Genomic DNA, 72,089 nt, shown 5'->3' on the forward strand with positions numbered 1-72,089 from the left:
TAACCACGTGCTTTTTAGATATTTGCATGTTAGTAATAGTAACATCATTTACTAGAAGATGATGAAGTAGGTGGAGATAGATAATAGTTACATATAAAACGTAAGTTAATTATATAAATTTTCATGAGTAAAATTTATTTGATATGTGAATTATACAGATCTGTTCATATAGTTAACGTAAAATAATACTTTTAACATAGCTATATGATCACAAAATTGTTACTTTGCTCATTAATTTTACTTTAAATTATGAAATTCTTGAAAAAATGAAATAACATAAGTCAATATGTGGCTTTTGTTATGTTAGTGTTTCAATCTGCTACCAAAAACGTGTTCATGCAAAAAACAATTTCGCTATTTTCCCTTAAATTGATGAATAACCTTTCAAATTATTATTTCATAAATAAATTGCTATACATGTAGTTTTAAATGATGATAAATAAAGCAAACGGTTTAAAATTTCTCATATTGGATTGTATTTATCACATGTATTATTTGATATCACTAACTATGTTAAATTCTCAAGAGAGATATTAATGTTGACAACAAGAGACTTGATCAAGACAGAGCAATCAAAATGGATAAACAGAATTTACGTCCGAAATATCATCTATAAGGAAGTGTTAGGTGAGGTAAATTTCATTACATATTTATATCTCATAAAATAAAATAAAAAGTTTTACATGCATCTAATTAACTTTTGACTATTCACCTTCATAGACATTGAGAATATCTAATTATCTTGACCTCGAAAAATAAATTAGTATAAGACAATCAACATTGATCTTTAATAAAAATTATACTTTACCCTTTATTTATATTTCTTTCTCAATTTATTTAAATACTATATTTAAAATTATAAATTGCATAACTCAACATTCACGTGCAATGCACGTATCGAAAAACTAATAAAAATAAATATGCAAAGAAACAAAAAAAATAAAATTTGATTAATTAAAATATATTATTCTATTCTACATGTTTTCATTTTTTAATATATATTCATAATACTCTCATAAGAAATAGTATTAAATATTTTTTTAACCTAAGGAACTATACAAGTACTCATGAAATCATCATCCATTTGATTTCGCAATACACTGTTGATCAACTTCAATGTCGAAATAGCTCTTTCAACTGTAGCAATAGCAATAGGCTGGAGCAAAACCAATTTTATAGGGCAAAACATAAAAAGATAATTTAAATTCTTCTTTGGCTTAAGTAGATTTTTAGAAAGATGACTAAGTCCTTTTAGATTGGAGAACCTTTCATCATCACCACAAACATCAATAATATAAGTCTCTAACTGATTTGTAAGAGTAATTATTACATTTTCAACAAAATCATCATGATATAATTTAGCCATTCTCAGCATTTTTATATCAAAATTAGAAAATGAGTCAGCTGAATTCAAGCAAGCAACTCTAATAAGCAAATATGTTCTCACCTTATCAAAACGATCATTGAGTTCTTCAAGTTGTCAACCAATAATCTTAAAAATACTTCCACATAATGGCGATGTGACATAGTATACACAATAACTTTACATTGAGATCTTCTAAAATTGAAATAGAACTCATCAGAATTAGGTATCAAAATATTATACTTTACACTAAATGCAGACATATTCTCGATAAAAATGGATCTCTTCATCTATTGAATCTTGCAATTGTTTCTTCACCACTTTAACAAGCAGAATGGTACTAGAAATATCTTCTTTATTTTGTAGGGATTCATTAAGCTGTAATGACCCTAAATGTCATTTTTCATAATTGTCATAAAAAGACTATTTTACCCATCTCGGTATATTTCTGAATCATATTTGATTGATATCTGATGTTGGTTTTGTGGTTTTCTTGAAAAGTTGGGATTTTTGATAATCTTTGAGTTTTAGAGGTTTAGAATGACTTAAAAGTGGTATTTGAGGTCATTCGGAGTTTTGAGTTTCGGAACAGAATTTCATCAATTCCATCAGTTTGAAAATATTGAAATTGGCTAGAAGAGTTGGTGAAATCACATTTAGGGTCATATCGTGGATTTGAGCGGTTGAGTTGGAAATAGTTGAGTTTTTGGCCATAGATTTAACTTTGGTCAACATTTAAGGACCGAATGTTCGAAATTGAATTCTCATGACTCTGTTGGATTCAAAGGATGATTTTAGGCCTAGGGAGAGTTCCTGTGTATTTTTTAAAAGCTCCGAGGGCATTTTGGTCATTTGAGGCATAATGTTAGTCTAGTTGCGACTTTTTGGTTTCTGGGTCAAAGAGGCCTTGAAATCGAATTTCGATGGTTCCGTTGAATTCAAAATATCTATTGTAGTAGTGTCGTATATACGGTTTGTCTATACGGGGTTCCGAACGAATCCCAAGGGTCATTCGGAGACTTGGAGACTTAAGTAACATTATTGTCATCTGGTGCCTGAGAGTCCTTCTCCGCGTTCATGGAGACTTGCCCGCGTTCACGGAAGAAACAAAGTTTCTTCTCCGCATTCGCAGAGGCTTGTCTGCATTCGCAGAAGGACAGTTGTCCCTTCTCCACGATCGCAGAGCTTATGCTGCGTTCACGGAGGGACGTCTTATTAGCCTCCGTGTTCGCGGATAGCAAATGACCCCTAAATAGTGACAAAGTCGGGGTCTAGCCTATTTTCACCATTTTTAGTGATTTTGGTGCTTGGGGAGGCGATTTTCAGAGGAGATTTCATGTGAAAACTTTGGGGTAAGTGATTCTAACCTCCAATCTTGATTACTCATTGATTATTTGAGAGTTTTAGCATTAAATTAAGGTTTTTTTAACTGCAGAAGTTGGGATTTTCAAGAACTTGAATTAGTTTTAATGTTTTGATGATTGTGAGCTCGTTTTAAGTTCAAATCCACTTCCGTTTTCACTAGTAATCTTCAAATACCTTGAGGATGTTGTTTATGTAAAGATTTCTAATTTTTTTTTGCTTGTTTTGGAATCGGGTTTTTCGGACATTTTGAGCATTTCGGATCAATTTCGACCCGGTTTCTAAAAATATGATATGAATATCGTTGGTTTTGTATTGTGATTGGAAACTTGAATTTGTATAGATTATGGTGAATTGGACTGCAATCAGAAAGGGAAAGCTCAGGTGGAGTGACCGATCACATATTGGCTAAGGCAAATGGACTCTTAAAACTTCGTGAATCTCTTAGAATCCCTGAACATCCTGCTGTATATGTGTTGGGGCATAATGGGGATGAGGTTATGGATTTAATTGTGATATTAACTAATCTAAAATAAAATAATGGGGTTAATAAAAGACTATGTGTGAGATTGTTGAGTATTAAAACTTGCATGCTGTAATCTAGATATCTATGTGTATTTGATGAAATAGATATTGAGATTGTGGTTTGTCTGAATTGATTATTCCTCATTACTTGTGTGAGAATATTATTGTATTGGTTCTGAAATACTGTGATATAAGGTATATGATTGTGAGATTGAGGTCATTTCCGACGGGATTATATTGCCGAGGTTATTTTCGGTGAGATTATTAGATCTAGGTCATTTTCGATAAGAGATTATGAGATTGAGGTCACTTTTGGTTAGATATTATGAGATCGAGGTCATTTTCGATTAGAGATTATAAGACCGAGGTAATTTTCTGTCAGAGATTATGAGACCTAGGTCATTTTCGGTCAGAGATTATGAGACCAAGGTCATTTCCTATCAGAGATTATGTGGCCGAGGTCATTTCTAGTTAGAGCTTATTGTGCCAAGGTCTTTGCTGGCAATTGCACACATGTATGATCATTGAGTGGACATATACATATTCTGCATATCTATCTGTGTTGACAGTTTGATGCCTACTTATGATATTTTGAGTATTTGTACGATATATCTATGATATTGAGCTGTGATCTGAACCTTATTGAACTGTATAGTATGAACTGTTAGGTTGGTGTGATTTCTGTGCAGATTGTAGTTTGGTGGTTCAGTTGGGTTGGAAACGGAGCTCGCTTCTTTTAGATTTACTTAGTTTTTCTATAGCTTGCTGGGTACTGTGTTGATTGGTACTCACCCTTCTTCTACACTTGTGTAGGTTCCGAGCTTGGACTTTGATCACCGTCTCTTTTCCTGATCATTCGAGGCTTCTGGGAGTTGAGAGGGATAGCCATCGATATCCAACGAACTCTCGTACTTTCTGTGTTTTTATGCTTTACTCTATTTGAGAGTTAAAGACATATTGAGACTTGTAATGAAGTTTTACATTCTTTAGCGTCTTGTACATGTGACAACCAATCTTTGAGGGGGAGGGGGGGGGGGGGGGGGGGCTATTTAAGTAAAAGTCTTCCGCTTTTGACTATTATTTACATATTTAGATTATTTCTGCTTTATTTTTATCGAAATATTGTGTTTTAGGCTGACTTATCCGGAAAAGGACAGGAGCCATCACACCCATAATCGAGTCGTGAAAAATTTATTTGGAATCGCCAAAATATCTATTATTAAGTGCAATATGAAAGCAATCTCAAATATTTAATAAATTCTTAGATATCCTATTGCCTTAGCTCTTTCTTCAACAAATTTATAATCAACAACAATAGTATCAAGAACATCAGTAATAGATCCAAATCATACTAATTATGTTCTTAAAAGATTTGTAGTGTGAACCCCAATGAGTATCGAAAGCACTAGCATGATCAAGTTCTTGATTCAAGTCTTTACCACTTTCAACCTCAACCCCTTCAAGTGCCCACTTAAACTTTTACTTGATATTCTTGAAGTTCATCCACGCATTTAAAAGAAGCTCCCACTACATTTAAGACTTTAGAAACCAACAATACAAGTTCTCCAACTTGAAGATATTTTTTAGATATCCCAACAAGATTCAACTAAAGTTGATGAGCAAAACAATGAATTGCATGCGTTGATCTACTTTAGTCTTGAATCAAAATTTTAAGGACACATAGACGGATTCACATATTGCCTGCTCCATCATAGCATTACCCCCAGTACATAAAATAAACTCAAAGTGTATTGAGTTAGATAGTTAACAATTGCTTCTTTTAATCATAAAGTACTAGTATCACGAACATTACAATTTCTATACACTGTTACGCCACAGAACCTCCTCTATCAACATATCACAAAATAATTGTCATTTTATCCTTATGTGACACATCTCAAGATTCATCAACTAGCAATGAGAAATAATCACTAGATCCTCTGTAATATCTTTAATTATTTCAATCTTACATGCAATGATAATATCTTTTTGAACGTTATTAGAATTCAATTGATTATTTTTTGAAGTCTTTTTTAACACAAGTTTAATAATTTTATCACATTGCTTCGCATATCATGAAAGAATTTGAAGAAAATTATTTTTATTTTGCGATAATTTATCTTTACGATGTACACAAAATTACAATTCTTGATACAAAAAAGTCCCACCACATCAACTGAAGTCTTTAAGTGAATTTTGTGCTCAATCTTGGTTTGATTGTATAGCTTAACAAATGCAGCTTGAATTTGATTGTTCTTGACGAATTAGATCTTCACACTTGTTTAGTCTGATTGTGAGTACCGTTTGGCTTACCAACATGTATATCTAATATTTTATTTTTATGTCAAACTTTTTTTATGCCAAATCTTGAACCCTATACTTGAAAATATTTTGTCTCCACCTTGATGAATATTTTTATCTTAAAATAACTAACAACACAAATAATAGGTTGCATCTTCGATCACATTATACTCCAAGCAATCATAATATTTTTAAAATCAGTTGCAAAGAAAATGACGTTTGATCCATATATATCACTTTGAGTAAATTCACAAATTTTAGGTTGATGAGGATCTCTTTAGATATATGCTTGTCTAATGTCATCATATTCATCCGGATGATAGTCTCAAATGAATAATTTTTGCTTTAAATTTGTTAGTAAAGAATTTAAGTCTACTCCGTATTTTGATGTTTTACCAGAATGTTGAGTTTTTACTAATTGGTTCAGGAGCATTTTGAAAGGATGAACTTGATTGTGTCAATTTGAACGAAACTGTACAGAAAAATCTTATCATTTGATTTTGAACCTGTATTACAAAGTTAAAATTCTATTTATAAAATGAAGAGTCATTACAAATATTTTAAAAGAAGGTGGTTGAAATGAACTTTGAAAAAAATATACTGTAAAATATCTAAGATTATTTATAATTTTCTTCAATTTTAAATGGTAAGAATTTTTTTAATTGAAGAAATAAAAAATAACCATAATAATTATATATATATATATATATATAGTAGAGAGCAAAAAACAAAGTTGATGATTATTTTGTGGCTATTGATGAGAGATTTGTCAGACGGAGAGAGTTTTTTTTGCTTCAATTGTTTTTCTTTATTCAAGCTTTGTCGAGGTTCATCAAATAAGGACAATGGATTTTGAGGATTAGAAAATAATGGAGATTAGTACCTTTTGAATTGAATCTCTTTTTTACTATTAATATATATAATAAAATTAATAATAATACATTAAAAAAACTAGCAGCAAAAAGGACAAAAGGTATTAACTGTTGAATTTTTAAATGATTAAAATAAAAAGTTGTTGGAGTTTTAAATGTTTAAATGAAGCTAAAGGGACAAAAGTTATAGCTAGCTAAAAAGGAATAAAATTTATAGCTGGACTTTTAAATGTTCAAAAGAAAAAAGGCTGAGATGTTGGCATGCAGTTTCAAACTTGGGACAATTATGAAAAATTGAACTCACTTTGCCGCTAGAGTAAGCGTTACACTTGTTAAAGTGGAGTAAAAATTTATGTATAGATATATATTTTCAAAAACTTATTGAATATGTATGTATATATATATATATATGTATGTAGGTTCGCCCCTATCTTAAATATCCTGATGACCTGCAAGGGCTGTTCCCTAACAACCAACTTTAGTTGTTATCACCTGAAAAAAGCATCTGAATGGTATTGCATAACTCAGCATTGATAACATCAACATGGGGCTGGATGAACAACAAGTGTATCGAGACCCCTTCATCCGACTGACACTAGTGGCACCTGAGGATTCTCATTCTGTTTAGTAAGACGTGCTCCATTTCTGGTTAGCATCGTATGACTGATAGTTGTTCTAGGAGACATGATCAAAAACACATACAAGCACGAATAAGAAGAGGTAGATAGAGTTTAATTCTACTACACAACTGAGAGCATGAAAGAAGGGTAATATTTCCCCAATGTTCTGTAGCCTCTTCTTTATAAGTGTGACACACTTTATATCCATCAAAAGAACTCTACTAAATACAACTTTTCAGACATTCTAGGACACTTGAACCAGTGCTTTGATACCAAATTTGTCTCACAACTCGAATCTACACTCTAGGTGTGATTTGCACGTAGGATCACAAGTGTCCCCAAGCAGAATCTTCGTACTGTTACATGCATTCTATGTAATGCACACAAAATCTAAAATATAACTAACTATGAAAAATACTTAACTGAGTGAGAATCTATGGAAAAACTAAACAACCAATGTTTGAATATAAGTCTCTACTGACTGGAATGAAATAAATATATTGGGACATGGCCCCCAACTATCCTCAAAAATAATATAGTTGAAAATAGAAACGTAACTACTAACTACACCATGAAGTCCTCAAATAAGAAGGATTCACCAGCTGCTGATTAGAATAACTACAATATGTCTAGCCATGAGTGTGAAATGAATGCTTGAATCTATATCATAATAGGCTGCATCGCAAGAAATATATATATGCAATCAGTACGTGAAAATGTACTGAGTATCCAAATTTACACTAAAGATAATCATTTCTGATGACAACATATGTAAAGACTAGTGAGTTTCAATAATCATGAATCTAATGAAATAGATGAAAGAACATCTTGTGTAAGAATCATTTTAAAAGCTGCTTTCAAAATATGTAAAGGTAAATTTGATTCTATAGCTTCAAACTGAAAATTTACCTGAGACTGTTTATCTAAAAAATTATGATGAAAATTCAATTGTGTAGAAATAATAATACTTTTAGAGGGGAGTTTCTTATAATTGACATATACCATGTGAGCTCATATTGTCCAATGTATAATCTCAATTGAAAGGGCTGATCTAACTCTTGTCAGGATAGAAAACATGTTTGTCTAATAGGAATCCATTACTAAGCCTCTTAGGCTTAGGAAGTTGACCGACTAGTGGTTTGCTCAAATCTTACGATAACACATAATTATGGGACTTGAGTTTTCTGAACCTGCGTCCTCTCGATACTAAATAATTCTTTCAAAATAATATTGAGATATTGATATGCTCATAAATTGATAAATTATTTGTCTATCTAAATCAATTATGCGACTTTGCTTAGAATCATCTTTCAAATAATCTATACTGAAATAGAAAACTGTATCATACTAATTTCATACTTAAAAATCATCTAGGATAAACGAAACTGTAGAAATCATGCTAAACTAGTTCAATGTGGATTAAAATCCAAGCAAATTAACAAGAACTAAAATTTATGATGAATTGCATAAATCAAGTAAAAGTCTAACTTATATTTTAAGAATTTTGTAATATCTTTTGAAACAAATATAACTTTGGAATGAGAGTGAAAGGATACCCTCATTGAAACCTTACATAAAAGTTCTGGAAATGAGCTGGATTGGAATGCTTGAAACTGCCTTTCTGGAGCGTCAATTATGAGTTTGGATAGTTGATGGGGGGAAATTGAGTGATTAATATGATATATTTACCCTAAGTGGTACTACAATGTTGTGATATAAGTTTAAAAAATAAGACATGAACAAATATCCATGATAAAATGTTTCAAATATTCTAGAAACAATGATCCATGAGTCACTCCACGACTCGTGGTCTGACTCATGATGTCTGGGTGGATTTTTGTCCACTCACTAAATCGATCTCACAAGTCATTTCATGACTCCTGGTATGATACCACGATTCATGGTCTGGCTTGTGTGTTTTGGATGTTGACTGACTGTTAGTTGATTTTACTATTGTGTCCACAAATTGTGGATCAGGTTTACAAATCTTAAATTAACTTGTAGGAACTTGGGACAATAAATTTTAGGCTGACTTGTTTTTTTGTGTTAAATATTGTATTCATAGGTTCAAATTTGAGGTGTTACGGAGATCTTGGGTATGATGAATCTGTTGGTGCTAATAGAAACAACTTGGATGATAAGCTACTGGTGATGAGCCTTTCTATTCCTCAAATGAAGCTATCAGCTTTGGAATAAATTCAAACGATTGTAGTGATGATGAATAACTATTACAATATTCAGCCACCATGAGTGGTATCCACGCTAACCCTCTGATGAGAAAATCAATTACTAACACAACCTAACCCATAAAAACCATTCATGAAGTAAAAGACTTTTTATAGAATACTAGAAAGATAATTTAACTAGGTAAAAGACTGATTTTCTGTAAACTCAATCACTATTGTAAAAGTAGTGCAAAAATAAACTCCCTAGAATCTAAAAGTCATTATACCAAAAGTCTAACTAAGTCTAAAAATAAGGGGATGCAACCCCAAGCAAGAAACATAGTAAAATTACTGTTTGTGTCCAAAATGGTGGACAAAATTAAGAGGAATCCATGGCAGTCTGAATGAAATAGCTCACCCTTGAAATCTAGTAATGGAAGTCTCATAGTTGAGGTCTCTCAACAACCGTCTGAAAATGCCCTGTACTCAGCAAAGGAAAATAGTTGCAGTATCAATACACAAACCACCGTGTAATCGTAGAATCATATCGCTAATTCTAGGATATGAAATAGGAAAAAGCAACCTCAACTTATTAAAACAAATAATATACAATTAACATCACAATTATAGCAAACTCGGGCTTCTAGTTGTTACTCTTAATTAATAGACACAATGAATCATGAACAATCATAGCACAACAGTCAACTCGGTTCTCTCGTGGAACCCACAAACAGACTGTTACTGTACCAACATGGTATCTAATCCAACTATTAGTTAGTGTACCAGTGTGGTACGCTATCCAACTATAAATATGTACCAGAGTGGTACCTGATCCATTATAAATATGTACCGGCGTGGTACCCGATCTACTATAAATGTATACCGGTATGGTACCCAATCTACTATAAATTTGTACCGATATGGTATTTGATCCGTGATAAATATGTACTGATGTAGTACCTAATACACTCATCACACACATCACAACCATAATAAATAGATGTAATATCCCAATTCTTGAGAAATTACCTTTTCAGTGAAAAATGACCATTTTCCCCTTTTCCAAAGTGTTTTCATATTTTTTTGTGATATGTGGATGGTTGGCATGATTCGCGATATGATCAGCTGGGATTTTGGCGATTTGAGGCCTTGAGTGGGAAGTTTCAGTGATAGGGTTGTCTTTAGTCTACATATTGAGATTCGAGCATCGAGTGGGAATTCCATTTGGTCAGTTCCATCCAAAACATCGAGTTTGTTCTAGTTAAGTATTGACTTAGAGCCTCGGGATCTTAGTTTTTATTTTGAAAAAATAGGTTAAAAGTTGAGTTTTAGGCCAAAAAGGGTCCGAGAGGGTAATTTCATCAGAACGACCTTTTTCCAGAAATTTGATGATTCCATTGAGTTTGAAATGTCAAATTTAGTACAGTGACATATTGAGTTTATTTTTATTAGACCTCAAATGATTTTTGAGGGTCAAACCGGAAGCATTTTGGGCTTGAAAAAGCTGTTGTGATCTGATTTCTGGTGCATGATGTTTTCTTCATCGCGATTGCTATGTGGAGTTATTCGATTATGATTTATTGGGTTTGTGGGCTCTATAATTGTGAAGGTGGTCTCCACGATCATGATGGGTCTTCTATTTCAGTGTTCTTCACGATCGTGAGGGTAGCATCCACGATCGCAATGGGGGATCTCTTAGGTGCTTTGCGATCGTGAGGTTTAATGACTTGCGATCGCGATGTATAAAAAATACATGAACAATGTCTAGTTCGGGAATCAGTTCTATTTTCCTATTTTCACCATTGATACTCGTTCTAAGCTCTAGGGGAGGTGATTTCAAAGTGAATTTTTGGAAAATCTTGCTTGGGTAAGCTCTCCTATCATTCCTAATTTATTTTCTATCAATTTTACCTTCTAAAATCAATTAAAAATCAAAGTTTCAAATGGGATTTTGGGAGTTTTAGTCCTACATTTTAAATTCATACTTCATTTATTTCTAGTCAATTTCTTGAGCAATTTTAATGATTTATTCAACCAAAAACTCCTCTTGATGTGTAGAATATGTTTTAAAAATAAAATTCGAGATTCACCCTTTTCAATTTTGAAGTAATTTTTTGATGAATTTGACTCCAATTCTAAAACCTACCAATATGGGTATCATTAAACTCCTTTTGATGACATCTCATAATTCTTGATAGTGGGTAATTATTTCAGAGTCGATATTCATGGGTTGAGCTCAGGTTTGAGCATTCGTGTGAAGTTTTAATATTCGAGGTAGGTTTTAATATCCTTCTTTGAGACTGAAATTGGATAATTAGTCATTCGTATGTTATATAGACTTTGAAATGGGGTTGTAGCATGATTTTGAATTATGATTTTCATTATGATGCCCGTATAGAGTCTTATTTTTGATGTGTAGCCTGAGTGGGGGCCTTATTTGCTATCTTATTTGCTTTGAGAGAGCATGTGATTCATGATTAGCATGTGAGATAGGAGTGAGGATACTATTTGACTTGTAATTCTCGGCTCTGGGTTGAGTTGGGGGGTTTTAAGCATACTTGAGTACTGAAATATTTTCAATAAAAGGTAAATATAATGTTTACATGTTGAGTTGAATATTACCTCCACACCATATGTTTTGTGATGCATTCAACCTCATTTATCATATCATTGATCTTGGAAAGTTGAGAAATGTAAAAAAAAATTTGAGAAAGAAAATATGGCATATTTTTATATCCTTGACCAAGAGTTAGGTGGCAAGTCAATGAGATATTGAGATTGTTATTTGGTATAAGGACTGTGAGTCCCTATTGGTCCTTATATGGAAGCCTTAGTTCGACAGGTGTATACGACAAGTTGTGTGACAACTTTGAATACACCGTACCACCACATCATTTTAACATAATATTGCATTGCATTGCTATCTGTACTACTTGACTTATCTATTCAATTATGATAATGAACTGTCCTTATATGTTTACTTTAATTGCATCATTCTATATAAATTGGTGGAACCAATACCGCAATGGAACTTTTCTGTATGTAGGTGGAAGCATTCCTTAGTTTATTTTATAGGTTTGATTAATTCCTTATACTCAGTTAGTCAAACCTACAAAGTACATATAAATTATACTCACCCCTACTTTTGAGTCCCTTTTTGATGCAGACACTAGTCAGGGTGCCTCACGTGGAAACTGATTGTTCTAGGGGATTCTGTACACTTAAATTAGTGGTGAGATCGTAGGATCCAGATCGACACTAGTTCTATTCTTTATTTTTAACTCTTTTGTAGTATTCTGAGACTTACAATGTATATTCTGATTCAGTCTGTTCTTTATACTTATGATACTAGGTTTCAGAATATCTTCGTTATTTTCTTTCGTTTCCTTTATTTTTGTAGCCTGACTTCCCCTTTGGGAGTCTCGTATGAGTTTTACGTTTAGGCTTACTCATCAGGTTGGATATTGGGTTGTGTGCCATTATGAGCTAAGTTTTTTAGGTCATGACAAATTTATATCAGAGCATTAGGTTACCAGTCACATAGGTTAAAGAGCAGGGTGTATAATAGAGTCTTGTAGATTAGTACATAGACGTCTGTACCGGGCTACAAGATACTTAATAGGAGAAATTCCTTCTTTTGATCCCTTTTTTCTGATTTATTCATAACTAGTGTTGTATACCTCTAATATATTTCTTCTGCGCAGATGGAGAAGACTAGAGCCAGAGTCATCGAGGATGAGGCTGCACTTGCTGCCCGAACCTCAGTTCACTGGTGAGGCAGAGGACATAGTGGAGTTAGGTATAGAAGCCGAGCAAGGAGAGCAACACCCACTCATGGATGAGCTTAAGAGCCATCAACTGAGCCCAGCATCCCGTGGTTTATGAAACTGCTCTGATGCTTTAAGAGCTACTGGTTCAATTATTGGTTAGAGTGGATGGTGCTCCTACTCCTAATGTTCTTTCAGGTACTTCAGACTCTCATATTATGGTTGGTGCTACACTGCCAGATCAGGGGCGTAGTGTGGGATTTTAGACTTCAGATTCTTCTTCAGTGCCTTCTATTGCACTTCCAAAATTTATAGCTCTGTTAGTTTCTGATAGTACTGTCAATTGAGTGTCTATGTAGAAGAGTTTTGAGAGGTTTTTGCGATTGGGACATCTTAGATTTGATAGTGCAGCCACAGAGAAGGTGTATGACTTTTTGATTGAGTGTCAGGATAGGTTGTTCAACCTGGGTATTCTAGAGGAGCATAAGGTAGCCTACACTTTATAACAGTTTGTGGGAGTGACCAAGGAGTGGTGGAGGTCAGTTCTTGCTCGTAGACCTGCTGACTGTCCTATGATTTCTTTGGAGTAGTTTAATAAGGTATTCCTTAAGAGATTTATGCCTTATAGCCTCCGTGATCTATGCACGGATAAGTTTGTCAAGTAGGAGTAGGGTTCCTTATCAGTCTTTGAATATGAGGCTCAATTTCATTAGTTACCTCATTATGTTATATCGGGTATTCCCATCTAGTTTGATCAGATTCATAAGGATGTGAAGGGTTTCTCTGGCTATATTCAGGAGGCTACAACCTCTTTTTTGTTATCTTATTGGACCTTTCAGAATATTATTAATCTTGAAAAGAGGATAGAGTGTATCCGACTGCTAGACAGGGCAGGGCAAAGAGGTTCTATCGATAGGGTCAGTTTAGAAGTCATTCCTCTAGAGTCAGGGAGTATTCATGTCTATTCACCTAAGGTTACATGGGCAGGCTAGTACAAGATGCGATTCAGGGCATGAATGGTATATATAGATCCAGATCAAGTTAGGTTGGCTATAATGGTTCTTTGGGCTTCGAAAGGCATGTTCAAACTTCTGGTTATCCTTCATGAGGGTTGCGTCATCGAGTCTACTATGTGTTTGATGAGTTTGGGAATAAGGCAAAGGTTTTCCCCAGATGTATTCCTTCTACTGCTTAGCTAGGGACATTGACTATTCATTTTATGCCTGCCCCAGCTAATTGAGGCGCTTCATAAAATGCTAGAGGTGGCACCCAAGGTTCCAAGGGTGAAGCTCCAGGTAGTACTAGTGGTGGTTCACAGGTTGGTGGTGACTGTCAATTATGTTTTGCCATATCGAGTAGACCTGAGGTTGAGGCCTCTAATGCAATTATTACAGGTTTTGTTCTTGTTTTCCACCATTCTTCTTCAGTATTATTTGATCCAGGGTTTACCTATGCTTATATGTTGACCTATTTTTATGTGGGTAGTGATTATGTGTGTGAGCCCCTTGCTATGCCTATTATTGTTTCTACCTAGGTAGGTGAGTCTTTAGTGGCCGATCAGGTATATGAGGGGTGCATGGTGATATTTTCAAGTAGGAAGACCCAATATTTTTAGGTAGGGAAACCTGAGACGACTTTATTTTATTATACATGCTTGACTTTGATGTGACATTGGGTATGGACTGGTTATCTCCATATCGTGCTATATTTGATTGTTATGCCAAGATCGTGACCTTAGCCTATCCTGATTTACCTTTCTTGGTGTGGAAGGATAATCCAAGTTCATATTTTAAGAAAGATGATATCTTATATTCATGCTTATCGTATGCTGGATAAAGGTTGCATGTCTTATTTGGATCATGTACGTGATCTTACTAAGGATTCATCTCCTTTAGAGACCACAAGGGTAGTGAGAGAGCTTATGAATATGTTTTCTATAGACTTTTTGGGTGTTTCTCTTGATCGTGATATCAATTTTGTGATTGGAGATGGACATCAAGCCCATCTCTATTTCTCTTTATTGGATGGCTCTAGCGAAATTGAAGGAGTTGAAAGAATAATTAGAAGATTTATTAAAGAAGGGGCTTATTCGACCTAGTGTATCACCATGAGGTGCACTGGTATTAATTATGAAGAAGAAGGATGGTATTATGAGGATGTGTATTGAATATCAACAGTTGAACTAGGTCACCATCAAGAACAAGTATCCTGTTCCTCTTATTATCTTTAGGGTGCATCGGTGTTCTCTAAGATTGACTTGAGGTTGGGTTACAATCAATTGAGAGTTCAGGAATAGTATATCCCAAAGATTGATTTCAGGACTCATTATGGGAATTATGAGTTTATGGTTATGTCCTTTTGATTGACTAATGCCCCAGCTACTTTTCTAGAGTTGATGAGATGGGTATCTTGACCTCATTTGGACATATGATTGTGTTTATCAATGACATCTTGGTTTACTCCAAGAATGAGGCTGACCATGTTAGTCACTTGAGGGTTATACTTCAGATTTTGATAGATGAGAAGTGGTATGCAAAATTCTCCAAATGTGAGTTCTGGCTTGATTTCGTGGCATTCTTAGGTTGTGTGGTGACTAAGAATGATATTATGGATGATCTAGTCAAGGTTGCAGCAGTTCATGATTGGTTTAGGCCTACTTCAATTTTTGAGATTTAGAGCTTTATTAGGTTGTCAGGCTATTATCGGCGGCTTGTTCAGAGTTTCTCTTCTATTGAAGACCCTTTTACTAGGCTGACTTAAAACACCATAGCATATCAGTGGATTGATGAGTGTGAGGTGAGCTTTCAAAAGCTCAAGGAGGTATTGATTTCATCACCTATTCTAGCTTTACTCAAGGAGGGTGTGGCCTTTATAGCATTTTATGATACTTAGGGTGTCAGTCTTGGTGGTTTGTTGATGTAAAATGGGAGAGTTATATCCTATGCTTCTTGACAACTAAATATACATGAAAAGAACTACTCGTTTCACGACTTGGAATTTGCAATGGTGGTATGATTTTCATACTTTGTTCTATCTATTGGGATGATTAACATGATTCCTAATTCGTAGGATGGAAATTCCGTCAGTTTCGTTGCATCCGGAACATCAATTTTGGTCTAGTTGAGTATTGACTTAGAACCCCGGGACCTAGATTTTTGTTTTGGGAAAATAAGCTAAACGTTGAGCTTTAGCCAAAAAGGGGTTTGGGAGGGTAATTTCATCATAACGACCTTTTTTCAAAAATTCGACGATTCCATTTAGTGTAGTTGCATATATAATTTATTTTTATCGAACCCCAAATTATTTTCGAAGGTCCAACTAGAAACATTTTGGGCTTGGCAAATCTATTGTGATTTGGTTTGTGGTGTAGGATGTTTTCTTCATCATGATCGCAATGTGGAGTCATGCGATCGATTGTATTGGGTTCATGGGCTTCGCGATCATGAGAGTGGAATGTATAATCATGATGAGGGATCTCTCAGGTTGTTCATGATCGCTAGGTTTAATTACTTGCTATCGTAATATGTAAAAAAAATGCCTGAATAGTGTGTAGTTAGGGAATCAATCCCATTTTCCTATTTTCACCATTGATAATCATTCTAATCTTTAGTAGAGGCAATTTCAAAGTGACCTTTTGGAAAATGTTGCTTTTATGTAGTAATCCCAAGTCATTTATGACTTACTGTGACTAATAATTTGGTCACAAGGTCATTCATTTGGTTTTTATGCAGGTTTCTTACTTTGGAGCTTCCAAAGTTTAGATATTTGACTTCGGTCAAAACTTCCATAAATGACCTCAAAATGCAATTATGATAGATCTGTTAGCTTTGAAATGTTGAGTTAGGTCTAGAAGGACCTTTAGTTCGGGTTCTGAGGCATCAAAACTCATTTTGAGCAATCTTATGGCTTATGGCCAAAGAATGAGCTTGGGTGTGGGATTCACATTTTGTTAGGATGACCTCCGTTGGAAGTTTTGACATCTCTGTTGAGTCCAAAATTTCAAATTTAGTGAGATAACATAGTTTATTTGTGTGCATGGTGTTCAGAATGAATCATGAGCATTTGAGCAGAGTTCATTTGGACTTAGCTAAATTTGATGATGTCTAATGCTGGTGTGGCTACCTAGGCGGCCTTGGCATCTTTTAAGCGGTGGTTACTTAAGCGGCTAAGGAGACGCTTTAGCTAGCCTTGCTATCCACTTTAATAAACCTGGCATAACTTAAGCGACGGTGGCCTCAGCGTCCAAAGTGCCACTTTAGTGGAGATGGCTAGCGAAGCCTAGATGCTTTAGCAGTCAGGGAATAACTTTAGTAGGCCACTTAAGTGGTCATCGCTAGTGGTTTATACCCATTTTCAACTCAATATTCGAACTCCAATGATCGATTTCTCATGCTTTAGAGCTTTGATTGAGCTCATTTTTGTTGCGTTTGATTGGGATTCATTGGAGCGTTGCATGAGGGTTGTTCGGGAAGCATTGTTGGATCATTTTAGAGGGAAAATCTTATCCTGAAGACCCCTATTTCTCTCTTTCATAGTATTTCTTGAACTATTGCTTGGATAAACTGTTTTGGGGTTGTTTGAGCTTGGATTGTGCCCATTTTTGGGGCAAAAGTTCCTTGAACTGAATGGGACCTATTGACAAAGTCAATTTCGGGGTTCCTCATGCAGTCCCTATAATGAAATTTTTAGATTATTTTTAGATCCATTTTTAATTATTGCAAATTAGGTGTTAAAACATTCATATTGATATCTTGATCACTTATTTGTTAGCGTGGCAACAATTTGAGGCATTTTGGAAGGGTAAAACTCTGGGTTTGTGGATTTTAGAGTGCGTGTGATTGTCTTCGAGGTAAGCTATAATCTACTTTCTTCTAGATTGTGCTTTATGAGATAATGTTTGGTATAGATTGCATTTGAGTTTGGAAGATATGACACGGGTTTAGTGCTACTTCCTTACTCCTATTTTCTTGATTCCTGTAGGAGCCTTAGTCTAGTTTGTCTTGCGAATTTCTTAGTTTAGGTTGGAAGGACCTTTCTTATGGCTTATTTTAGTGTGGTTATCCTCTTCAGAGTTGATTGTTAAGGAATTAGAATAGGTTGTGACCTAAGTGCCTTAGAACGAATCTTTAGCAGTCCTCTACCATTATATGGCTCCTTGTAGTAATTAATATGGTTTTGTACCCTCTGCTTCTGCATGACCTGTGGGTGTGCTTTTGGACTTGTGAGAATTTACCTCGAGTAGACCCGTTAGACTTGATTTTGATCACAACCTCATATTAAGCTATGTAGCTTTAATTTCTCATTATTGCCATAGGTTGGCGTTAGTTGTGATCAGTATTCACTTGAGTAGTGAGTGTGGGTTAAGGCTGAGATCCTTGAGTTACCTTGTTCGGTTGTCAAATTCTTCATAGATTCCTTCATTTCCTGAGGTGTTTTGGTTATTTACTTTAGGTTGCATGGATATTATTGTTTAGATACTAGTGATGGCATGCATTGCGTTAAAACTCACTTTCATGTGTTTTATGGTACGATCCTGGTATTATATGTGTTGTTTTTTTCTACCATTTTAGAGAAAATATGGTTTTGCACCTTTTTCTCTTAAATATGGTTTTCATGGGAGTGGTACCACTTTGGTAAATTAGCTTTTGAGATAAAAGAAGCATCAAGTATGTGCTCACATTTTACTTGATCGATCGGGAATGTTACGACCTAAGCTAGGCCCTAGGCGTGACACGAAGATTAAAATCCTGAATGACTCTAACCAAGCCTCTTAGCATACATAGCATGACATAAACAATATTAAATCAAGAGTAGACATAAATGCAGAAGATAGTCTCAACATAAAAATCTTGATATAAGGAGAATTCGAACATAATAGTCAACATGAATGACCCATACTGCTATAGTCTGGCAATGCCTCTACTAAACTTAGATGGGGAGTAGGACAAGCTCTTAGCTCACAAAACATAATGAAAGAGCATAAGTCTAAAATATAAAAATGGCATGACGAGTTTGCCCTTGAATGATGAGGACTCACCAAAAGCTAACTCAGAGTAGATCACCAACTAGTCATGTGCAGGAGGATGAGAGCCGAACCCTACATTATGAGATAATGTATGTAAAAGTATGCATTAGTACATGGAATATACTAAGTGGCTTAAAACTTGATAATACAATGACCAAGATAAAACATAGTTAACAACATTTAAAACATCATGGAAAACATAATACATGGTTAATGCAAACTTGTAAGAAAAGTGAGAGAATCATAAGTCATAGTGAGAGATACCATTAATCGACATAAGTCATGTGAGCTATAATATGGAGTCCAATGTTTACCTCACATACTAAAAAGAGAGGTTCCATACTTGCCAAGGTAAGAACCATTATGCCTATGTGGATCCACTAAGATACTATGGAATCGAGCCTCAACTATCAAGTGACCCTTTCTAAAGAATCAAGCCTTTTCTAACAGGTGATCCTTCTTAAGGTCCACTCGGTGCTAGGTCAACTCCCAACGGAATATCATATGTAATATAACATATGTTTTGAAGATTGTAAGAATCTAGTAATACCAAGTTCATCATTAATACTTGAAAATCGTAAGAATAGCTCCTTCAACATATTATGACATCATAACATATTCATAAATATACTTATCTAAAGCATCAAATTCATGATAAGTTTTTCATAAAATTCATATTGATACTTCATCTAGAAGCATCGTTAAAATCATAGTTCATAAATTTTATGATGCATGCATAAGTCTTAAATCATAGCTCATAGTTGTAAAATAGTCGTGATGCACGGGTTCATGTAAAAATCCTTGAAAACATATAATTAAGATGAAATCATGCATAATAAGATCATTGAAGATGAGTAAAAACATAATTGAATGAACCTAATGCTAAATCATGAAAATAATTAAGGTTTAGGAAGAAATCATAAAGAGAAATTTAAAATACTTTGGGATACGTTGGATGGATTGGATCCATTGATGAGAATGAATCAAAGAAAGAAAAAACGAAATATTCTTATATGTAACCAGCCCTAGGAAAGGGGCAACATGCCTCGATGATCCTTAGATATTAAATTAAAAAAGAATACTTGAGCTTTTGAAACCCTAAATTCGACTTAGAGAAAACCTTGAGAGAGAAATCTTCGTAATCCTTAGAGAATTTTTGGTGAATGAGACAGAATAGGATTTGTTTAAAGGATTTGGATATTTATATTTTATGGGAACAAGGCCTAAAACGACAAAGTATAGAATTAAAATACCAAAAAAATCCCAAATACCCTTAATTAAATTCTGTCGATAAGACCTACGGGTCGTAGGTCCAATGATAGGTTGTCACTAAGGCTCATCGAATCAGACATTCGAAAAATGGAGTCTCTAAAGTTTTACCCTACAACCTTATCCTATGGGTCATAGGACCCGTCCTTCCTGCGAACTCCCAAATCCCTGCCCTCTGGTATTTTTCCACGAGACATCCTACAGGTCGTAGGTCTTACCATGTCTCGTAGGAACCTACCTTGAGCTACTAGATTATGAGCTTGCTCTCTTTCATATGATCACCACCTACAGATCGTAGTGCCTTTTATGGTCCATATATAACTCTCAAAGGTAAACCCAACGAGTTACCAAATAAGTATTGAACCACCTTATGACTATTTCCTATAGTCCGTAACTTCTTGTATGGGTCATAGGTAGGCTCATTCAAACTTCCAAAGGGGAATTTCTGAAAGCTTTGTCCTTGTTTTGACTTTCTAACTTACAGAGTGTTACAAGGAGCATGTGGATGCTTTCTACAATATATATATATATATATATATACATATACATACATACACATGTCTCTTTTGTACCATGAAATAAGAGACATCGCGATTGCTGTCACTATTGTAGTAGCAAGTAGTAGCTGCAGTGAAGTTTCAGGTACAATACTATTAGATGTAGTTCAAGTTCCATATGAACTACTTTTAGTTGGGATCTACTCCTGATAATATGGTCCTATATACTTTATTATGTGGTATTTAGTATTGATGGTACTAAGGGTTTTTGTTATAAAATTTGCAGTCGTATGCATCGCCTATCACCAGAATAATTGGTTGTTATTTGCCCCCGCCGGTCTTATAGAGGGACGGTTGGGTTATGTTTGTTGTTGTGTACCTTCTGAGATTATAGGGATACAATTAGGTTATTTTTTAATTTAACTATGTACCTTGTGTCAATTTGATAGTTGGTTATATGATTGGCTTAGAGTTGCCTCTATATCGGTGCTCCCCTATTTGATTTGATTGGATTGACATTTTGGGATATTATGATGAGTAGTTGTGATTTTTTTAGTATATATTTGGTTAGATGACTCCCATAATAGGATCTTGTTGTGATTAGATTATTGGTCTAGATCTTTGGTTAGATGACTCTAATAGTAGGATCTTGTTGTGATTAGATTGTTGGGCCAACACTTTTAGGTATGTTGATTTGCCTTGGTTACCTACATCTTTTATCGTTATCCTTTTGTCGCTTCTTACATTTACTTCTCATTCCTTTTTCTTTATTTACTTGTAATGTATGCTCCTCTCTTACCTATGTTTTATACTTGCATTGTATTTGGACCTCAGTCAGCATATGCCTACAAAGTACCATTTATTTTATACTCATAATACACTTTTGCACCCTGCAGATCATAGTACGAGTTCTCATCATTGACGTGTGTCTCATGCGGAGCAGATTTTAGATTCGAAGACTAAGGTTGGCTCCCAATATTTGGATTTGCCATTCTCCCTCTATTTTATATTCAAAGATAATTCTCTCTATATATATGTGTATGACATCAGAAGTTGGAAAGTCGGAAAAATAAGTTCAAAAGAAGTTTTCCAAAAAAATCCCAACTTTTTAGCATTATGTAAACTTCACAGAGCCCTTCACAGGCTGTGAAAAGGATCACGGAATGTGGAGAGATCACGTGGTCCAACCCTAAAAGTGGACACTTATGGGTGGAGGACCACGAGAGGGTTCACAGACCGTTGGATGCACTATGAGCCGTGGTGATATCCCGGGTTCGACTCTCTTAAGGGTCCTGAGAAGTCCACACCATGGGTGATGTCAATAATCTGTAGAGACCTCCACAGACCATGATGGTATGGTGTATAGGAACCCACTGCTAACCTAGCTCATATAAAGTTCAATTCCCTCACCACGACCACCACTACGGGCGGTGGTAAAACTCACGGACCGTGGTGGGTCCTCCAGGTGAAGTTTTAGTTAAGTTCAAGGGTGTTTTGGTCTTTTTCCTAAGATATCATAAATGAATATGTACAGTTTTTAGGGTTTATACTAACTTATTAACTACCCTAAGCCCTCCTAACCCTCTCATTCTCACTCAAACACTCAGAACACAAAATCCTTTCTAAAGTGTTCTCTCGAGAGTCTTTCCCTTCATTACGCAATTCAAAGGGGAATTCAAGTAAAGTTTCCAATCAAGAGAAAAATTAGGGCTTCCTAGATCAAAGGTGTGTAGGAATTCATCTGTCACGACCCAACCTCATAGGACACGATTGGGGTCCGACCTGGACCCCCCATATATATATCTATCAGCTATGGTCACGTCGAATTATAAACATGCAATGCATATAAATCAAGTGTAGTCAAACTAGACTAAAAACAACACAATGCCATGCCTCAGAGCCCTATTGGGCGATAACATTTTCATATATCTGTAGCCTCTTTCATTTACATCATAGCATAAAAGGGCACGCAATCCGACAAGGCTTCCATAACATAATAACATATATTATACATCATGTAGACCCAACTGAACCAAACTGACACATACATCCCACATATACATGTATGCAGACCTCTAACGATATTAGTGACAGCATATAGCGGGACAAGGCCCCCGCCGTACCCCTGAATAACAAAAAATACTATAAATCAACAGCCAGTGCCAAAAACTAGGCTCCGATACAATGGAGCCTCTTCCAGCTGAGCTGAGCAAAATCCTAAGCTGACGGACTCCCAAAACCTGTACCTGTACCTACGAGCATGAAATGCAGCCCCTCAAGAAAAGAGGGTCAGTACGACATATGTACTAAGTATGTAAAACATAACACAATACGACTGGAGGCATATCTGAAATAGAGAAGCAAGGGATAAAATATCATATAAGGAATCTGTACCTGTACTTTGTGATTTATAAAAACATGCATGCTCAAATTTTCAATATAGCAGGCCCCATCAGGGATCCGGTGAATCATATCTGTAGAACTATCACCTCCTTATTACAACACATCATCACATCATCACATATATACATATGTACTTGGCCCTGTAGTGAGGGAGCGATGGACAATGCAGTGGAATTGTTCACGAATCCGATAACTGGCCCGGGACTCGCTCGAAACTACGATACCAAAATAAGGTTTCTAGTTTCCATTTTGCAAAACCTTTAACCATACGAAGCGGGGGGTCGTATGGATGAAACCAGTATATACCCCACCTCCTTTATAACACTTTTAGGCCCTGCAACACACCACCACACGACCAGCATCAGCCCCCACACGAACAACGCCTCATTTTGACTATAATTTAACTATAACGATTACAATTTGGATTGTCTCCAACGTCAAGCATTCCTATACCATTTTTATGTTTCTAGAAACACATAAGGCGTATAATACACTCCATAAAAACACCACAAAGTACAAATTAAAAGGAGAAACCTTACCTTACCCGAAATTGGCCAAAACTGCCAAATTGCAACTCGGAACTTCTCCAAACGTGCTGAAATTGAGTGGGCTGTTTATGTCCCTTTTCTGCTGCCCCAAATTGGAATATTTGATTATAAAACACTGTTATATAACTGTGTTACACCTCAAATAATTAATTCATAGAATGAAACTCGGAGGCTTACCTTGGCAGCTCCAACTCGTAGCCCCTCTAGCTTGTACCCCTAGCATTTTTCTCTTTTCCTTTCTCACTTTTCTAGGAATAAAACTAAAGAAATGATTCCGTAGATGTCGTAAGATACATATATACATCTTCACGGGGTTGATAAACACCATAGATAATTAATTCACAGAGAAAAATCGAGGAACTCACCTTTAATCCTTCAAAACCGTGGTTGCCTTGTTCCTTTTGTTCTTCATGTTTTTTTTCCTTTTCTTGGCTGATGTTTTGGATGATAAATGAACTTGTTAGTCACCATACACATATATATAAGCCTTTTGGGAGAGTGACATGTGGCATCCCTAAGGGTGACATGTGTCTGTCACGACCCAACCCCATTGGCCACGACTGGGGTAAACCCCCACTCCTGGAACTCATATATTAATTACTTGGATGAAAATGTATGTTATTATAATAGAAGGGAATCTCCCTACAGTTTGTATAAAGTCTTAAGGGAAGTTTTATTCAACATTCGGGGAAGAATATTCTAAAGGGGGGAAGGATGTTACACCCCACATTCTTGAACTCGGAAGGTTCCTTAAGTTACTTAGAAGCTATCATGTGATCCCCCTAAGTTACGACACCATCAAACGACTCTAAGGAAGGGAGAATGTGATACCCCATAGTAGAGAAGGTTGGAAATAGAGTCATAAGAATCCGAAAAGAATTGGAGGCCAAGTAATGAGTCATAGGACTCGATTTACCTACGTAAGCTACTAATTTAGAAGTATTATACACTTGAGTTGCTTAAAGACATACCAAGCTTACGTAGCATGTATTACATAGGCTCCTAAAATAAGATGAGATTACGAACCCACGAGGAAGGGAAAAAGACGATGTATGACAGCCAATGGAGGAGCAACACGTGGCAGCACCTCAAGCAAGAAGGTTATGCACCTACTTAGGGTCAAGTAGGTGATGTATCTACTTGGGGGGGTGGACCCCACTGCCATGTGGCATCCCCTAGTTGGCAGCATGATACGGTGGCCAATCATGGCTTAACATGTGTCACCCTAAGGGGATGACATGTGTTACCTCCAAGGTATCTCATGTATTTATGTTTTATGACTCTTAAGGAAATTCATTTATCCAAAATCAGCCAAGAACTTAGAGGAAAAAACGTGAAGAAAAAAAAGGAGAAAGGCAGCTACGTTTTGGAGAAATTAAGGTAAATTTCCAACTTTTTCTCCATAAATTAATTATCTACGGTGTTACTCAACCACGTGGATATGTATATATGTATTTTACGATGCCTACGGAACCATATTTTCAGCTTTGAACTTGGAACAAATAGGAGAAAGTTGAACGAAAAATCTAGAGAACCTAGGGAGAGAGCTACGGATTTGAGGGGTTACCAAGGTAAGGACCGATTTTTTTCCGTGAATTAATTATTTAAGGTGTAAAAAAGGTATATAATGGTGTTATATAACATAAAATTCGAATTTGGGGCAGAGGAAAAAGGAAACAAACAGTCCGCCCCAATTCAGCAAATCAAGAAGTTTCCGAGATGCAATTTTGGTGTGTTTTGGCCAATTTCGGGTAAGGTAAGGTTTATCCTTTAAATTTGGACTTTATGGGGTTGTTATGGAGTGTATTATGTAACTTTCATAATTCTGGAAGTATGGAAAAATCGTGGGGATGCTCAGCGAAAGAAACAATCTAAATTGAAGTCGCCATAGTTAAATTGTAGTCGAAGTGAGGCGTGGTGTGTTTGGAGGCTGATGCTGGTTGGTTGGTGTGTGTTTTAGGGTATAAATGTGTTCTAAAATAGGTGTGGAAGTTTCTGGTTGCATCCACATGATTCCACGGTTCGTACGATTAAAGGTTTCGCAAAATAGAAACTAGAAACCCTATTTTGGATATCGTAATTTCGAGCGAGTCATTCGGAGGTTGTCATGTATAATGTTGCAAAGTTTTCTATATATATGAGCGGCTGGTTATGTTGTTGGTTGGATTTTGATATTAGGGACGTGATTGAAAATTCGAATAGGGCACATTATAGGGGAGGTGCTGTCCGATTTTCGTTAATGCCTTAACTAGTTAAGGAACTAGTCGAGAAGGCGAGCGAGGGAATGGGGTTTATGAATACTCTTAAGTAATGTAAGACTCTGAAAGGTCTAAAGAGGTTGATGTTCGTATTGATTTCATGTTGCCTAGGTTCACAGGAAGACAAAGCGACCGGGACAAAGACTAACCCATAACAGGTATGTAGAGCTATTCTTCTTTTCTTTTGGCATGTCTTAGGTATAAGTTATGGATGGTTTGTATATGAAATGTGGGGATAATTTCACTTGTGAAACTCCAAGTGTAATTCATAAACTTTATTCACTTTGTGATGCTAAGACGCCTGTAATAGTTGAGTTATTGCCTTTTAAGGCTGCTAGATCATGAATAGTAGTATATGTAGAGCCTGTCTATTTTTCCTTTTGGAAGGTCTTAAGTATAAATGTAATAGCATATGATATGAGGTGGAGGTAGTTCCAGTCATATGCTCCAGGTATAACTTGTGACTTTTATTTACTACTTGGTATTAGAATTCTTAAAATAGTAGAGCTACTACCCTCGAGTCCCCTATCTGCTGAATAATACTTGAATGTGTCAGCTCCTATTCCTAAAGTCTCTGCGACGAAAAATGTTTCTACTTCCATAAGCTCGTTAACCTTGTCTCGATACACGTCTACGATTCTTGAAACTCCAATTGATATGCTCCGTAACAATGTTTAAAAGATACTTAAGACGATTACTACTCTGATATTCAGGTGACGATTCACTTGACTGTTTCATTGAGTCTCAAATGATGACTTAGTTGCATATAGTTTCTCACTACTCTACTCGAGCACCCTGTAACCCATCTTCCTCCAAGTCCCATAAGAGGGCAGGGAAAGCGGTCGTGCCTAGTTTTACTATTCGTTCACTGAGTCCCGGGCCGGCTATATATATATGTATGAAGTATATGAGGATGAAATGCTGTATACGATGAAGTGAATCATACGATGAGGCCGTATGTGATGATGCTCGTCACTGCGTCTCGGGCCGGATATATATATGATGATGTAATGGAAAATATGGATTGAGCTGTATGTTCTTCGACATTGTTTTAAAATTATGGATCGAGCCAAACGTTCCTCGGTGTATTTTACTGTATGATGATGGTACGCTATAGACTTACACTAATATTTCACCGAGTCCCTCACTAAAGGGCCAGATACTTTATGTAGGCATGCATATAAAAATATAGGGATACATTTGTGACCTCGAGCCCCAGAGTGGACTGGATATACTATGATGACATACGAGATGATGCCGTATATGATGATATGATGTCGTATACGACGACATGATAAAATGATATACATGATGATATGACGATGCATGATTATGATGAAACGATTATGATATTGAGTTCACTAGAGGGCCGGGTATAGGGTATGATAAGGTATATGACTGCATGTCCTAAGCTGCAGGTATAGTACAGTTATGATATGTTATACTTTATATACTCAATACATATGTTGTACTAACCCCCTGTTCTCCGGGGGGCTGGGTTTCATGCCCGCAGGTAAAGATGTTCATTTTGGATATCGGTCAGCTTAGGAGTTCCTCTCAGCTATGTCGGAAGTGCTTCAGTGTCCTGGAGCCTAAATTTTGATACTGGTCATCTAATGTACATAATTATTTATTCAGGGGTACGATAGGGGCCTTGTCCCACATATGATACAGTTATTACTCTTAGAGGTCTGTAGACATGTGTATGTGGGTTATTTGTAAGTTTGTTTCAGTTGTGCTTATATGACGTATTGCAAATGTTTTCATGGTATGGCATCCTCGTCAGCTCGTATGCCCTTTCCTATTATGATACAAGTGAATGAGGCTACAAGTTCCTGAAAAAAGGTTTTGACCCATTGGGGTTTATATATAGCATCACATCACACACGATGCAACTTAAGGGTAGATGATAGATATGCATAAGGGGGTCCAAGTTGGACCCCAGTCGTGGCATACAGGGTTGGGTCGTGACAGTGTCACACCCTTAGGAAGCCACGTCATTTCATGTACCCAATCACATACTGCCACGTGTCCTTGGTGGCCCCCATCCCAAGTAGGTGGGTCACCTGCTTGCTTGAGGTACTTCAACATCTCGCCTTCCTAGGCTACCATGTTTCCTTCTCTTCTCTTCCTCGTGGGTTCGTAATCTCATCTTATTTTAAAAGCCTATGTAATCCGTGCTACATAAGCTTGGTATGTATTTAAGTAGCTCCGATGTATAAGACTTCTAAATTAGTAGCTTACGTAGGTAAATCAAGTCCTATGATTCATTTCTTATCCTCCAACTCATTCTGGATTCTCACGACTCTATTTCCAACCTTCCCTCTCACGGGGTATCGCATTCTTCTTTCCTTAGAGTTATTTGATATGTGCAGACAGTAGGGGTCTCATAGCCACTTTCAAGAAGAGTAGGAACACGTTTCAAGGTTCAAAAGTATGGGTTCTATCACAACCCAACCCCGTAGGCTGTGATTAGGGTCCGACCTGGATCCCCGTATACATACCTATTAGTTGTAGTCAAATCGAACTATGCACAAAGTGATACTACTTACAAAATCCCAATGAGTTAAAACTCTTTTGAGTACATGTGGCCCCTTCCATTCGTACCATATCATGAAAGCCATAACATAAAAACATTTACAACATGCTGTATAGGCACAATCGAAACAAACTCACAAAAAACCCACACACCTATGTCTACAGACCTCTAAGAATAGTAATAGCAATATATGGCGGGACAGGGTCCCCGCCTTACCCCTGAATATACAAATATATCCATAGAAGGTATAATACCCAAATGCTTGGCTCCGATTCAATGGAGCTCCTCCCAACCTTGCCGAGTGGAACCCTAAGCTGGCAGATTCCTAAAGCGTGCGTTTGTACCTGCGGGCATGAAACACAGCCCTCCAGAGAATAGGGGGTCAGTATGATATATGTACTGAGTATATATAGCATAACAACACATAACTGAGATAACAACTAAAATAGGGATGCAGGAAACAAGTTTGACAGTTAAGAGTTCACTATACCTGCATCCTATGAAAATAGAGCATGTATATAACCCTCACATATCACTCCTGGCCCATCATAGGACTCGGTGTTACCAGATCAATGTATACAATATCATACCATCATATACGACATCATTTCATACCTTACAAGTACATACTAGGTTTTCATATGTATGCTTGTCTCTTATATCCGGCCCTTTAGTGAGGGACTCAGTAAAGCTGTCATTTCATCGCGTATCATGCTCGGCCCTTCGTGGGATGCAGTGAGTAATCATTTCGTCATTTATCATGCCCGACCCTTCATGGGACGCGATGAATAACCATTTTATCATTTAACATGCCTGGCCCTTCAAGGGACGCGATGAATAATCATTACATCATTTATTATGGCCGGCCCTTCATGGGATGCGGTGAATTTATCATGCCCGTCCTTCATGAGACGCAGTGAATTTATCATGCCCGGCCCGTCATGGGATGCAGTGAATTTATCATGCCCGGTCCTTCATGGGATGCGGTGAAAGATGATTAACAGCCTGCACGAGTAGAGTAGCGAGGAACTATATACAATTTAACTCATCATCTGAGACTCAATAAAACAACCAAGTGAACCGACACTTGAAGACCAGGGTAGTACTCATTTCAAGTACCCTGCGAAATATCATTAGGGGTCATATCTACTAGAGTCTCAAGAATATTAGATGTATATCCAGACAAGACTAAATAGCTCGTAGAGAAAGAGACGTTCATCATCGTAGAGACCTTAGGAGTAGGAGCTTATACATTCAATTAACATTCAGCATATAGGAGACTCTAGAATATTACGTTCAGACGTGACTAAGAATCATGGATCATGTCTACGCATATAGAAGGCTCGAGGGTGATAGCTCAGCTGCCTTAAGAGCCTTAGCATTTGGAAGTGAACATGAGTCATGTGCTGTATTTGGAACCTACAACTAGAACTACCTCCAGACTTATATCATACCTCATTTCATTTACGTTTAAGACATCCCAAAAGAAAGGATCACTAGGCTCTACATATATTACCTTTTACCCTATAGAAACCTTAAGAAGACAATAGCTCAACTATTACAGGAGTTCTACCATCATAAAGTGGATAAGAATTATAAACTGTACTTAGAGCTTTACGAATGGAATTATCCCCATGTTTCATATAAAAACCATTCACAACCTATATCTAAGACATGCCAAAAGAAAGAAGAATAGCTTTACATACTTATGCCAAAAACATGCTAAGAGAAAGCTTTGTATACCTCTTATGGGTTACTCTTTGTCACGCTCATGTCATCATCCTCCAAACCTCTTTAACATGGAAGTAATGCAAGTATAAACAACACTTAACTGTTCAGCACCTTAAGTTATACACGAGTTTTCACAGAACCCATTTCCTCGTCTTCTCGACTAGTTCCTTAACTAGTTAACGAAACTCGGGCAGCATCTCCTCTATAATTTGCCCTATTCAAATTTCCAATTACACCCCTATTCACTACAGCCAACCAAAAACAATCCCCTGCAGCATATATACAAGCAAATCATATCAACATTACATAATACAAAGTTCCAACGACTCGCTCAAAATTACGATATCTAAAATAGGGTTTCTAGTCTCCCTGTGGTAACACATTTAATCATACGTAATAGAGGGTTATGTTGATGCAACCAGAAGAAAAAATACCTTCATTAGAACGTTTTCCATACCTGAAACATACCATAACACCACCTACAGCCACAACACCATAAGTACAATATTTTACTCGACTTCAATTTAAGCACAACGACTTCACTTTTGGATATATATAACGTCAAGCATCTCCATGATATTTTCACATTTACAACCACTTAAAAAACATATAATACACTTCATAACAACACCATAAACCCCAAATTGAAAGCAAAACCCTTACCTTACCCGAAATTAGCCAAAACTTGCCAAAAGTCGCCTCGAAAGTTCTCTAGTTGCGGCTGAAATTTCTTGGCTCCTTGCTATCCATTTGGTGCTGATACAAATCATAAATTTACATCATTAAAACTCTCATAAAATTTTCAAACCCTTCCCCAAATGTGGGAGAATAGAACCAAGCCATACCTTGCTAAAACTTACTAAAACTTGTCTCGAAAGTTCTCTTAGTATGCTGGAAAGTAGTGGGCTGTTTGTGTCTCTTCTTTGCTGCCCCAAATAGAAATGTTTCGTTATTAAACACCTCTATACCACCATAGGGTACCTTAAATAATTAATTCACGGAATGAAATTGGAGCTTACCTTGACTTGGTGCAACCCGTGTCTGCCTCTTTCTTGCTCTCACGTTTTTCTCTCAATTCTCTTAAGTTAGAAGTGCTGAAAATGAGATATACTCCAGCATATAACATATATATACACCTCCTTAGGAGGTGACATATGGAATCCCCTAGGGGTGACATGTGGCATCCCCCCTAGGGCGCTACCTCCATCATGCCTCCAATCCTTGGCTTTCACGTGGCAGCATGGGGTCCACCTAAGCTGCTGCATCACCTATTTGACCCTAAGTAGGTGCATCACCTACTTTCTTTGAGTAGGAGCGTCGTCTCCTTATTTCTCTTCCGTGGGTTCGTAATCTCGTCTCACTCCAAAAGCCTATGTATTCCTTGCTACTTAAGCTCGATGTGTACTCAAGTGGCTTAATTACGTAAGACATCCAAGTTGGTAGCTTATGTAAGTAAGTTAAGTCCTACGACCCATTACTTGTCCTCCAGCTCCTTCTAGATTCTTATATCCCTATTTCCAATCTTTCTTATTATGGGGTATCTCATTCTCTTTTTTTTTAGAGTTACTTGTTAGCGTTGTATCTAATCGGGGTCACGTGGCAACTTTTATGAAGTTTAAGAAGGCTTTCCGAAGTTTAGAAGTACGGGGTATAACATCCTTCCCCCCTTTAAAATATTCTTCCTCGAATGTTAAGTAATCTCATAAGGTCTTACAAGGACTTTAGGAATTCTTTTATAACAATTGTCATCCATAAGTCTCTTATTCATTAATATAATCATCTTAGGAGTTTAGATTACTTGTAGTCGTAGGGAATTGTTACCAATATTTCTCTTTCCATGATTTCTTTGACCTCCCAAGTCATCTCTTTTTTATTTTTATTTTGTCACAAGACTTTTACCTTAACTTTGCCATTATCTTATTGGCTTCCCCCCTTTAGAGGATACCTACACCTTTATCTGCTTATAGCTTGCTCTATGTCTCTATGTCCAGTCTTAATTTCATCCAATCTCCTTTCTCACTCCACTTGGCATTGCATCATGTCCCTGTCTTTCTGCATATTTCTTTCCAACCTGTTTATCCATGTACGGGACCTTGGCTAAATCATGAAGCATCAAAAACCCTTCGCATACATAGTGCGACACCTCATCTATTAATCTGTACTTGAGTAATGGGAGTCATGGAACAACTTGTCCACGACCACCTTCTACTTGTCTTCATCTAAGAATTAATTAGCACATGTAGTCATTTCAATTTCAATTAGGCAGTATTAGTATTCCGACGATAACTTGTTCAAGGTTCTCTTGAAGTAATAGCTTTATTCCAACCTATATCATTTGTTTCTTGGGGTGAATGCAAGTTGCACTATTTATTCCCTAAGTCTGTCGTCTTTGTCTTTTAAGGGTTCCATTATCTTTGGGGAAACGTTGTGTATACACGTCATTACTTTATACCTTGTGCCCCTTATCCTTAATATGTATCTAACACCGGCTTTTGGTTTAGTCAACATATACCAAGTGTGCCTTGCTAGCGGTCTTACTTTATCCCGGTATTGTTTTACCACACCTTTACATTCGTACTCATATTTCATTTGTGACATCCCTCTGGGGTGCTTCTGTTAAAAGTTTTTTCTCCAATTAGTCGGTGAAGAACTAATAAACTGTTATCATAGAACACTTTCCAACCACCGTTAGAAGAAAACTAGAATCCCTTAAACATCACAGTGCTTCTTAACACTTGATCTACATGGTCTCCTTCTGAATTTATCCTCGAGTTATGAACAACTTTTCTAGTTTACAACTAGTAGTTCGGGCTTGGTACTTTTCAAAAAGAGTGAAACTCAATCGCGAGACATCTTACCCTTCAACTTGAGCCCCCTATTTTTGTTCGTACAGCACAAATATGGCTGGAGATACTGTGGTCTGAACTTTACCACTTAAATAGGCTTTTGTTTCTCCGAAATAAAATTCTCCAAGTAAAAAGGGTGCCCCTTAGCGACGACCTAAAGGGTACTTCTTACAGCTTTAGTTAAACATAATAGGGGTACTTGGTATCAATTTCTAAGACATCTTAAGAATCTATGTTTCATTCCCTTTTTCTTGTTCTGGAAAAATTTCGGCAGAGTTTCCTTTATACTCCTCACTTATTCCAAACCTACACGCAGAAAATACCAATAATGCCTCACAGGACAACACATATATATCTTCATATCACATCACAACCATACAGGGCTTTCAATATCATCTCATATCGCAGCCACACAGGGCTTTTAATATCAACCATAATATAGAAATAATGGACTTACCTCGTATGTCCAACTTTGACCTGTATCTGTTGCACTTTCCTGTCTACTTTTTCCTTTAGTTTTCAACTTTACATTACAAACACATGTCAATACCTTACCTAACAGATATATTTCATGCCTTTACTTTACTTACTTGCGTGCTCCGTAACTTCCCATGCCATCAATTACTTTCCTCTGTTGATGTCGTCCTTTTGTTAAGATCCAAGGTTAGTATAAGAAGGTTTCTTATGACTCAGATCTATAGCATAATCTCATATGTGAAACAAAGGTAAAATCCTAAATATCCTATAGCTTTCTGTTTGTAGATGTGGCGTGCAATATATCGATAATCAAGACTCTACTAGACACGGTCTACAGACAATCCAAGGATAAACTACTCTGATACCACTTCTATCACAACCCAACTCCATAGGCCGTGACTGGGATAATAGCTATGGGTACTCCATAAGGTCCTACAACCTCTTTACCTTATAATTTCACACCTTCTCGGCTGAGCAGGTAGTCGTTGATTGACGGAGCATGGAGTAATATTGTTATTCTACCGGCAACATTCCCTCTAGAGTCATCTATCCATAGAGTGTAAAGTTAGTCCTGTAGCCCAGGTCATATTGTGGAATTTTCGACCTCGTGTATTACTTTCTGCCTTCCGCAAATGACATTAACTGGTACCATATTGAAGAATTATGGCATTCAAATGCGCCATCAGTTAGTAATTCGCTAATCCTGCTTGGTTTGCTTAAGTACCCCTTTTTTTCAATTCCCTCAACATAACTTAGAGTACCTTAGGTACATAATCTCATGTCGTTTCTCGCCCACTAGTTCAGATTCTTCCATCTCGCGCGATCATACTAGCACTAACGTACTAAATTCCATTAGAATTTTGAAGTTAAGCGTGCTTAGGCGAGAGTAATACTGGGATGGGTGACCTCCTTGGGAAGTCTTCATGTCGCATTTCATGTAATCCTTGCAATAATGTGTGGGACACTCAACTTAGCCCAAGATTTACCTTAGCGTGGTCTCGATAGTCTTCATGTTTTGCCTTGCCCTTTCCTCTTTTATCTTGCAACCGATATAAGGGTAGATCTTTAGTTCCACTATGACCATGTCACTAGTCCCTTACTGTATTCACCCCTTTTGTATACACCTATTTATTAGGGTTGTCTACTGAGTAGCGCTAAAGTTCATTCATATAGTGACCTTTACAGTCGCTTTGAGTTCTGTCTATCATTAGCTGGCATAAGCTCGAAGGAGTTTGGCATATGAGCTCTCCATCCTGTAGTAACCAGCTAGTTCTGCCCATCTTACTTAAACCATTTCACACTTTCCTTACCCCAGTTGGTAACACTTTAGGTTTGTTATCTCGTGTCTTCCTTTACCTTCACGAGAATGTGAGAAGGTGCTCAACTTAACCTGAGAAATATCCTAGCGTCATTTCTCTAGGTCTCATGTGTTACCCTGCCATTTCCTCCCTTATCCTACCATCGATGTCGGGGTAGATCTTTGGTCCAACCATGGTCATGTCTTACTTTGCCCATAGTACTAATTCCATCTTGATAGTTTGGCTTAACCTATCTTTGCATCTCTCAATAGAGTCTCCCAAAATATCATAACCGTATTGTCATTATTGAACTCCTATTCCCTTTACCAGTCCTTTTATCTCCTGTTTCATTCTATTGTACGCATCTCACTCATGTTGGAACTTGCTTGTGTCCCATCTTAGTATACTTCTTTCTTTTCACTTACTCACTCTTTACTCTTCTTATTTCCTACCATAGGAGGTTTTCTATTCCTTTTCCTTGGTTATGCATCTGTCGCAACCTTCTTTGCAACCAACTCTATAGCCATCATTTTGGATTTTGGTGTAGCATAATGTCATTATCCACCCTAGTATCTCTTGAGTTATTCGATATCCTTTCATTTCTATGCCCTTTTTTTATACGCACCCACCTTCTAGCATTATGTCATTCAAGGTCTTGTTAAAAACTTCTTAACACTGCCTTACATAGCATTGTGGCTTTCATCCAATTATTGGTGACTTCCAGACTTTCCTAACTTTGTTCAGTAAGGTATCTTATTGAAATTTAAGCATCCATTTTAAATATGCTATCACATCAATTGCTTTTACCTTACCTTTCCCATTCTCTTATTGGCTTCCCCCCTTTAGATGGTACGTACACCTTTATCTGCTTATACCTTGCTCTATGTCTCTATGTCTAGTCTCAATTTCATCCAATCTCTTTTCTCACTCCACTTGGTACTGCATCATGTCCCCGTCTTTTTGTATATTTCTTTCCAACTTGATTATTCATGTATGAGACCTTGGCTAAATCACAAAACATGCAGAAAGTTGAGTGATGATGTATAATAAATTTTGATATTGTTTTGATGTTGTTGATGAGTTTTTGTTCTTAAATTTGGAAGAATAAAGTGTATGAAGATATTGTATATATTTTGGAGTTGTTTGGTATGATATTTGTGGGCTGTTGTAGAACTTGGTGTAACATTAACATAGTTTTCTTTCATTTAAACGAGTGATGTTTCTGTCATAGGGATGCATCTATATGTTATTAAAATAGATGAAAAAATTGTATGAAATAACGTATACAAATTGGAGGTGGTTTGCTTGGCGTGTTGTAGGGGTTCATAAGGTTTTTGAGCATCTTTATGTGGTTAATTAGGAGATGTTTTGGTATGTTGTTGTTGTTCTTGTGGAGCTTGGAAGATTAATGATAGTTAAGATTATATGTTCTATTGTATGTTGGTTAGGTTGTTGTAGCAATGATTCGATGAAAATGTTAAGACTATGGATCATTAAAGATAACATAAGGATGTAGTAGTTGTATGTGGATTTGGATTATTGTCGGATGTTATGCATGTGGGATGCCTTATTCTAGAAATGATGTTATAATGAAGAGATTAAATTGTATTAAATGGAATTGGAACTAAGAAAACTCCATGATTAGTGTTGGTATTAAAAATGGAAAAAAATGGAGTTTCTTGAATTAGATTCGATTGGTTGTAATGTGTGGCTGCATTGTATGGTTAACTGTTGGGCTATTATAAATCATTTCGATAAGGTGTGATGGATGCAACCTATTAAGAGTAAATCGATAGCACCGTAATCGTCATGATGAAAGTCGAATGTTATGTGGGTTGTTCGGGGTATTTTTGAATATCGTCTTGGCTTATACTGACATGGTATTTGAATGTGTGATTGTTGATGTTGCTTGGTGATTGTATGGCTGGTTTGGAAGTGGGGATAGTGAGTGGTATAGGGGAGGTGCTGTCCAATTTTTTTTAGAAATAACCTACTAACGATAAAGTACGTTTTATGCCTTTCCATAGATTAACCGTAGTGATTAACGTTTTAATATAGGTTGAGATAATATTGGATAGCATAAACGTATTGTGTGCACGTAAACACTAAAGGTATGTAAAGCTAACCTTTTTTTCTTTTGGCATGATCCATATGAAACAAACAGACGATGAATGTATAAATTCCAAAGAAGCTCTTATTCTTAGATACACTAGGATGGCTAATGTTCTTGATTCCTGGAACTTATATCATTATGTATTGATACATGTGTATGATTCCAGCCGTCCTATTTTGATATAATTCATGTTTGGTATAATTCATAGTAATAATCGAAGGGTATTTGAGATGACTACTGTCTTGATTTTCAAATGATGGTTCATTTTGATTATTCTATTGAGTCTCAAATGATGATTTAAATGCATATGATTACTCACTACTTTGCTCATGCATACTATTATCACATCTTTCATCGAGTCCTGGGCTGGGTATGTATTCGTGCACAGATTCACTGTATTATTTACTGAGTCCCTCACTAGAGGGTTGGGTATGATATATATATATGATGATATGATATGATGACATGATGAAGTGATGATGGCGCCGAGCCCCATGATAGGTCGAATATGATATACATGTATATGACAGATTCACCGAGTCCATAATGGGCCAAATATGATATATGATATAATTATGCATGATTTTATTTCATAAGGAACATGTACAGTGATTTTTTGAGTAATAGTATCATACTTGTATCCTGAAACCTGTACTTTAGATATGATCTTTCTTATTGTATTTTATGTTTATATACTCAGTACATATGTTGTACTAACCCCCTCTCTCCGAGTGGGGAGAGGGGCTGCATTTCATGCCCGCATGTACAGATATTCATTTTGGGGATCCGCCAGCATAGGATTTCTACTCAACAGTTTTGAAGTGCTCTATTGTCCCAGATATATTTATTTATTCAGGGGTACGACGGGGCCCTGTCCCGTCATATGCTATTTTTAATACTCTTAGAGGTATGGATACACATGTGTGGGTTGTATATAGATGTTATCTAGCTGTGCTAGTATGACTTATATTTTGGGACGTTCCCATTCGTAGTGGCAGCCTTGTCGGCTTACGTACTATGTAATCTTATCTTTTGATGATTGTGACTCCCTAGGAGGTAGGTGGTTTTGGTATGTATATATATGTGATAGTTTTGAGATGAAGCTCCGTCCATACAAATTTCATGTCATGTGAGTGTTGATCGATTATAGATAATATGTGTGTATATGCGTGTCCAATTCGGGCACTAGTCACGTCCTGCAGGATTGGATCATGACAATTTATACAAAATTATAGAGTACAATAATAATGTAGGTACCATATTTGTTTCAAGGTCATTGTGGAGATCAGTGGAAGAGATGCTAAGTGCATTTAATATCCAATATAAATAAGTCAAGATGGTTTGAGGAAGATGGCGAATTCAATTCTGGCAAAGTCAAAGAACAAAACTAAGGATCCATCAACAAAAAACTTGTTTCACTCTATATTTAACAATAATAGACATAAACATAAGGTAATAATGTTTTGGAAAAATAAGAGAAAGAGATGGAGGAAAATTAAGAACATTAAAGACATGAACAATAGAGATTAGGAAGGAGATCATAGGTATGTAAGGGGAAGTGCTGAAGGTTTTTCTTGGAAGTTTTGTAACGGAAGTTTTGCGGTGCAACATTTTAGTTTGAAGGGGTTTATGCAAGATAAATTTGTGCAGTGATTTGGGTAATTAATTGTTAAAATTCTATAAAATAGTTAAAATACATTCCTTATTTGTAGGCTTGTCATGTAGGAAGAATTTCCCATTCACCCTACAGCTCTCTTGTGTTCTACCTTATACTTTTCCTTGCACGCTCAATATTCAACATGACCTGCACCAAGTTATGATGTCGCCATGGTCAAATACCCTCTAAAACATAGCCCAAATAGAAAAGTGATAGTGATTATGCAGGTGTCCTTAGCTAACTTCCAATTTATGTCCATGTGGTTTGCATACCATCCTCATTCAATTTTTCTTTGATCATTTGTTACGTAAGTGGTTAGTATATGTTGTATGCTAATAGTATAAGGTATTGACCTACAAGTTAATTGACCTCCAAGTTATGTATTTTTAATAGATTCAACAGTTGTTGCATTGACTATGTTATGTAAAACCTTCTCCGTGGTTAGCTAATAGGCATTCACATTTCATCTACATCATGTGTCCTCACTTATATGGCTAGTTATCTGCACGTCCGTCATTGTGAAAAAAATTTACTGTAATTTTTCTACATAATGGTATTTTCTTATAGCTAACTGAATGGAAAATGGTTTAAGAAAACTTCCTCTCTATCTACAACTCTTGGACATATATTCTGGAAGATTTCTTTGTAAATAATATTTTTAATGAATCTCTGGTCTTCAATGCCCTTATTCGCGATGAAGATTGTCAAGCCATCTCTTATTGTTACATGTGATATCGCGATATATAATTTTCCATGTGTGAATACCTATTTTGGAAGATACAATCCAACTCTCTGAAGAGTTTGTGTTTGCCTCTTATTGATTGTCATAGCGTAACAAGGTGTTAAAGAAAGTTGTTGTCTGTTAAGCTTGAATGGCCACTTTGAATCGCTTGTAGACATAATAATTCTAGGTATTATAACTCTTGTGCTGATGTTCTTGCCTGAGATGATGGTGGCACTAACAGACCAAATACCAAGATGCGATATAATTAATCTTTTACCATTGTAGAGGCCTTCAGTTTGGTTTAGATTTCTAAGAAGTATAACCAGACTTCCTACCTTTAAGTGTATGTCATGGTTGGGGATGCCTGGAAATCTAAGTTGTTTAGAAATTCCATTGGGTACAATATATCTTCCTCATCAATATTCATGCTCGCCTTGCATACATTTTGAGAGTTATAATAGGTTCTTCTTTCCGCTGGTATCATTTGCATAATTTTGTCATTCAGCTCGTGGACTATTTTATTTTTTGGTATGAGTATTGCTCTTTCTTTGAAGTACTCTTCATCGTTGTACATTTGTAATAGGGATGATTCTGCCTCAACAACTCATTCTATATGTCTAATATTCCTCAAAAATGCTCAAAGTGCCCTAAAAATGCCTTGTAATAGGACGCTCGTGTAACACATTATCTGTATACTTTTTGGAAAATCCCAGTTCGAAATATTGATCAAGGGGTGAAAGCCTGTGGAAAAATGATTTCAGTGGATAATTAAAACCCGTGTATCGAAAGATAATTTTTTCAAGAAATTTTATAAAATAGTCAAGTGTGCGGCAGCTCTGCATCGCCCACCTATTTCCATTTAGTATAATTTTCCCCAATTCAAAATCTAGCCGAAGTAGCATTCGCTAAAAATTGGCCTATCTGAGAGTAGCTCCGCGTCGCGGACCTGGGTAAAGTTTTTTGTCCGAATTCAATTTAAGTAAGGGCAGTTTAGACATTTCTCTAATTGTTAGATAATGAACCTGTATGTTTTTATTGCCTAATTGTACTCTACCAACTATCCTAAATTCCTTAATTCCATTCATTCTTCTAGAGTTCACCTATTCAAATATTTCTTTCTCTTTGCGCTTTTGAACTCTCTCTTCAATTTCTCCGCGCTTGCTGCCGCTCGTGTTTTATGAAAACCAATAATACCACGAGGTGAAGAATACTCAGGTGAGCAAACCCCAATTATTTCCTCTGAGATCTGCTCAGTCACGCGCTATCATGCGCTGCCAGAAGTCGCAGATCTACGTCGCCACGTGCTTCACGTATCAGCGCGTGTGGCAGTTTCCGGTCAATTTTCGATTTCGTTTTTCCCAGTGTGGTCGCCTCTACATTCCGAGGCTGACCATATATTTGTATTTAGTGTTTCCGGCGAGTGAACAGTGCTGTCGGTAGTGAACAGTATTTTCGACAGTGAACAGGTTTTATTTACTTGGAGTTGGTACCTCTAATAGCCCATTTCCTATATTTTAGCCTTTAAAATTTGCTTGCATCTCCTAATTAAGTACCTATCTCACTGCTATTAGACTATTGATAATTTGTGCTCCACTATTGATCGTTCGCTTATCTGAGAGTATCCTTTTAGTAGCGTATATCTGCTTTTTTGGCTTTAGTGAGCGATGGTAGACTAGGGTCATGTTCTCGGTTGGGATCGAGGGCCAGGTTTGGGGGGGCTTAGGGGGTTGAGGGAGCTTCTAGATTGAGAGTAGGGTCTTGGAATATTGGGAATTTATCGGGAAAGTCCATAGAGTTAGTTAAGATTCTTAAAAAGAGGAAAATTAATATAGCTTGAATCCAAGAGACTAAATGGGTAGGACCTAAAGCTAAAGAGGTGGACGGGTACAAACTTTGGTTTTCTGGTATGTCGAGGTATAGGAATGAAATAGGGATCTTAGTAGATAGCAAGCTTAGAGATAAGGTGGTAAGGGTTAGGAGGATCAATGATAGGATGATGACGATTAAGTTAGTCGTTGGAGGGCTCACCTTGAACATTATTAGTGCCTACGCGTCGCATGTAGGGTTGGACAAGGAGATAAAATGACGCTTTTGGGAGGACTTGGATGAAGTAGTGGTCAGTATACCACCTACTGAGAAGTTATTCATAGGAGGAGATTTCAATGGGCACTTTGGGTCTGTTTTGACAGGGTATGATGAGGTGTATGAGGGATTTGTCTTCGGGTATAGGAATGGTGGAGGAGCCTCACTCTTGGATTTTGCAAAAGCTTTTGGATTAATGGTGGCCAACTCGAGTTTCCCAAAAAAGGAGGAGCACTTGGTAACCTTTCGTAGCTCGAGAGTGGTGATGTAAATAGACTTTTTTCTCCTTAGAAAAGATGATAAAAGCCTCTGTAAGGACTGCAAGGTCATACCAAATGAGAATCTTATGACCCAATATAAACTATTGGTCATGGACTTGGAGATAAGAAGGAAGAAGAAGAAGAGGGTCGTGGATGACCAACTGAGGATTAGGTAGATTTGTTTGACTCCTTCTAGTGCCCTAGAGATGGGGGAGAAGATAATAGCTATGGGGGCATAAGATAGTAGGGGGGATGCGAGCAGTATTTGGGATAGGATGACCAGCTGCATTAAGGAAACAACTAGAGAGGTACTAGGTATCTCACGAGGCTGCTATGGTGGGTATCGAGGGGATTGGTGGTGGAATGAAGAAGTCCAGGGAAAGGTAGAAGCAAATAAGTAGGCATATGTAAAGTTGGTAGATAGCAAGGATGATGAAAAGAAGCAAACGAATAGGGAAAAGTATAAGATGGCGAATAAGGAGGTAAAGATGGCAGTTTTGACAGCTAAAACGACAGCCTTTGAATGCCTTTATATAGAACTATAGGACAGAGGTGGGGATAAGAAGCTATTTAAGCTTGCCAAGGGGAGAAAGAGGAAGGAATGAGAATTGGATCAAGTGAATTACATTAAGGACGAGGATGGTCAAGTGCGGTATAAGAATTCCGCATTAGACAAAGATGGCAGTCATACTTTCACGAACTCTTGAATGAAGGAGGGGACAGAAAATTTGTGTTGGGAGACTTGGAGCACTTGGATAGGCATCACAACTTTGGGTATTGTAGGAGAATAAAGGTTGAGGAGGTTAAGGGAGATGTTCGTAGGATTTGCAGGGGAAAAGCGACCGAACCTGATGAGATCCTTGGGGAATTTTGGGAGAATGTAGGTAGAGTAGGATTGGAGTGGTTGACTGTGTTGTTTAATGTCATTTTCAAGACACCGAAGATGCCGAAAGAATGGAGGTAGAGTAAAATCATTCTCGTGTATAAGAACAAGGGAGACATTCAAAGCTGCAATAACTATATAGGTATCAAGATGCTAAGTCACACTATGAAAGTGTGGGAAAGGGTGATGGAAATGAGGGTGCAGAGAAGCATGTCTATTTCAGAGAACCAGTTTGGATTCATGAAAGGGAGCTTGACTATAGAAGCTATTCATATTATAAGGAGATTGGTGGGGCAGTATAGGGAGCGGAAGAGGGACTTACACATGATATTCATTGACCTAGAGAGGGCCTAAGACAAAGTGCCAAGAGAGGTCCTATGGAGATGCTTGGAGGTGAAAAGTGTACCTGTGGCATACATTAGAGCGATTAAAGACATATATGATAGAGCTAAGACCAGGTTAAGGACGGTAGGAGAGGACTCAAAGCACTTTCCTATTACGATGGGGTTGCACCGGGATCAGCTCTTAGCCCATTTCTATTCGCCTTGGTGATGGATCAATTGACAAGAAAAATATAAGGTGAGGTGCCTTAGTGTTTCACACCGTATTGGTGCAGGGTGGATGAAATGAAGGCTCGCCTCCGGAGTGCTATATGACAAGAAAGTGCCACCAAAACTCAAAGGCAAGTTCTACAAAGTGGTGGTTAGACCGACTCTATTGTACAGGGTAGAATGTTGGCAAATCAAGAAACTTCATGTTCAAAAGATGAAAATCGTGGAAATGCAAATGTTGAGGTAGATGTATGGGCACACTAGGATGGATAGAATTAGGAATGAAGATATCCAAGACAAGGTGGGAGTGGCATCGGTGGAGGACAAGTTACAGGAAGCGAGACTAAGATGGTTTGGGCATGTGAAGAGGAGAGACACAGATGCTCTAGTGCGGAGGTGCGAGAGGTTGGGTATGGACGGTTTTAGAAGGGGCAAAGGGAGGTCGAAGAAGTATTGGGAAGAGGTGATTAGACATGATATGGCACAGTTGCAGCTCACCGAGGACATGACCTTAGATAGGAGGTTGTGTAGGACTCAGACTAAGATAGTGGGCTAGGTGGCTTATCTTTTCTCCATAGTAGTCATAGTTTTGCTCATTTGTTTATTAACATTTGATTTCTGCATTTTATTTCTGCTTATATTTGTTGGTCCGGTTTACTTTGGGTATCCTATTTATCTATAGTAGTTAATGCTCCTTTCTTTTTGGTTTTTCCTATACTGACTTTGTCGCTCTCATTATTCATATATTTATATTATTTTCGATATGCTTGGCTCTACTGACTTATATCTTTTTTTCCTTGTTTTTCCTCTCTTGTTCTCCTCTCTTAAGTCGAGGGTATTTCAGAAATAGCCGCCCTACCTTTCAAGGTCGGGTTTAGGTCTGCACGCACTCTACCCTCCCTAGGCCCCACATGGTGGGATTATACTGGGCCTGTTGTTGTTACAAAATCTCTCAAGGACTCCATTGAATACCTCCAAGAAATTCACTCAAGCTCTAAATCAAAACTCTCAAATTCTTCAAAAATGCATGGTCTTCTCACTCACGGTAGGGAGATTTATCCTACGGTGCGTTCGCCCATGGTGCCCAAATAATTTTGTATCTTTTTTTCAAAATTTAAGTAGGTATTTTTATGGGTTTTATGATACCTATTACAATTGCATGAATTATAATTATAATTATGATTATGAGTTTATTTTAATATAAATTGATGGGTATTACATTGAATTGAAGAATTTTCCATGAATTTTCGTAAATTGATCTTTAGACTTCATGATAGGAATTATGAGTATTTTCAATTATACTTCCAAATGATATTATCCTTATGAATTATGTACGGAATGATAGGAAGTATATATCATGCATGTTTCCAAGTCAATTTTGCAATTTTCAAGTCAATTGATCATGTATTCATGTTTTACCCTTAGTTCCAAATATGAATTATGATTATGTATTTCAATTATGATCATAGATTATAAGTATGTTTCAAATTATGATTTTCATGCAAATTATAGAAAAGGCGACTTAGGGCCCAATGTGGTGCTTTAAGGCTTAATGATATGAATTATGTATGCATGATTTATTATGTGGAAGGAAAATACTCACATTACACTTATGTTATAAAAATGAGCTACTATATGAATTTCAAACCTATGATCATGTCTATGATGTATGATAACTATGATCACTATGCTATGTATATATTCCATGGGATTTGACTTAGCACCGAGTGGACTTGAGGTCGGGTACCTACCAAAAGTCTTAGTAGCAACCTCATGTCTTTTAAACTACGTTCCACTGTAGGTTGCCTTTATGGCCTAGATAGTGGATCCACATATACCGTATATAATTACCCACCTAGTGGGATAGAGTCTACCTTGGCAAGTAGATTCCCCTCTTTTGGGAGTAGGGGTAATATTGGGATTTTATGTTATAGATCTCATGGTCTTCTTGTCGGTTATGCTTTCTATCCCACATATGTATGACCTTTTTTGTATTTTCATGATTTCAACTATGCTTTTCATATGCTTTGGTCATTATGACTCTCTCATGACTTTACTTATCTCATCGTATCATGTACTTTACTTGATTATTACATCTCATTATTTACATTGCATGTCATGCCCTCATACTATGTATATTCAAATGTACTAATGCATATTATTGCCTATATTCTCTCATAATTTAGGGGTTGAGGTTGAGGATTGTATCCATCTACGTGGCTAGTTGAGTTTTCTATCCAACAAAGTTGTTCTGAGTCCTCATCTATCGAGGACTAGTTATGAGTTGCTATTTTCTTTATTCTCAAATACTTTTGTTATGATTCATTCTTAGGGTGATATAGGGACATATCTTAGCCCTGCCCTTGTTCATGAGTAGAGGCATCTAGTTGGACAAATGTTTTGAGTTTATTTTGTCATGTGACATTCTTCGTTTATGATTCATGGTTTAGACTCTCTTATGATATTTTTTCTTTTACTTCACCTTGTGTATGCTTATAATCTGAACAAGAGGCTTGGTTTGAGCCCTTTGGGATATCAATAGCCGTGTTATCACTAGGCCCTAGATTTTGTTGTGAAAAACTTGGTATGAGAGTACATGGTTTAAGATGTCCTAGGGTGTCCAACATGCCGCATCAAGTAGTGTCTTATTCATGATTGTGAAGCACACCAAATCTATGAATAGGAGGCTATAAGAGGTTTTAGGAATTCTCACTTCTTTCATGATCAATGTCATGCGATGGAGTGTGTTCTAAGGCTTTCTCTCACTAGAGATTGCTCTTTGCGATTTTCAGAAAAATAGCTCCAAGAAGACCACTGTTGCTAGGGGAAAAATGCTATTAAATCCCAAGATCCCTCAGCTCATCAAGACAATGGTACTCCATTGGACCAAGTGACTAATGCGTAGTTCCTCATAGTCATTACTATGCTAGCCCAAGTGGTGACCAATCAAGGGTTTGCAGCTCCTCTTAATGTTTCTACTCCGGCCTCAAGAGTGAGGGACTTTGCACTAATGAACCCTCCGAAGTTTCATGTCTCAAAGTTGATGAGGATCCTCAAGAATTCATAAATGAGGTCTCCAAGATAGTGAGTATCATTAGGGTGACTTTAGAAGAGAAAGATGAGTTGACAGCTTACCAACTTAAGGGTGTTTCTCAAGTTTGGTACACTCAATAGAAGTTGGAGAGGGGGATGAAGGTCCTATTGAATGGAAAGCTTTCAAATATGATTTCCTTGATCGCTTTTTCCCTTTTGAGCTAATGGAGGCTAACGTTTTAAAGTTCATAAATCTTCGACAAGGCAATATGGGAATGCGGAAATATGCCCTCAATTTTACTAAGCGATCCAAGTATGCTCCTTCATTAGTTGCCGATCTACGTGCCTAAATGAGTCAATTCATATCGGGGGTGTACGACTTGGTTGCTAAGGAATGTCGTACCACTATGCTTGTTAAGGAGATGGACATATCTCGGTTCATGACTTTTACCAAACAAATTAAATAAGAAAATCTCAAGGAGATGAGCATGAGGGATTCTAAGAGGGATCAGTATGAAGGTGGGTTCTTCAAGGCTAGGGATGGAGGTAGTAGTGGCTGCTCTAACAAGGCCAATGTTTGGGAAAGAAGTTTGCTAAAGATAGGGTTCCATACCCTAAAGCTCAAGGAGGATGAGGTTTGAATGCTAGTATCCCTTCTTTTCCTAACTGTGCAAGGTGTGGAAAGAATTATAGAGGAAACTGCTTTATGGGAATGAGTGCTTGTTTTTGATGTGGCAAGATACGCCATAAGCCATCAGAGTGCTGTTATATTACCAACAAAGGTGGAGAAGGTCTCCTTAAGGAGGCCAAGTGCAACAAGGCGCCCAACCTCAACCTAAGGGTGGTCAACGCAACAACCAATTCTATGCTCTTCATCCTAGGAAATATGTGCATGAGACTCCCGATGTGGTCACGAGTATGTTATATGTGTTTAACTTTGATGTCTATGCATTGCTTGATACGGGTGCCAACTTGTCTTTTGTTGCTCCTTATCTTGCTATGAGATTTGATGTGTACCCTAAAGTGTTATTAGACCTTTTTCGGTTTATACTCCTATTCCTAATTCGGTAGTAGCTAAGAGAGCCTATAGAAATTGTCTTGTGTCGATCTTGCACAAAGTTATTCTATGTGATCTTGTTGAACTTGACATGACAGATTTTGACATCATTCTTGATATAGATTGGTTACATGCCGCTTATGCATCTATATGTTGTAGGACTCATGTGGTTAAGTTTCACTTTCCTAGTGAGCCTATTGTTGAATGGAAGGGTAATAATTTGGTAGTTAAGGGTTTATTTCCTGTTATAAGGACTAGAAATTGATTTCCAAAGGGTGCATTTATCATATTGTGCGAGTTAGGGATGTTGACTTCAAAACTCCTATTCTTGATTTGGCCCCTATAGTTAATGAGTTTTTTGATGATTTGCTCGGTGTTTCTCCCTTAAGGAAAATTGACTTTTGTATATATCTTCTTCTCGATAGCCAACCTATTTCTATTCCTCCTTACCATATGGCTTCATCGGAACTTATGGAGTTAAAAGAGCAATTGAAGGATTTGATGGATAAGGGTTTTATAAGGCCAAGTATTTCACTATGGGGTGCTCCCATGTTGTTTGATAGGAAGAAAGATGGGTCACTCTGAAAGTGTATATGTTACACCCCGTACTTTGGTACCTTAGAATGCTTTTTAAGCTTCTCAAGTTTCAGGGAAGGCTATTAAGTTTCTTAAAAGTCGTTATGTGAGTCGGATAGTTTATAACGCTATCAAATAACTCCAAGGACAGGAGAACGAAATGCTTCATAATAAGGAAGATTGGAAATAAGGTCATAAAAATTCGAAAGGAGTTGGAGGCTGAGAAATAAGTCGTAGGACTCGATTGACTCACGTAAACTACCAACTTGGAGGTCTTATGTACTTAAGCTACTCGAGTGCATGTTGATACTAAGTAGCAAGGAATACATAGGCTCTTAAAGTGCGACGAAATTATGAACCCACGAAAGAGAAATAAGGAAACGACGCACCTACTTGAAGCAAGTAGGTGACTCACCTACTTGAAACATGACAGCACGTGATAGGTACACATTGCATCAAATGAAAGTGACACGTGGCAGCAGGTGACACACCATGGGGTGGACCCCACCTGCCACGTGACAACCATGGATTGGTTGCATAATTGAGGTGGCTGCCTAAGGGTATGACACATGTCACCCTTAGGGGCTGACATGTGTCACTCTCCAAAAAGATATATATCTATGTATGGATGACTATTAAGTCATTTTTAGCCAAAAACGTGAAAAAATAGAGAGAAAAACGTGGAGAAGAAAGCAAAGGCAGCCATGGTTTGGAGAAAACACTAAGTTGGTAATACGAGTATAACTCCTTGTGTAAGGCTTAGTTTTGAGTGATTCAAGATGTTTTGGAAATATATTTCATAGGTCTATAACTTTGATTTAGCCTTTAAAACCCAGTTTTGCTTTTCTCTACTCGTAAAAGGGTGATGAAGTATGGGGGAGGTGCTGCCCAGATTTTGTTTTGGAAATCCTACACGGACAGCTGTGAGTATTTTGGGCATATATTTTCGTAAAAAATTGTTGTAGGGATAATTCAAAATTGTTTACGTCCTTTATACACATGTATATAACTTTCATTGAGGCCACAAATCCTGTTTCCCTCAATTACCCCTCCGAAACTAAGCGACAATATAAGACAGTGGGCTGTCCAGATTTCGCGTTTTGATAGTTTTGGCGAGTTTGACAAGTTTAACGTAAGGTAATGCCTTTCCTTTTAAATTGGAGTTTATGGGGTTGTTATAGAGGGTATTGTACGTTGTGTAAGTGGCTGGAAATGTGAAAATATGATAAATATGCTTGACGTCCGAAATAAACCAAATTGGAATCGCTATAGTTAAATTGTAGTTGAAATGAGGCGTTGTGCGTGTGGGGCCTGTTGCAGGTGTGTGATGGTGTGTTTCAGGTCCTAAAGGTATTCTAAAAGAGGTGTGGGAGCTGCTGGTTGCAGCCACATGGTCCTCCGCTTTGTACGGTTAAAGGTTTTGCAAAATGGAAACTAGAAACCTTATTTTGGTATCGTAGTTTCGAGCGAGTCGTTTGGAGTTTATGTGGTATAAGATTGATGTGAATTGTATATATATGTGGTTCAGGTTATTGTTGTTGGTTGTCTGTAGCTATTATGAGTATAATTGGAAATTTGGATAGGGCACATGATAGGGGAGATGCTGCCCGATTTTCGTTAATTCTTTAACTAACTAAGGAACTAGTCGAGAAGGCAAGCAAGGAGATGAGTTCTATAAATATTCGTGTGTAACCTAAGGTGCTGAAAAGACTAAGATTGTTGATACTTGTATTGCTTCCATGTTACTTAGGTTTAAAGGACGACGAGACAAACGAGATAAGAAATAACCCATAACAGGTATGTAAAGCTAACGTTTCCTTCTTTTGGCATGTTTTGGCATACGTATGTAAGGATTATACTTTATTTTAGTATTTATTTGGCATAAGTATGTAAATATTATTCCTTCTCTAAGCATGATTTGACATAAGTATATAAAGCTAATCTCCCTTTTTGGCATGGTTTTTACGAAACAAGTATATGATTTTCATATGATTCCCAAGAAGTCCTATTCTTAAAGCCACTAGGATGGCCAATTTTTCGACTTCCAAAAGATAATTTGTTATGCCTTGATACATATATATGATTCCCAGAAGTTCTATTTTGATATAGTCCAAAGTGACTTTCAAAAGGTACTTTATATGACTTTTGTCTCGATTTTGAAGGAAAGCTCATTTTGATTATTCCGTTGAGTCTCAAATATGATTTAAATTGCATATAGTTTCTCACTACTCTACTCGTGGATGACTTAATGTTTCCTTCACCGAACCCGGGCTAGGTTTTGTTATTATGCATACTTCTCTGCATTATTCGCCGTGCCCCGACGTGAATAGGCAAGTACGACCTGTACATGGGTTTTGTGGAGTTATGATCTGCCATGTACACATATGGTATGATATGATCTGATATGACCATCTGATATGATATGATCTGGTATGGAGATATTTCCTACTCTGGTGTTATGATGTGCTGTAGCGCCAGTAAAGGGGCGGCGACCACGTTTTGTATTTGTTCACCGAGTCCCTTAATGGGTCCGAATGTGGCATATGTTTTTCTGCATACATTATCGGTGATTATGAAAAGCATTTTGATATTCTGGATATTTTGCTTATTTTTGCACATTTTGCTCTGGTAACGACTTTACTTATTACAGTCCATGCTTTATATACTCGATACATTTTTCGTACTGACCCCCCTTTCTTCAGGGGGCTGCGTTTCATGCCCGCAGGTACAGACACTCAGTTTGCTGATCTGCTCGCTTAGGACATCCACCCTGTTGGTTGGCAGTGCTCCTTGTCCAGAGCCCTATTTTGGTACTAGCATTTTGTTGTACATTTGTACATATTGCTTAAAGGTACGGCGAGGGCCCTGTCCCGCCATATGTTGTCATTCCTATTCTTAGAGGTCTGTAGACATATGTGTGTGGGTTGTTTAGGAGTTTATTTTGGTTATGCCTATGCGATATATTGTAAAAGCGATTATGTTGTGGCAGCCTTATCGGCTTGCTTTCCCTTTCATGACATGATGCAAATGAAAGAGGCCACACGTGTATGAATATTTTATCACCCACTAGGTTCATGTGTTTGGTTCCTATATTTAGGAGGCTATATAAATATGAAAAAGTTTTAACCCACTGAGGTTTTTGTGAGCAGTATCACGTTATACATAGTCCAATTTGATTATAGTCGACAGTTATGTAAATGAGGGTCTAGGTCGGACCCTAGTCGCGGCCCACGGGGTTGGGTTGTGACAGAAGTAGTATCAGATCAGTTCGTCCTTGGAGTGTCTACAGACTGTGTCTAGTAGAGTCTTGTTTATCGGTTTGTTGTATACCACATTTATAGACAAGAGGCTACAGGACATTTAGGATGTTACCTTTCTTTCATATCTACGATCGTGCGATAGAGCCGAGTCATAGGAAATAAAATTCCTCATACTAACTTGTGATTTCAGCAGAAGGACAACATCAATATAAGAAGGTTACTGACGATATTAGAAGTTACACAGCACGCAGGTAAGCAAGGCACGAATGATAGGTACCAGGTAAGGTATTGAATTACGATTGACATGTAAAGTTGAAAATTGAAATGAAAAGTAGACGAAAAGTCTAAACAAGTGCTGTTCGAGTTGGACATATGAGGTAAGTCCATCAGTTTATACTATTGTTGATATTGGGCGCCCTGAGAGGCTGCGATATGACATGATATGATACATATATATGTATCTTTATGTGTATTGCCCCTGTGAGGCATTGTTGACATTTTCTGCGTGTAGGTGTTGAGATAGTAAGAAATACAGAGGAAACTCTGCCCAAATTTTCCTTGAAATAAAAGGAAAATGATTTACGAAAGACTGGTAGTTCTGGATAGAACGATATATTAAGGATAAGACTAACTAAGAAGGGTAAGTAACCCATAGTAAGAATCGTGAAAAAGGTTAAGAAGTGTTATACTATGGGGTACAATGCGAACATGATATGATGTGAATATAATGAGGATAGTTATGAAAATAAGTAAAGCCTTGTGAGAAAGTGGCTTCGAATAAATTGCTACGTGACTCGAGTACCCATATTTAGACTGGATTAGCACCTCATGATTGTGTTAAGTTGTCATACCTAGGCAACCAGAGGTATGAAAGATATAAAGGAAGGCATAGATATGGTGCAGTATACCAAATGTGTTGGAATAGAATCATACGTATTGGAAAATTGGAAATAAGGGCGTAAGGTAGAACACAACAGATAGTGACATGGGTATACCCTAAAGGGGGGAAGTGGCTTCAAGTGAGATCCCATACTGGCATGAGTTAATAAGATCTAAAGGCCAGCAATAAACGGATAGAAGCCATGATACCAGAGACAGTGCGGAGAATTAATAGTAAGGACTTGAATAGTATGACATCAAAGAATAGGTGCATACAAAGGGGATGAATACAACAAGAGAATTACGATGAGAACATAAATATACTGTAAGGAATAGCCAGGCTATACTCGACTAAAGGTAAGACATTGGTAACAAAGTTACTGACTACTAATATTGTGGTGTACAAGCACCAAAACAAGGAAAGGATGAGAGATCTCTCCTATACTGGAATATGAGGAAACTCAAGGGTAAGTAGAGGAAGGAAGTAAGAAACGATACATGTTTATGTACAAACTAGTATGGTGATTCTAAAGCATCTTTCGGGCTATTTTAAGTTCCTACACATGTTCGTGTAAAGGGTGCAATATGATGTGTGGTAAAGAAACTGGAAAGAGGTAATGGAAAAGAAATATCACATGTTCCCTATGCCTATAGGTAATCTACCTTCTTAAATAGACCATATGAGTTGATACAAGGCCTATGAACGACAGCCAGTATAGAAGAATCCTGAAGAATTCGTAAGACCTTATGAGGCTAGTTAACATTCGGGGACGAATGTTATAAATGGGGGAACGATGTTACACCCCGTACTTTGGTACCTTAGAATGCTTCTTAAGCTTCTCAAGTTTCTGGGAAGGCTCTTAAGTTTCTTCAAAGTCATTATATGAGTCGAATAGTTTATAATGCTATCAAATAACTCCAAGGACAGGAGAACGAAATTCTTCATATTAAGGAAGATTGGAAATAAGGTTATAAAAATTCGAAAGGAGTTGGAAGCCGAGAAATAAGTCGTAGGACTTGATTGACTCACGTAAACTACAAACTTGGAGGTCTTATGTACTTAAGCTACTCGAGTGCATGTTGAGACTAAGTAGAAAGGAATACATAGGCTCTTAAAGTGCGACGAAATTGTGAACCCACAGAAGAGAAATAAGGAAACGACGCACCTACTTGAAGCAAGTAGGTGACTCACCTACTTGAAACATGATAGCATGTGATAGGTACACATTGCATCACATGAAAGTGACACGTGGCAGCAGGTGACACACCATGGGGTGGACCCCACCTACCACGTGACAACCATGGATTGGTTGCATAATTGAGGTGGTTGCCTAAGGGTGTGACACGTGTCACCCTTAGGGGCTGACATGTGTCACTCTCCAAAAAGATATATATCTATGTATGGATGACTATTAAGTCATTTTTAGCCAAAAACATGAACAAAAATAGAGAGAAAAACGTGGAGAAGAAAGCAAAGGCAACCATGGTTTGGAGAAACACTAAGTTGGTAATATGAGTATAACTCCTTGTGTAAGGCTTAGTTTTGAGTTATTCAAGATGTTTTGGAAATATATTTCATAGGTCTATAACTTTTATTTAGCCTCTAAAACCCAGTTTTTCTTTTCTCTGCTCGTAAAAGGGTGATGAAGTATGGGGGAGGTGCTGCCCAGATTTTGTTTTGGAAATCCTATACGGACAGCTGTGAGTATTTTGGGCATATATTTTCGTACAAAATTGTTGTAGGGATAATTCAAAATTGTTTACGACCTTTATACACATGTCTATAACTTTCATTGAGGCCACAAATCCTGTTTCCCTCAATTACCCCTCCGAAACTAAGAGACAATATAAGACAGTGGGTTGTCCAAATCTCGCATTTTGATAGTTTTGGCGAGTTTGACAAGTTTAACGTAGGGTAATGCCCTTCATTTTAAATTGGAGTTTATGGTGTTGTTATAGAGGGTATTGTACGTTGTGTAAGTGGTTGGAAAGGTGAAAATATGATAAATATGCTTGACGTCCGAAATAAACCAAATTGGAATCGCTATAGTTAAATTGTAGTCGAAATGAGGCGTTGTGCGTGTGGGGGCTGTTGCAGGTGTGTGATGGTGTGTTTCAGGTCCTAAAGGTATTCTAAAAGAGGTGTGGGAGCTTCTGGTTGCAGCCACATGGTCCTCCGCTTTGTACGGTTAAAGGTTTTGCAAAACGGAAACTAGAAACCTTATTTTGGTATCGTGGTTTCGAGCAAGTCGTTTGGAGTTTATGTGGTATAAGATTGATGTGAATTGTATTTATATATGCTGCAGGTTATTGTTGTTGGTTGTCTCTATCTATTAGGAATATAATTGGAAATTCGGATAGGGCACATTATAGGGGAGATGCTGCCCGATTTTCGTTAATTCTTTAACTAACTAAGGAACTAGTCGAGAAGGCAAGCAAGGAGATGAGTTCTATAAATATTCGTGTGTAACCTAAGGTGCTGAAAAGACTAAGATTGTTGATACTTGTATTGCTTCCATGTTACTTAGGTTTAAAGGACGACGAGACAAACGAGATAAGAAATAACCCATAACAGGTATGTAAAGCTAACGTTTCCTTCTTTTGGCATGTTTTGGCATACGTATGTAAGGATTATACTTTATTTTAGTATTTATTTGGCATAAGTATGTAAATATTATTCCTTCTCTAAGCATGATTTGACATAAGTATATAAAGCTAATCTCCCTTTTTGGCATGGTTTTTACGAAACAAGTATATGATTTTCATATGATTCCCAAGAAGTCCTATTCTTAAAGCCACTAGGATGGCCAATTTTTCGACTTCCAAAAGATAATTTGTTATGCCTTGATACATATATATGATTCCCAGAAGTTCTATTTTGATATAGTCCAAAGTGACTTTCAAAAGGTACTTTATATGACTTTTGTCTCGATTTTGAAGGAAAGCTCATTTTGATTATTCCGTTGAGTCTCAAATATGATTTAAATTGCATATAGTTTCTCACTACTCTACTCGTGGATGACTTAATGTTTCCTTCACCGAACCCGGGCTAGGTTTTGTTATTATGCATACTTCTCTGCATTATTCGCCGTGCCCCGACGTGAATAGGCAAGTACGACCTGTACATGGGTTTTGTGGAGTTATGATGTGCCATGTACACATATGGTATGATATGATCTGATATGACCATCTGATATGATATGATCTGGTATAGAGATATTCCCTACTCTAGTGTTATAATGTGCTGTGGCGCTAGTAAAAGGGCGGCGACCACATTTTGTATTTGTTCATCGAGTCCCTTAATGGGGCCAAATGTGGCATATGTTTTTCTGCATATATTATCGGTGATTACAACAACATCAACAACAACAACGAACCCAGTGTGATCCCACCATGTGGGGTCTGGGGAGGGTAGAGTGTACGCAGACCTAACCCTCACCTTAAAAGGTAGGGCGGCTGTTTCCGAAAGACCCTCGGCTTAAGAGAGAAGAACCAAGGGAGGAGAAACAAGGAAAAACAAGACATAGGTCAGTAAAGCCAGGTATATAACAGACAATATAAAGATATGAATAATGAGAGCAATAAAGCGATAAAGTCAGGGTAGGAAAGATCGGGGATAGAGGAGCATTAACTACTATAGATAAAATAGGATACCCAAAGTAGACTGGGCCAACTAATATAAGCAGTAATCCCATGCAAAATCATATGTTAAGACAGATGAGCGCGACTACGACAACTATGGAGAACCGATCGGCCACCTAGCCCACTATCTTAGTCCGAGTCCTCCATAGCCTCCATATCATGTCTAATGACCTCTTCCCAATATTTCTTCGGCCTCCCTTTGCCCCTCCTGAAACCGTCCATAGCCAACCTCTCGCACCTCCGCACTGGAGCATCTGTGTCTCTCCTCTTCACATGCCCAAACCATCTCAGTCTCGCTTCCCGCATCTTGTCCTCCACCGATGCCACTCCCACCTTGTCTCGGATATCTTCATTCCTAATTCTATCCATCCTAGTGTGCCCACACATCCACCGCAGCATTCGCATTTCCGCGACTCTCATCTTCTGGACATGAAGTTTCTTGATTGGCCAACACTCCACCCCGTACAATAGGGTCGGTCTAACCACCACTTTGTAGAACTTGCCTTTGAGTTTTGGTGGCACTTTCTTGTCACACAGCACTCCGGAGGCGAGCCTCCATTTCCTCCACCCTGCACTGATGCGGTGTGAAACATCGTCGTCAATATCCCCATCTTCCTGTATAATAGACCCAAGGTATTTGAAGCTTCTTTTCTTTTGAATGGCCTGGGTACCAAGCCTCACTTCCCCGTCAGCCTCACGCGGCAGGCTACTGAAACTGCACTCCAAGTATTCTGTCTTGGTCCTACTCAATTTAAATCCTTTAGACTCCAACGTCTGTCTCCAGCCCTCTAGCTTGTCGTTAACTCCGTTGTGAGTCTCGTCAATCAGGACTATGTCATCCGCGAACAACATACACCAAGGCACCTCACCTTGTATTTGTCTAGTCAATTGATCCATCACCAGGGCGAATAGAAACGGGCTAAGAGTCGATCCCTGGTGCAACCCCATCGTAACAGGAAAGTGCTCCGAGTCTCCCCCTACCGTCCTTACCCTGGTCTTAGCTCCATCATACATGTCTTTAATCGCTCTAATGTATGCCACCGGTAAACATTTCGCCTCCAAGCATCTCCATAGGACCTCCCTTGGAACTTTGTCATAGGCCTTTTCTAGGTCAATAAATATCATGTGTAAGTCCCTTTTCCGCTCCCTATACTGCTCTACCAATCTCCTTAAGATATGAATGGCTTCTGTAGTCGAGCGCCCCGGCATAAATCCAAACTGGTTCTCTGAAATAGACACACTACTCCTCACTCTCATTTCTATCACCCTTTCCCACACTTTCATAGTGTGACTTAGCAGCTTGATACCTCTATAGTTGTTGCAGCTTTGAATGTCTCCCTTGTTCTTGTACACGGGAATGATTGTACTCCACCTCCATTCTTCCGGCATCTTCGATGTCCTGAAAATGACATTAAACAGCGCAGTCAGCCACTCCAATCCTACCCTACCTGCATTCTTCCAAAATTCCCCAGGGATCTCGTCAGGTCCGGTCGCTTTTCCCCTGCTTATCCTACGAACAGCTCCCTTAACCTCCTCAACCTTTATTCTCCTACAATACCCAAAGTCGCGATGCCTATCCAAGTGCTCCAAGTCTCCCAACACAAAGTCTCTATCCCCTCCTTTGTTCAAGAGTTCGTGAAAGTATGACTGCCATCTCTGTCTAATGCGGGATTCCTGTACCAGTACTTGACCATTCTCGTCCTTGATGTACTTCACTTGATCCAAGTCGCGTGACTTCCTCTCTCTCGCCTTGGCAAGCTTAAATAGCTTCTTATCCCCGCCTTTTTCCTCTAGTTCTGCATAAAGGCGTTCAAAGGCTGCCGTTTTGGCCGTCGAAACTGCCATCTTCGCCTCCTTATTCGCTAACTTATACTTTTTCCTGTTCGTTCTCTTCTCTTCATCATCCTTGCTATATACCAACTTTGCATATGCCTGCTTCTTTGCTTCTACCTTTTCCTGGACTTCTCCATTCCACCACCAATCCCCTTGGTGCCCGCCATGGCGGCCTCGTGAGACCCCTAGCACCTCTCTAGCTGTTTCCCTAATGCAGCTGGCCGTCCTATCCCACATACTGCTCGCCTCCCCCCTACTATCCCACGCCCCCATAGCCATCAGCTTCTCCCCCATCTCTAGGGCACTAGATGGAGTCAAACGACCCCACCTAATCCTCGGTCGGTCATCCACGACCCTCTTCTTCTTCTTCCTTCTTATCTCCAAGTCCATGACCAATAGTTTATGTTGGGTCGTAAGGTACTCACTTGGATCGGTGATTATGAAAAGCATTTTGATATTCTGGATATTTTGCTTATTTTTGCACATTTTGCTCTGGTTACGACTTTACTTATTACAGTCCATGCTTTATATACTCGATACATTTTTTGTACTGACCCCCTTTTCTTCAGGGGGCTGCGTTTCATGCCCGCAAGTATAGACACTCAGTTTGCTGATCTGCTCGCCTAGGACATCCACCCTGTTGGTTGGCAGTGCTCCTTGTCCAGAGCCCTATTTTGGTACTAGCATTTTGTTGTACATTTGTATATATTGGTTAAAGGTACGGCGGGGGCCCTATCCCACCATATGTTGTCGTTCCTATTCTTAGAGGTCTGTAGACATATGTGTGTGGGTTGTTTAGGAGTTTATTTTGGTTATGCCTATGCGATATATTGTAAAAGCGATTATGTTGTGGTAGCCTTATCGGCTTGCTTTCCCTTTCATGACATGATGTAAATGAAAGAGGCCACACATGTATGAATATTTTATCACCCACTGGGTTCATGTGTTTGGTTCCTATATTTAGGAGGCTATATGAACATGAAAAAGTTTTAACCCACTGAGGTTTTTGTGAGCAGTATCACGTTATACATAGTCCAATTTGACTATAGTCGATAGTTATGTAAACGGGGGTCCAGGTCGGACCCCAGTCGCGGCCCACGGGGTTCGGTCATGACAGTATAGACTACCGACAATTGAATAAGGTCACCATAAAAAACAAATATCCATTTCCAAGTATAGATGACTTATTTGACGAATTACAAGGAGCAAGTCACTTCTCTAAGATTGATCTTTGTTTCAGTTATCATCTACTAAGGGTAAGGGATTGTGATATTCCCAAAAAAACTTTTCGAAGAGGTATGGTCCTTTTGAATTTTTAGTGATGTTGTTTGGTTTGACTAATGTTCCCGTTATCTTCATGGATTTGATGAATTATATTTTCATGGCATACTTAGACATGTTGTTTGTCGTGTTCATTGATGACAGCTTGATTTATTCTCAAAATGAGGAAGATCATATGGGTCATTTGAGAATTGTGTTGCAAATATTAACTGAGAAGCAAGTATTTGCTAAATTTAGTAAGTGTGAGTTTTGGTTAAGGGAAGTTGCATTTTTGGCCATTTGGTATCCGATGATGGGATTAAAGTAGATGTAAAGAAAATGGAGGTGGCTAACAATTTTCCTAGACCATTATTTCCTTCGGACATTAGAAGCTTTTTAGGCTGAACTGGATACCATAGAAGGTTTGTTGAAGGTTTTTCTTCTATTACTTCACCATTAACCAAGTTGACCCAAAACAAGGCAAAATTTCAATGGTTGAATGAGTGTGAGAAGAGTTTCCAAACATTGAAGGATCATCTTATGTCGGCTCCATTTTGACATTGCTCGAAGGTTCGGATGGGTTTGTTATTTATTGTGATGCCTCACATATTGGTTTGGGTTTATTCATGATGCAACATGGTAAGGTCATATCCTATGCTTCTAGGCAACTTAAAATGCATGAAAGGACCTATTCAATCTATGTTATTAAACTTGCGGTGGTTGTGTTTGCTTTGAAAATTAGGCGCCATTATATTTATGTGGTGTATGTTGATATATTTACCAACCACAAAAGTTTGCAATTTATGTTTATCCAATGAGACTTGAACCTTAGGCAAAGAATGTGGCTTGAACTCCTAAAAGACTATGATATGAGTGTATTGTACCATCTGGGTAAGGTAAATGTTATAGCCTATGCTCTTAGTCGGCTGTCTATGGATAGTGTTGTATATGTGGAGGAAGGTAAGAAAAAGTTGGTTAAAGAGGTCCATAGATTGTCATATTTAGGTGTGCGATTGGTTAACTCCAATGATGAAGGTGTTCTTGTACATAATTTCTCAAAATCATCTCTTATGACGGATGTTAAGGACAAAAAAATACAATGATCCGGTGTTCGAATTGAAAAAGTCAGTTGCCAAAAAAGCAATTGAGGCTTTCTCCCAAGGGGGAGATGGGGTATTAAGTTACCAAGGTCATTTGTGTGTTCCTAATATTGATGGATTAAGATAGTTGATATTGAATTAGGACCATAGTTCTCGGTAATCAATTCCTCTGAGATCTATCAAGATGTATCATGATTTGAGGAAAGTGTATTGGTGGAATGACATGAAAAAGGACATAGTGAAGTTTGTGACTAAGTATCCTTATTGTCAAAAAGTTAATGTTGAGCATTGAAAAATGGGAGGTTTAGTTCAAAACATTGATGTGAATATGGACTTTATAATAAGTTTGCCTCGCACAAGGACACAACATGATTCTATTTGAGTTGTTGTGCACTAAATGACTAAGTCGGCATATTTTCTACCGATCAAGACTTCTCATGGTACCGAGGACTATGTTAAGTTGTACATTCATGAACTTGTGAAACTTCATGGTGTTCCTTTGTCAATTATATCGGACAGAGGTACTCAATTCACTTCACATTTTGGAAGTTTTTTCAAAAAGATCTTGGTACTAGAGTCAAGCTAAGTATCATTTTCCATCCTCAAACTGATGGACAAGCCGAAAGAACGATTTAAACTTTGGAGTATATGATAAGGGCATGCGTGATTAATCTTAAAGGAAGTTGGGATGAGCATTTTCCATTGATTAAGTTTTTCTATAGTAATAGTTATCACTCTAGCATCTAAATGGCTCTTTTTGAAGCCTTGTATGAGAGAAGATGTAGATCTCCGATGGGATAGTTTAAAGTGGGTGAGATGGCATTCATAGGTACAGATTTGGTAGTAGATGCACTAGAGAAAGTAAGGCTTATAAGGGAAATATTGAAGACGACTTAAAGTCATCAAAAGTCCTATTCGGACACTAGGAGGAGAGTCTACCTTGGCAAGTAGATTCTCCTTTTTCAGTGTAGGGGTAACATCAGGATTCCATATTATAGCTCACATAGTCTTCTTGTCATTCATGGTTCCTATCCCACATATATATGACCAATTTTGTATTTTCATGATTTCAACTATGCTTTTCATATGCTTTGGTTATTTTTACTATCTCATGACTTTAATTATCTCATCTTATCATGTCCTTTACTTGACCATTGCATCTCATTATTTAAATTGCATGTCATTCCCTCATACTTAATATATTTAAATGTACTAATGCATATTATTTCCTATATTGTCTCATAATGTACAAGTTGAGGTTGAGGATCGTATCCATCCATGTGGCTAGTTGAACTTTCTATCAAGCGAAGTTGTGGTAAGTCCTCACCTATCAAGGACTAGTTATGAGTTGCTATTTTCCCTATTTTCAAAGACCTTTTTATGATTCATTTTGAGGGTGAGCTAGGGACATGTCTTAGCCCCCTCCCATCAGGGGCGGAGCTACAGGGGTGCGAGGGGTGGCAACTGAACCCCCTTCATCGGAAAATTGCACTATATATATACTGCGAATTTTTTTATTCATGTACAAATATTATTTTTGTATCCCCTTAACAAATGGAGATTGTGGATCAGTGGATAAGGCGCCTGTGATTGAGCCCGTGGTCGTAGGTTTGATTCTCGGCAATGACACATTTTTTAATTTTTTCATCCAGTCCCTTATTTTTTAATTTTCTTGAACTCCCTTATCAAATATTCTGGTTCCGCCCCTGCCTCCCATGTTCATGAGTAAAGGCCTCTAGTTGGACAAATGTTATGAGTCTATGTTGTCATGTGACATTCTTCGTTTATGATTCATGGTTTAGACTTTGTTATAATATTTTTTTTACTTCACCTTGTGTATGCTTATGATATGAACAAGAGTCTTGGTTGGAGCCCTTTGGGGTTTCGATCGCCGTATTATGACTAGGCCCTAGGTTGGGTCGTGATCGACCCTTTTAACTAGTGGGCCTATAAAATAGAAGCCCAACCCACCCTAAGCAAACTATGAGTTGCGATGATTTGGCCCTTTAATAAAAAATAGATAACATTGGCCTCTTAAAAAAATTATCGAACAATATTGATAAACACAACACCAATACATCAAAATTTCACATATCTTTGAATTTCACACACTTTAGTAGAATACTTGCAAAACAACAAGATAGGAAATATACAACATTCATCATTCATAGGATTCATCAGAACAACATACATTACATGATCTTTTTTTTTCATAAACTAGACAAGAAAGGAGAAATGAAATTAGGTATAAACAGAAAAGTAAAAGAGGTCAGAGATTCATAGTTATAATAATTTCAATTGCCTAGTTTTTAAAAATTTGGAAAAATAAAACACTACTTAAAATATATATAATAAATATTTTTAAAATTCACAACACAAGGGCTGTCCTCTGAAACTCACGGGTTGAGCTTACGAGACTGGTGGGCAAAATAAAGCTAGGCTAAAAAGCCTCATTCCTAAATGGGCTGAAAAGTTTTAGCCCAACCCTACTTAATTCAAGAGCTGGGTTGGGCCGGCCTCACAGGCCAAGGTCATTTCGATAGCTCTAAGTACAATATATATATCAGAAGTTTATCAAATCTATTTTCATACCTATCACGAAGAATGTCGCTCAAAGTCTTGTATAAGACTTCCAAACAAAATTTGATTGCCATTGGTGCTTCATCCAAGATAATCAAAGAAGTTTTTAAAGTAGTTTTGCTAATTGGCTGCCTTTTTTTTTATTTCACAGGTTGAATCTAGAGTGACTCCCAAAGGAACATGAAAGCGTGAATGAGCAATTCTGCCATTTGGTAATAATAAAGATACTATACCAGAAGTATAGACAGGGAGACCTATTTGTTATTGTGATCTGACCTTTGAAATAATTGTATTCCATAGAAATATCGTCCTCGTACCTCCATAGTCGTGTATAAAAATAATATGCCTTTTTCATTATCAACTAATAATATTATTACTTTATATGCCAGTAGTTGATAACTATTTAATAGAGGGAATGTTTTTTCTTGTATTTTTATGAGCTCACCCTTGTCATAGTCTAGCTCTTCATTGATCAGGTGATATCCTACATTGCAAATTAATGTGGAATTTAAAAGTGACATCCCTTCTATGTCTTTCAAACTTTTACCCATTTTTAGGCGGATACTCTCAATCTCAAACAGCTTCAACTTATTTATCATTTAGTTGTAAATCTATCAATCATAATCTCTTTCTCTGCATTGTAGTGATATTTTCTATTAATATTCCATATCTACTCTCCCAAAGCTTGCTTGTAACTAAGGCCCGGCAGAGCATAACTATAGTTACAAAAAGATGTTTCAACTCTTTTCTAGTTGCCCACTGGGATGCCTCTACCAAATAGTCATTCCATTCCTTGTCATCATCTAGTAATCCTAATGCATAACATACGTCTTGATAAGTTTTATGATCAACTCCATTAATACTTCTGATACTTTCAAAGAAAGTGCATCATTTAATAAAATTAAGCAACATGCGCCTAAAACAATATTCTTTATTTGCCGGATGTACAAAGTAGATTCTCCTAATTGCCCGTCCCTTCTGCCTTGTGTTCCATTTTATCTCTACCATTCTAGACCCAATGTATAGAAAATATAAATATGACCGGTCTCTCGCATCAGGATATTATTTGTTTCCCTCAAACCATTCTGTAAAATTTTGTTTTATCAATATCGAGTCTGGTCAGTATTAGTTCACCTTGATCCTTCAAATATTATGGTATTTTGTCATTTTAAATAGAAAGGTATGCGCTCAACTGCTGGTTTTCTATGATGTCTTTCAAATTTGTAGATCCTCCAGTAAGCTTCTATAGTTGATATATAGCTACAATCTAGATAACCTTTTATCTCACCATTATATTTTGTTGTGTCACTCGGTTTTATTACTACAGTTGCTCTATCAGACCCTTTATGAACATAATTAAATAGGTACTTCATAGAACTTGAGTAATTGTAGACTTCAACATTTATATATGCATCAAATTGGAAAAGCAAGTCCCTGTTGTATGGGACAACATATTTGTTGTCTAAACTCTCTCCATTTGTCTTAACTTTAATACTAGTGTTCAGATGAGTCGGGAATTTGGAATCATTTATAGCTCAAAACGCTATGAATTAGTTTCCTCTTTACCTCTATTATGTCCAAAACTGATTCTAAAGTTATTATTTGTAGATGCAAGGAGTTAAGGACCAGTCATTAACTAAATATATAAGAAAAAAGGCTTAAAAGGATAAAATTGACAAAAATAAAAGATGAAGCTCGCAAAGAGATATTTGCGAGTCACCAAATGTGTTAACAACTCACCAATTGTATCAGAACTCAAGGTCAACAACTTAATCATTTTGCTAAAGAAAATGGAATTTTGCGAGTTGCCGAGTTAAAATGGGAAACCTATGTCATGCTTGCCTAAAAGCCATTGAGATATAAGCATGAAAGGAACATCGGAAAGATGAGAAGGGAAGAAACTCGGTGATTTGTAGATCAGTAAGGTGAGCTTCTCTGAGCTCGCTGAAAAGATCAGAAGTTCAAGAAAATAAAGCGACTAAAAAGCAATGAAAAAGGTGAACAGGGCGACTAGCCAAACATGTCAGTGAGAGAGATCGAGCTCACCAGATTGGCAAGCATGAACTGAAGGAGAAACGCTCCATAAGGCAAGGAAGAGTATGGAAATGTGACTCATCGACCACTTCGACGAGCGCGACTTAGGTCGCCAAAGTGGTTCGAAGTAACTTTTTTGCCTAAGTTTTGCATATGTATAAATAGAATTTTCAAGGGCAAATGAAGGGAGTTTTTTTCATTGCCAAGACTCAGAGACAAGAACTTTGGAGACAAGTTGGGGTTTTGATTTGTTTTTGAGATGTTAGCTTTGTGTGTTGGTATTTAGAGTTCAAACCTTTCTAAATCAAATGAAGGACAATTACTTTGGTATATTTGTTTTAATTTCTTTAATGGTGGCTAAATCCTCTACTTCAAGGGGATGCTATTGAGTTAAAATTGTTGTTCTAGATTTGGGTTTTTTCTACAACCCATAAATTGTTAATGTGATATAGGTTTTGTTAATTTGGTGTTGAATCAATTATGAATTATGGTTATATACATATTTCTATGTTATATCTTCATTTTTAGCTTGAAATGGTAATGCGAAGTGACCAATTATCAAATAGTCATTGATTCATGTTTATCAATTGTAACCTCTCTCATGAAAGGAGGTTTCGCTAAGGATCGGGTTAGTTTCATTAGATCACATATTTAGTTTTGAAAGTGCTTGCATGTATAGATTAATAGTGATTGATAGATGCTATCTTATACTATTGATTAACTTTTGCCTACTCATTGATGATTTATGATGTTGATGTTACGATCTAAGACTAGGACCTAGACATGATAGGGAGAATGAGAAACCCGGAGGTACCTCACCCAAGCCTCTTAGAATTCATTAACCTTTTCATAGGAAATGACATACAATAATTTGTGGAAGAAAAAGAGGTAACGAGACTAAGGGAAACATCATCAAACAAGAGTCATTAACAACTTGAAAACATTATCCATTTGTGTCCAAACATACCTTTACTAATAGATTTGGTGGGGGCTAAGACATGTCCCTAACTCACACTCAAAATAAGTGCCAAGAAATGCCTTAATAGAAGTCTTAATGTTCTACATAACATACTAGAAAAAAAGGGATGTCGTTCCTGAAACATGGAAACTCACCACAAGCAATCTTTAAACTAATCCGAGCTAGCCACGTGGAGGAGATCGAGGAGAAACACCAGTCCTTAAATGATGATATTATGTAGGCAAACGTATGTGTTAGTACTTTGAATATACTAAATACGTGAGCAATGCAATGCATGATATAAAATCAATGGTGTAATGATCAACATTAGAACACATAATAAGTAAACCATTTATACGTGATAGCGAATCAAAAGTAAGGCTAAAGTCATTTAAAACCATAATGCAGTCTTATAAAGAGAACTTGTACATCGCATGGATAGTAATAAGTCATAATGAGAAATGTTCTTAAGTAGAAGTAAAGATCTTAAATTATATTGAGAGTTATAAAACCGTGGGTGAAAGAACAAACTTTACTTTGTAAAATACATATTAACCATAGTAAAAAAATACCATAATCGTTTTGAGAAAGACTTTTTACCTTTTTGTGGGACACCATTAACCGACATAAATCATGTGAGCTATAACATGGAGTCCTGATGTTACCCCAACACCGGTAGAAAGGAGGAGACTATGTTGCCAATATAGACTCCTATATGCCTAAGTGGATCAACTAAGCAATTATGTGAACTTGTACTCACCCCTAGTTCTTAGGCTTGGGTACTCACCTCCAAGCCTTCAAATTTCGAGTACTCGCCTCTTAGAGAGTTGGGTATTCTCCTCTAACTCCTTTATACCTATAGTTGCACATAGTTTTGGGACATGGGTACTAGCCCCTAGTCCAACTCGGTGTTAGGTAAGCTCTCCATGGAATAGACAACCCACAAAACATAAAGTCAAATTCACGGGATAGTTTAATACTTCAAAATAGTCATATCATACAACTTGAGAATTCAAAACATCATTAGGTAGAATAGATCATTAAAACATTTCATTTGATTCAATGCGAGAATTGTCCTTTCACAGTGAAACCTTACTTTGGCTGCGAAGACCTTTCTCATTCAATCCTTTAATCATAAGACTCCCTTATCATAAAATATTTACTTCATAACATTCATTTTGGATTCAAAATTATCATTTCAAACTTCATTTAAACCATAGTAAAATTAGGTGAGGACACTTTTCACAACCAGTCATTCTTTCATTGAAAATACTTCCATAACCATAGTCATTATCTTTCTTAAATATTTAATTAGAGTCCATAAATTTGAAGTCATGCTTTAGTGAAAATAGAGTCAAAACTAGGTGGGTTCAATTCAATCAACTTTCAAGTTATTTAAATCAGTGCTAGCATACATGAGAGTAAAGGAATACATCGTTTAAACATCTTAAAACAACCCACCAACATACTTTAAAAACTACTTTCATACCTTCATATAAGGACATTGATAAATCATCCATTTTATGTAAATAAGAATCAACATAAGTCAATATATATATATATCAATATGAGTAAATAAACTTAAAATGTACCATAACCTATGAATTTGGAAACATCATGTAAGAGCCCATAGGATTTCATCATTGAAAAATGAAATATTAAGTTGAGAAAACATTTGGGCTCCATGGATGTATGGACCTACGGATGAAAACCCACATATCTTAGGGATGAAACCCTTAACTCAAAAGTTGAAAAGAAATTGAGGCTTGATCTTCTTAGAGTGAAACCCTAGAACCATTCTTGAGGATGAAGGAGACTTTGAGAGCACTTGGGAGGTTAGGGTTTGAGTTCTTAGGATGAGAGTGAGAGTGATTGAGTGTAGGATTATTTAAAGTCTTTTAGATGAGAGAATTCAGCCATCAAAATGACTCCATTTTGATTTTGAACATAGGAAAAGACAAATATGACCTCGCATGAATTTCTGCCGAAAATCCTTGTATGGGACCCTATATAGTACGTATAAAGCACCACAACCGTATAATGGTCCATGGAAGGGAGTTGGAAAATTGTCTTTGGATGGATGCTATCCATGGGCCGTGAAACGCACTATGGTCCGTGGTGAGGGTCGTGAATAGACGACTACATGATAGGGCTTTACTAAAATATATATAACCTTTTACGCAGAACTGGGAATGAGGCAAACTCGGTGGCATTGGAAAGAGGATTCAAAGAACTTTGATATGGTAGGTTATAGGACACCTGAGTCTATATATTCAAGTACATATGATTTCTTAAAATTGACCTATGTAAAATCTTACATCGAAACTCAATAGGTAAGGAAACTTTCAACTTAACTTTGTGATAAGGATGAAACTTTCAACTTAACTTTGTGATAAGGATGAAACTTTCAACTTAACTTTGTGATAAGGATTCTTGTGACCGTAAAACATCTCCAAATCTATTCTCACATAAAGAATTTACCTTGCATCCCCTAATATAAAATGAATGGACCCCTAGACGGACCATCTTCATGGTCCTTGAAAAGCTCTATGATCCGTGCTAGTCGTCTGTGGCGCTTGCCTTGGGAAGTTTCCTGAGGGTTTTGGGGAGGGGTCACCACGGAGATCTTCTCGGCCTATGGTGCTTACCACGGTCCGTGGTCCTTCATCGTGGTCTTTTCCCTGCAAGTCTGAACCTTTGAATCTCTAACACGGTTTCTCACCATGGTTTGTGGTTCTCAACACGACCCATGATGGCTTCCATGGTCAGCCCCTGGTGTCAGTTTCTGCAATTTTCTGAGATTTCCTCCTTTGATCATTGGTTTAGGACTTTCCAAATTACTGGGGTCATACAATATCCCCCCTTTGGGAATATTCTTCTTTGAATGAGAACCGTTAGCATAGAAAGAATATTGCACGAGCACTAGCAACCCAATATGAATATAATGACACTTGAAATGCATCAACCATGAGATCTTTAAACTTAAACATAAAACATAATATTTAAAATTCAACTTCATGAACATGCCTGCATATGAGGACTTAGGAAAACTGAAACATAGGAGTCTTAAACATTTGAGCTTGAATAACTTAGTACCTTAGGCTCGAGTAGAGTGAAAGAAATGAGTATATCGCTTTATCATATCCACTTTTGCTTCCCATGTAGCTCTTTCAACTTGTTGACTCCTCCAAAGAACTTTAACTAATGCAATTTCTTTGTTCCTCAATCTCTTAACTTGCCGGTCCAAAATATCAATCGGGACCTCTTCATAGGTCATATTTTCTTCAACATTCACTACTTCCAAAGACGCAATGTATCTAGGATCAGCTACACACTTCCTCAACATAGACACATGGAATATCGGATGCACCGAGGCTAACTCAAATGACAAATCACATTCATAGGCTACGTTACCAAAAAGCCTTAGGACCCAATACCTCTATAGGAAAGTCTATCCTAAGAATGCTACCCCTTACTACCATATTTCATAAAATAGAGACCTAATAATGAAACATCCAATACATCATACATTCACCCATATGCCATCAATACCACATTCAAGCCTAGTTCTATAACCACTCTAATACACTCACTTGAAACCCTTAACAAGATATCATCAATAGCCTACTACAATCACCCACATATCTATAAATATGTATTTAAGAATACCATTCTAACCACTTTATGTTTCTTTTGAAGTCATCATAACTTAAGAATTTTCATATCTATATTAGCATCTTTACATCTATATTTGCATTAACTCCTATTAACGGATACACCAATATACACTTACCTATATATTATACACAACAAGATCTATCTAGCTCTTCCTTTATGTCTATAACCTTAAATGGGGTAAGCATGCCATAATTTATCATAATAGGGAATGAACACTCTCTCTATCTATCTATCATAACTCATCTACTATCATTAACATTGGAACACACAACCGATCATGATAACTAGGTACTCCATCTCCCCCTTGTGAGAGAACTTCAATCTCCTTATCAACTACCAATTCCTTTAATTTAACTAATGATGGATCAAGGTCTTGTTTTGACTTAACATCCACTACCAAAGATGATTCAGACCTAATTTCCACCATCATAATCGGAACCACTGAACCTTACCCCCAATCTATCCAACCGATGAACATCCCTTACAACTCCTTCTTCCTTTTATCAACATGAGCCATGCTCTCCATAAATGCCCTACTAAGTGCACCGGCCACATCATTGGCCTTACTCAAATAAGAATGCCCACTCATGTCATAAAACTCATTAATTATGGGAGCTGACTCAATAGAAGAACTCTCAGAATTGACATCCCTAACCCACACAATATGATAAATACAACCCGTAGAATCAACTTCCGAGCTGTAAGACAAGAAATAAACCTATCTTTAACTATTAAATCATGACCTCTCCATTCTAGAATAGACTCATTTCGGAAAAGAAACTTGACTCAACTAGTTCTACAATCTATAGAAGCATAAGATGCATGCAACCTCCATACCAATCATTACTATTTCAAAAAGGGAATTCACTCTTACCAGATAAAATACCACGCTAAGTTTGGAGACCTATAGAGGGGAAGGGATGAGATGGTCGACTATTATCCTTATCATCCTTAGCAACCTATGGACAATGCCTTAACTTATGATACTTCTCACGACAACCAAAACATACACCTGAATCAGCTAAATAATATCCCGGATGGTACCTTCCACACTTTTGGCATGCGAGAAAAATTTGACCACTACCATTGTCATGTTGATACATAGGGTTAGACACCCTATTCTTATGATACTTAGGAACTAAAGCACTATCAAAAGATGATCTATCCTCACTCCGGGCCTTCTTAGTCATCCTAGAAACATCCTTAAGCTTTTCCTCTTCAATTTTCTCAGCATGAGCCATGAGTCTAGAGATATCCATTTCCTTTATTAATATGGCTGTCTTACACTCTTTGACAACCAAATCCAAAATCCCTAATATAAACTTACTTATTCGGGCTCAAGGGTCGGATACCAAAGTTGGAGCATACTTGGACAACTTTATAAAGTTGAGGGCATACTCCCTCACATTCATACTCCTTTATTTTAAATTGATAAATTCCATCACCTTCGCCTCCCTCAACTCTAAGGGAAAGAAACGATCAAGAAATACACCCTTAAAAATTCCTCAATCTATATGAACCTCATTCACTCTTTCGGTCTTCCATTTGTTGTACCACACTTGAAAAACACTCTTGAGTTGGTAGGCCACTAACTCTGCCTTCTCCTCCAATGGTACCCCCATAATAGCAATAATTTTGTGTACCTCATCAATAAAAACTTATGGATCCTCATCCACCTTGGACCTATGAAACTCGTGAGGGTTCATTCTTGTAAAGTTCCTAACTCTCATTGTTGCCAAACTCATATTTTGAACCACTCCTCCTTGATTGGCTTATACCATCACAACTTGGTCTAGCATTAAAATAGCCATCCGAAATTCACCATGAGTTATTTGCTCGACCAAGGGATCATTGGGTACTTAAGGTGCTTGTCCCTCATTGTTGTTGACTTCTCATTGGGCCAGGACTCTTCTTAGAGGGATCTTCTGAAAGTTGTAAAGAACATTCACTAAGAAAATAACCTTAAGGCACAACTATATCACACGATAAAAATCATAAAAGAAGTGAAGATATCCTAAAATACCTCATAGTCTCCTATTCATAATTGTGGCATACTTCACAACCATGAACAATACCTAACTTGATACAATATGACGGACTCTGAGGACCATTTCAATACCTCATACTCTGGTACCAAGTTTGTCATGACCCAAGCCTAGGGCCTAGACCTGACACAGCGAATGAGACACCCGGAGGTAATGGGACTAAGAGAAAAAAGGGTAATGGGACTAAGAGAAACATCATAGAATAAGAGCCATTAACAACTTCAAAACATTATCTATTTGTGTCCAAACATACCTCTACTAATAGACTTGGTGGGGGCTAAGATATGTTCTGGGCTCATCCTCAAAATAAACGTCAAGAAATACCTTAATAGAATTTTGAATGTTCTACATAACATAAACTAGAATAAAAGGAATGTTGTTCCAGAAACATGGGAACTCACCACAAAAAATCTTCAAACTAATCCGAGCTAGCCACATGGAGGAGATCGAGGAGGAACACCAGTACTTACTTGGTGATATCATATAGGCAAAAGTATAAGTTAGTACTTTCAATGTACTGAATATGTGAGCAATGTAATGCATGACATAAAATAAATGGTGTAATGATCAACCTTTGAACACATAATAAGTAAATCATTTATACGTGATAGTTAATCAAGATTAAGGCTAAAGTCATTTAAAACCATAATGCAATCTTATAAAGAAAACTTGTACATCGCATGGATAGTCGTAAATCATAATGAGAAATGTTCATAAGTAGTAGTAAAAATCTTAAATCATATTGAGAGTCATAAAATCATGGGTGAAAGAACACACGTTACTTTGTAAAAGTCATATAAACCATAGGAAGAAATACCTTAATCATTTTGAGAGAGACTTTACCTTTTTGTGAGAGACACCATTAATCGACATAAACCATGTGAGCTATAACATGGAGTCACAATGTTACCCCTACACTAGAAGAAAGGGGGAGACTATTTTGCCAAGATACACTCCTTTATACCTAAGTGGATCCACTAAGCGATTGTATAAACCGAGTACTCACCCCATTTCATAG

At 37.3% G+C, this 72,089-nt stretch overlaps 1 protein-coding gene and 1 pseudogene across 1 annotated transcript; both read left to right on the top strand.

Annotated features, from left to right (window-relative positions):
• The first annotated feature begins 12,943 nt into the window (after positions 1–12,943).
• Positions 12,944–15,651, top strand: LOC129899919 (uncharacterized). The gene is made up of 6 exons (XM_055974914.1): positions 12,944–13,085; positions 13,174–13,229; positions 13,335–13,463; positions 13,566–13,636; positions 14,236–14,418; positions 15,354–15,651. The coding sequence occupies exons 1-6, from the start codon at positions 12,944–12,946 to the stop codon at positions 15,649–15,651; spliced, it is 879 nt and encodes a 292-aa protein (XP_055830889.1).
• Positions 15,652–34,383: 18,732 nt separating this feature from the next.
• LOC129901838 (5S ribosomal RNA) lies at positions 34,384–34,503 on the top strand (annotated as a pseudogene).
• Positions 34,504–72,089: the final 37,586 nt, after the last annotated feature.

Source organism: Solanum dulcamara, chromosome 8, assembly GCF_947179165.1.
Source record: "Solanum dulcamara chromosome 8, daSolDulc1.2, whole genome shotgun sequence".
In the NCBI taxonomy this organism is placed as follows: domain Eukaryota; kingdom Viridiplantae; phylum Streptophyta; class Magnoliopsida; order Solanales; family Solanaceae; genus Solanum; species Solanum dulcamara.

Coding starts and splice junctions, on each gene's coding strand:
- LOC129899919 (XM_055974914.1), top strand. CDS start 12,944: ATGAGGCTGCACTTGCTGCCCGAACCTCAGTTCACTGGTGAGGCAGAG. Junction 13,464..13,565: donor GTATTCTAGAGGAGCATAAG/GTAGCCTACACT, acceptor TCTTTGGAGTAG/TTTAATAAGGTATTCCTTAA. Junction 14,419..15,353: donor TCAGTATTATTTGATCCAGG/GTTTACCTATGC, acceptor CTAATGCCCCAG/CTACTTTTCTAGAGTTGATG.